Genomic DNA, 60,216 nt, shown 5'->3' with positions numbered 1-60,216 from the left:
GGGGAACCATTTATTGCTTGGAAATCCAATGAGATACAACAGATGATAGAAAAGGAGAAACTACAATATGCAGTAGTTGGTAAGTTTTCATATGACAACATTGATATAAAAGAACTAAGAAAGGTAATTCCAATGCAGTGTGGAATTAAAGGAGTACCAATCATAGGACAGCTTGATGAAAGACACATTCTGATCCGTCTAAATTTTCTGGAAGACTATGTCAAAATGATGTCTACCCCTGTGTACTACATAAAAGTACATGACAGATATTGCCAAATGAGATCCTTCATATGGAATCCATGGTTTAATCCAAAGGAAGAAACTTCAAGGGCTGTAGCATGGATAAGCTTTCCTGAACTGCCTCCAAATTTCTTTGTTAAAGAGGTAGTGTTTTCCATAGCAACTGCAGTCGGAAAACCACTAACGGTAGATCTGACAACAGCAAACAAAACAAGGCCAAGCTGCGCAAAAATCAAAGTCGAAGTTGATTTAGTAGCAACTCTACCAAAAAGGATAAACATTGCTGAAGAAGATGAATCAGGAATAGTAAAATCAAAATGGGTAAGGATAAATTATGATTACTTACCAAAATATTGCAAACACTGCAAACTCCAAGGACATGAGGAAAAGGAATGTAGAATCCTTAATCCTGAATTGGCAAAACAGTCTAGAGAAGCTGCCACAGAAACACAAAACAAAGAAGTCAATCAAGAGAAAAGGGGATGGCAAAATACTGGTAAGCAAGAATGGATGCAAAGGAGGAGCAAATACAAAAAGGATAAATCAGGGATTATAATTGGGGAAGTGAGTCCAGTACAAAAGAGCAAGGAGGTAGCAAATACCAATGCATTTGCAGTACTGGAAGATACTGCAGACAACCATGATAATACAAATAAAGAACAAATGACACAAGAAGAGACTAGAACATGGATAGAAAAGAGCTTCTATACTAATAAAAGCCCAACAAAGGACATAGAAAATAACACAAATGTCACAGAACAACCACAAGAAGACAACAGCAAATCTGGAGAAGAGATCTACAGCAGTCACACAAGAACAAGGATGGAGGATAGCTTACCTGAGGAAATACACAGTCAGTCACCAAACAAGAAAATCCACACAGCATCTACAGCTTCAAAGCTCCAACAACAGGAGGATGAACAAAAGAGTCAAAGCAGAAACCAATATAGTGCAAACAGCAGCAAGACAACAGCCACAAGCAGAGGGGAACAAATAATATCAGATGCACAAGATAACATGGTGAAATTTCAAACTCCAGATTTAAACCAAATAGAGCAAGGAAGGGAACACAATAGCCATAACAAAGAAGTGACTTCACAAGAAAATCACAGCTGGTGGGAAATGGAGAGACATATAGAAGAGCAGCAAGAAGAAAATGATAAAGCAAACAGGGAAAATGAAGAAACAACAACAAAAAAAAGAACAGAACAGGAGAGGGAAAATCAAGAGCTCAGTAAGGGGCAACATGAGCAGGGCATATTAACAATATCAAAAATGATTATGGAAAGAGGTAGCAGAGACCTAGATGAACATACCTTAGAGCACAATTTTGAAGCAGCTGTTAGAGCAGGAGATATCTCACCAAAGTATCTCCAAAAAGGAGGAGGAAAAGAAAAAAGAAAGATACCAAGAGAGACAAGTATCCCACCTGGAGGTGGAGTTCATACTAGAAGGCAGATTAATAAACTTAATAAACCATGATGAATGCTCTTATATGGAATATTAGGTCAGTCAATACCAAGAAAGCTTTTACAAGGTTGATAAAAATGAATCAAAAACATCATTTTGGATTTATTGGTTTAATGGAACCTTTTCAAGAATCAGACAGGATAGAGGAATATAGAAGAAGGCTGGATATGGAGCATGCAGTGGCTAATATATCAGGTAAGATTTGGGCTTTTGTGGATAATATTTTTGACTATCATGTAATGATGGACCATCAGCAACATTTAACCATCAAATTGAGAATTAGAGGAAGTCAAGAGGAGATGCTAATATCACTAGTGTATGCAAAGTGTACTCAAAATGAAAGACTGCAGCTATGGGACTCAATGGAAGATTTATCTTCCTCAGTAAATATTCCATGGATGATTGGGGGTGATTTCAATACAATAACCTCAGAAGATGAGAAACTGGGAGGTCTTCCAGAAACCATCAATGAAATTCTGGATTTCAGAGGGTGCATTCAGAGCTGTGGAATAGCAGACTTGGGGTTTAGTGGCAGCAAATTTACCTGGTGGAATGGTCAAAATGGTGAGGATTGCATCTTCAAGAGATTGGATAGATGCTTGGGTAATCAAATGTTACAAACAAAATATGCTAGTATTGATATCAACCATCTGACCAGGAATGGGTCAGACCATGCTCCTATGTTAATTTCTTATACAGGAGACAATAGAAGAATCAAAAAACCATTTAAGTTTTTGAACTGGTGGGTAAAGCAGGAAGGTTTTATGGAAATAATTAGACAAAACTGGACAGCTGAGTTTATGGCAAACCCTTTCATTCTTTTTCACCATAAATTGAAAAAAGTGAAAGTAGCTCTGACACAATGGAGTAAAACAACTTTCGGGAACATATTTCAGGAAATTGAAACTCTTGAAGAGATTATTAAAGTAAAGGAAAATCAATTTCAAAATTGTCCAACAGCTACTAATAGACAAGAATTGCATAAAGTCCAAGCTGATTTAAACAAATATCTACACTTAGAGGAAGAATTTTGGAAACAAAAAGCTGGAATGCAGTGGTTCCATGATGGGGATAGAAATACAAAATTTTTCCATGCACATGTACAGGGAAGAAGAAAAAAAATGCAAATCAGAAGAATTCAAGGAGAAGATGGGATTTGGATAGAAGAAGAAGGAGGAATAAGTGCTGAAGCCATCAAATACTACACTGCTCAGTTCACAAAAGAAGAAGATCCGAAGGACTATGAAATTCTGAATCACTTACCCAGAATGATCTTTGAGGAGGACAATGTGATGTTTGAAGCAGAGCCAACTGATGAAGAAGTGAAGGCAGTGGTTTTCCAACTAAATAGTGACAGTGCAGGAGGACCAGATGGTTTTACTGGGGTGTTTTATCAAACCTGTTGGGATATCATTAGACAGGATGTCACCAATATGATAAAGGCTTTCTTCAGTGGTGCAGAATTACCCAGGTTTGTCACTCATACTAATTTGGTCTTAATACCAAAGAAAGATATGGTTAATACCTTCTCTGATATGAGACCAATCAGTTTAAGCAATTTTGTGAATAAAATTTTTTCGAGGCTGTTACATGAGAGATTGGCTGCCAAAGTACCTAATATTATATCTCCCAATCAAGCTGGTTTTGTCAAAAATAGAAGTATTGTGGAGAACATACTATTGACTCAAGAAATAGTATCTGATATAAGGCTAAGAACAAAAGAAGCAAATGTTATTATAAAGCTGGATATGGAAAAAGCATATGACAGGGTATCTTGGTTGTTCTTAACTAAGGTACTCAGACACATGGGTTTCTCAGAAAAGAGCATAGACTTGGTCTATAGAATTGTCAGCAATAACTGGTACTCTGTCTTGATTAATGGGCAACAACAAGGATTCTTCCAATCTACTAGAGGAGTAAAGCAAGGGGACCCTCTATCCCCTACTTTATTCATACTAGCAGCAGAGGTCTTAACAAGGAGCTTAAATGCACTTCATCATGATATGCAGGTTAAAGGTTTTGGCATGCCTAAATGGAGTCCAAAAATAAACCATCTTGCATATGCTGATGACATGATCATCTTTACTTCAGCAGATATGGTCTCTTTGCAAAGAATAATGAGGATTTTGAGAAAATATGAGCAGACTTCTGGCCAAAAGATTAATATGAACAAAAGTGCTGTTTATATGCATAATAAAGTGGCAGGAGACATCAGTATAATAGTGGAGATTGTCACTGGCATGAATAGAAAAGAATTTCCTTTTATGTATTTGGGATGCCCTATCTATCATTGTAGGAGAAAGAAGGAATTCTTTAATACTTTGACTCTTAAGATCATGAATAGATTACAAGGATGGAAGGGTAAAATGTTATCTTTTGGAGGAAGGGCAATACTTATTAAGCATGTACTTCAAAGCATGCCAATGCACATGCTATCAGCTGTTAATCCCCCTATTGGAATCATCAGACAAATTCACAAAATGTTTGCTCAGTTCTTCTGGAGCAACACAATTGGGGGCAGAAGTAGAAACTGGGTAGCTTGGAATAAGATGTGTGTTCCTACTACAGAAGGAGGCCTAGGTGTTAGATCATTACATGATGTGGCAGTAGCACTGTTTTGTAAGCTATGGTGGAACTTTAGGACAAAACCTTCCCTGTGGAGAGACTTTATGACCAACAAATATTGTAAGAAAGAGCATGCTATAGTGGTGCAATGGAAACAAGGGTCACAGACTTGGAAAAGAATGCTAGAAGCCAGGGACCTAATAGAACACCAAATCTGGTGGCAAGTGAGGAAAGGAGATTCACTTTTCTGGCTTGACAATTGGACTGGATTGGGAGCTTTATACTATGTAAATCCAGGAAATACTTATGATGCAAGTATTCAAAATGTTAAAGAAATGATAGTGCAGGGGAGGTGGAATAGAGAAAAACTTAGGGAAGTACTTGCTAAAGATATTGTTGATCATATAATAGACAATATAACCATACCCAAGGAAGAAAGAGACTTTGATAGACCATGGTGGATTCTAGACACAAGTGGAGAATTTACAATTAAATCAACTTGGGAGTTTATTAGGCAAAGGGGACCAAAACTGGACATTTACAGGTTCATGTGGATAAAGGGTTTACCTTTTAAAATTTCCTTCTTCATGTGGAGATGCTGGAAATACAAAATTCCTACAGATGATGTTTTAAAGAAGATGAACACTAGTCTGGTTTCAAAGTGTTGGTGTTGTATAAATCCTAGAGAAGAGACTATACATCATATTTTCTTAACTTCTGAGACAGCTAAAAGGACTTGGTCCTTTTTCTGTAAGGCTGCAGGAATAAGGATGGAGGGGGTACAACTGCAACAGCTAATTGTGAAATGGTGGATGGCACCAGTTACTAACAGACTGAAACAGGTTTATGCTGCAGTGCCATCAATTATAATGTGGGAACTTTGGAAGAGAAGGAATGGTATCAAGCATGGACATAGAAAGATTAATAGTTCAGTTATATATCTAGTCACAGTTTCTATCCAAAGACTAGTGCAATATAGAAATCCCTCAATTAGAACTATCCCCCCTGGATGGAAAAATCTGATCCAAATGCTAGAGGGAGGCAAGGCAAGAGTGAAGGTAACAAAAGTTAGATGGAATCTACCTCCACATGGGTGGTATGCTTGCAACACAGATGGTGCATCCAGAGGCAACCCAGGGAGGAGTGCATATGGCTACTGTGTGAGAGATGCAGAAGGGAACTTAATATATGCTAAGAGTGAGGAAATTGGCTATGCCACCAGTATAGAAGCAGAAATTGTGGCTCTTTTGGAAGCATTGAAGTACTGTAAAGAGCAGGGACTAAATAAAATCATTTTCCAGACAGATTCCCAAGCTATTCAAAAAATTTTGAATGGAGAATGGAAACCTCCATGGAATATTGCAGGTTGGGTAGATGAAGTGGAGGAATACAAGAGAAATTTGGATGTCATTTTCAAACATACCCTAAGGGAAGCAAATAAACTGGCAGATGCTTTAGCAAATTATGCCATAGATGAGGGTCCCCTGCGGGCTTATTTGTTTGAGGAGTTGAATGCACAGATGAGAAGAATCCTAAATAGTGACAAGAGTCAAATTCCGTATCTAAGAATTAAGAAATGTTGAAGGAAAGGGAGGAAAAAGGAAATGGGAAAGTGGAGACACAGAAAAGGAGAATGAGTTGATGTCTTTACTAATCGTTTGTTCATTTTGCAGGTCTACAAACTACACGTAGTTGAATCAAAGGCAAAGAAGGCATCTCACAACTTTCAGAAAACACACAAAAGCAACAAGATCAACAGAGGAGTACAATACACACCAAAAACAAACAACAACAAATGAGAATCAGAGAAAACCACACTGAGTTTCTTCATCATCTTCAACAATAAGGGGAGAAGAGCACAAAGACGGAATAAGAAGGAAGACAAGGAAAGGTCCACCTTTAAAATAAAAATCGAGGCAACAAACACACATGCAGAGCAATCGGATGTGAATCAGAAAGAATCCATCAAATCTAATGGTCTCCTCATCATCGTCAACACTAAGAGGAGAAGAGCACAAATTATTCAAGGCAACAAACACACATACAGAGCAAACAAGCGGGTGTGAATCAGAAGGAAACCATCATAGCAAATTTTGGCCTCTTCATCATCTTCACAAGAACAGCAGAAATGGCAAGGAACGTCGAAGAAGAAGACGAAAATGGCCATCTCCTGACTATTCAAGGCAACAAACACACATACAGAGCAAACAAGATGGTGTGAATCAGAAGGAAACCATCATAGCAACATATTTTGGCCTCTTCATCATCTTCACAAGAACAGCAAGAATGGCAAAAAGGAGCGAAGAAGCAGATGAAAATGTTCATCTACTGACTATTCAAGGCAACAAACACACATACAGAGCAAACAAACGGGTGAGAATCAGAAGGAAACCAATTTTGGCCTCTTCATCATCTTCAATGGCAAAGAAGATCGAAGAAGAAGAGTAATTAGGGCTCAAAAGGGAAAGTGTGTGTAGGGTAAATGGTACCCAAAATTATCTTTTACCTCTTTTACAAATGAATAAAAGAAAACAATATTTACCAAAAAAAAAAAAAAATGTGTAGTTTATTTTAAAATCACCGCTAGTTTTTGCAAATAAACAAGAACGATAGAAACCTAAGGCAGTACCATTATTCGTTGCTGATATATTCTTTATTTCAAATTAAAGGTATAAAAGATATTAAATGACTCATCATTCATTGCAAGAAACAAAAATAGTTATCCACTAAAATGATAGCTAGTAGGTTTTTATTTATTTTTGTATATTAAAATATAATATACAAAAAATATACATTTTTGATAAAGAGAAGTATAATTTTTTATTTATGTATTTAACTAGTGATAGAATTATTTTTAACCAATCGACTAAATGTATAACTTACACATGCTCCTCTGAACAAAATATATAAATAAGTAAATACAAACCATTTATATTATCATTAAAATATTATTACTTATTACTTCATATGAGTCTTATAATGTTTTTATTAGTCCATTTTTAAGGGTTCATTAACTTGGTAGGTTTGGGAAACACTTGGTGGAGAGTTTAAAGGGAATTGTAATTGGATATCTGCACTGAGGAGAATTGATTTTGTAGATCATTTATAATTATTTTTTCAAAGCTTTATCATTTTTCATAAGAAATCTTTATTTTTAAATATAAGAATTTTTTATTTTATACAAAGATCTAAAAAGATTATTTTTTATCATTCAATTTATAAGTGATTTAAGAAATCTCATTCTGGGGTGTGTGGGTGTGAACGACATCTTGTATTATTTAATCTTATTTCATACGGTAGAAAACTCTTTCAACTTATATAGCACGTTGTAAAATTTCGTAGCATTTAATGTTCATGTGGAGGTCTAATGAATAATAATTATTTCGATTTGCATACCAATGGCCCCCACAAATTTATATAATACCTCGGAAAAGATCAAGATAATATTTACTATTCTCTCTGTTCTTGTACTTATCATGTTTCGCGAGAGTCAATTTCACCAATCTTTGAAGCTAAATTGGATTAGATTAATTCAATATCGTGTGCTATAATCATAATTTATACGTCATTTCACAACAGTAGTATGGTGTCATATATGACAATATAGTAATGATGCACACACACCAAACTAAACAAAAAGTTTCGTGGTCCAGTATATCTTGGCTCTTTTTTTGGAGATTAAATACAATGTATTGAAATAAATGCTAGTGTAAAAACAGGAAAAAAAGAAAGAAAAGATTTGACATTTGAAAATAACTCACATGATGTCTACGTGTGAGAGAAAACAAACAACTTGCCTAGCAAAAATTGTATGTGAATTGTGATCCACTGTTTTTTCGAACTGTTCAAGTGTATTATTGAGTATACTGACTTCTATAAAATAGCTTGCAAATTATTAAAAAAAAATGTAAATTACATTAATTAAGTTTGATGTAATGAGCTCGAATTTTTTTTAAAAAAACATTGATATAAAAAATATAATCAATTCTTGACCTCCTTTATAAAATATTTGCACCCCAACTCAGCAACTCTTACGGATTATCCTTGATAAATAGTTGATAAGACAATTTTCAAGAAGTTCCATTCAATCTAATGTGCCACATATTTTTCAATGATATTATTCTTTGTGAAAAAAGTAGAATCGAGATATATGTCTATTTCGACAGAATCCTACTTTTAATGATAGTCAACTTACTTTTATTACAAGAATTTTACTTCGTTAAGGAACGAAACTAGCTTTCTGATAAGGATTCAATCGAATTCAGTAACCTTGATTTAAATTTTATATTTATATTTTTAAAGTTTGTTGAATGTTACAAATTATTAATTTATTAGAATTAGATAATTTTAAAAGACTAAGATTCTAAATTCATAAACTTTAAATTTTAATTCCGCCTATAATCAAAGTGTACTTGAGATATGATTCAAATTAAGATCATATATATGACATAACCAAAAAGGGAAAGTTTATTTCCGATTAGACCTAACTCTAATTATGATAGATTCAAAGGAGCTAGAGAATCACGTGTACAAGTAATTTACATTTTATACGTTAGTAAAGTAATATGAAAAACATGTCATCCTCGAATAGACAATCTTTCAAAGGACATTTATCGTATTTCTTTGAGTCACAATTTCGACCGACTTTCTATCGTTTGATTCGAGAACAAGTTATTATATTAATATTATAATATAAAAATTAAAAATTAGGAAATTATATAGTAGATATGCTTTTAATGTAAATGTTTGATTCATTGACTAAAAATAAGACATATACGTTGATGAATTTAAGATTTGAAGTTTATAAACTTTGACAGTGGCAATTATTTTTTTTAATTTTCTTTTATTATATTCTCCCAAGAGACTTGAACCCTTCAAGTGGGTAATAAAGCTTACGCAAGCTTCAATTTTATTGCTAGACTAGTTAAGTTGTTCGTGCTTCGCGTGGTAATTAAGACATTCATGTATTATTAAGCGGTTTAATATTTTTTTTAAAAAATAGATATAAAAGAAATAAAAATAGAAATTTTTACACGAATAGCCAAATAGATTTACTATTTATTTTTTCTAGAGGTTATACATTGGTGATACATGAGCATATACATATTACACATGAATCTACATATATTATACATTTGCCAACTATGTTTAGTTTAACCAATTAGGTAGACAACTATTTAGATTAATTCTCCAAAAATAAATTATTATTAAACACCATAAAAATATAATGTAAAACATAAGAAGCAATAAAATAGTAAAAAAAAATAAAAAAATAAGAATAATTGTTATTCTTGATATTGTTTGTTACTTATTTTATCTCTCTAATTTTCATCATGTAAGGATTTTAATCATCACAATATGTTTGATTTTTCTATAATCCATCTATGTAAAATTATAATTTTCTCCTTAAACCTATAAATAATTTATTTGTATGCATTAACAAAAATAGGAAACAGTTCTGTGTCAAATGTATGAATAAGTTATTGACAAATAAGTTAATTATGATGTAACTGTTATGCAAATAATATAAAAAAATATTTTAAAATACATTGCAATAGAATTTTAAATTCAACACGTATCTTGGGACCTTTTCAATTTTCAGTGGTGAAAGCAAAGCAGAAAGAACGTGAACGGTTGGCTATAAAATATTGATTATACATGTTTATGGATGAAGCAAAATATTGATAAATATTTCTTCCGTAAATATGAAATTGGCTGATAAAATGGCAGTGTTTAAACAAATGTGTATTCATCTGTCACAGTTTGTAAATATAGCCATAGTATGTGGAACTCTTTTTTTCATAACTTACATACAGCAATGTGCAGTCCAACAATTAGAAAATAATATAATTTTTCGTTGAATTCCCGATTGTAAGATGGCTCCGCCCTTTGCTTATGCCTTATGGTCATCTATGACCTAAAAACTCCCAAATCACATGCTAGGATGCGTGTTCTTCATGAATAATTTTCAGAATTGTTGTCCAAACATGTCACTATCATTATTTAATTTACAAAAAGAAAAGTGTCAAATAAATACACTCAAGACAATAAAATATGATGTACAATTTACAAATATATATTCTATTATAATAAATTATTTTGTCACTTTGAGTAGTTAACTAAAAGATTGGTAAAAGTCCAATTAGAAACAGGAAAAATTAGGGAGCAAAATTTTGTCAAGTATGAACACGACATGCCTGTCATACAAGAACACAAAATATTCAACTTTAATATATAATATATTTCTCCACTTTTAATCTAACTTTAACTAATATTCAGTTTCTAAAGTCCCAACACCATATATAATCACTAGTGCTTTATAAATTAATTTTAATCTAACTTTAACTAATACTTCTAATCTCGCGTAAAAATGGATTTTACTTGACTTCTCACGTTTCTCTTATCGAGAGTTAAATTATATATATAGACTATGATTAATATTTTAAGATGTATTTTTCATCATAAAAGGATTGTAATTTATAGTATTTTGTGTTTCGAACATCTCAATTTTAATTTGAAATATTAAATTAATCTAATTATTTTAGCTTAAAAAATTAGTCAAATTGATTCTCCCGTAAAATGAAACGTGACAAGTAAAAATGAACGAATGAAATATATGATAGTAAGTTATTGATCATTTTTATCAGGTTATAATTAGATGCGGATCCATAATTTACATTTAATTGATTTAACTTTTAACTTTTAAAAATATTTTCTTTATTGTACAGATAAATTATTGGTTCAAATATAATTTAATTTCTTAACATTTTAGCAGGTTTTTTACACACATACAAATTATTCATGTTGAAAGTTATGAGTTCAGATAAATCCATAATCGGCTACATCTGCTCCTGATTACAACTAATAATTTACATAAATTTTGTATTTTATAAATAATTAATCTAATTGTGTAAATATTCTTTTAGTGCTTGAATCTTCAACTCCAATAATAATACAATGAACAACAGCACTAATTGTTTATTTAATCAAAAAATCCGAAGCAGTCTTGCACTATACTTGTTGAAAATTTTCAATTATTATTATTATATATGAAGCATTAAGCCTAATCCCACCAAACACAACATTAATTTAATTTCTAAATTTGTCTTTGTTCTTATCCTAGGTTTAAAACTAAATATGATCAAGTCGCCTACATATTTAATAACATTATTGTTGTGTAATTGACTAGAGACGAGTGCATTTACTTGTCAACAAAGGATTATATCATCTCCACTTCATAATAAACTAGTTTTAATCTTTGAGTTGATTTGTTTTAGTTAATTTAAAAAGAGATCAATATCGACTTCTTGATCGATATTAATTAATCAATAACAACAATATATTCTATGTAATTTTATAATTGAAATCTGATAAAAGATACGTATCATTAATGTGTATACAATCTTACTCCTATCTTATAAAGATCGAATGAATATTTTTGATAAATCATCGATTTAAATAAACCAAAATAATTAATCACTATTATCAACTTTAAAAGCCTTCTCAAGGTACGTGAACTTACTTTGTCACCTCTACCTATGCACAGAAGCTAATTACTAGCTCACTATTCAGAAGGCAAAAAGGAAATTAGTAAGAGTTTTCCATTTGGATTCGACACGTACATAAGTAGATTTTTTTATTTGTGTGTGAATGGTGCCAAATTTAGGGGTGTTCACGGATTGGTTTGAGTCAGACAGTCAGTTATTGGTCAAAATTAAAATTAAATTAATTTAATCGATTCTAAAATTATTAAAACCAAATTAAATCAAATAAAGCATACATTTATCGGTTTGGTTGTTATCGGTTTCGGTTTGGTTCGATTTGGTTATTCGGTTATTGACTATACACAAAAATAAAAGAAACGATTCATTCAAAAAAGAAAAAATAAATTGTCCTTGTGTCATTTTGGATCTTATAATTCTTATACCAGAACTTTAATTATGTTTAATTTCATGCTTATATTGTTAGATAATTTAATGTACTAAACAACATAAACTTATTAAATAAGGTATAAGCTAATGATCTGGTTGTATTAATAAAAACGCATTATATCTTATTATTTTTAAATTAGTGTGCTGCGTGTTTTTGCATAAAAAATGTTCATAAAAAACAATATATTATGTATATATAATTATATGAAAAAATATGTATAAAATTTGACAGTTCAGTTCGGTTATTTCTTCGATTTTTTTTTGAATGAAACCAAAATAAAACCAAATATTATCGATTTTTAAAAATGTAAAATCAAATCACACCAAACCAAATTAAAAAATCGGTTTATTTGATCGATTTGATTTGATTTTTCGATTTGGATCGATTTTTATCCAAATCGTGAACACCCATAGACTGTCAATTATATATATTTAAAGAAGTGAATAAATAAATTATATATCATAATAGAATTATGTCGTAAGAAACGCAATTTGATTATATTAATAAATACAAGTACATAGGTACACCTCAAATTGAGTTTATAGTCATAAAAACATATTTTATGTAATTTCACAAGTATGGTGTGGAAAAGATAAAAATAAAATGTACACAAATCGAACTCCTACTTTTATAGAATAGAAATGTTATTTTCGCTAGTCCTTGACTCATAAATACTATGTGATTAGCCGATTACTAAATACTACTACTAGCCCCTTGCCTCTCCCACCTAACCGCGACCACACTAGAGTTTAATTTCTAGAGAAAGACAAGTAATTATACACTCTAATTAATCTGCAAAATATCTAACTCCATGTTAAAGAGTCAAAGGGAAAGAAAAATAAACAAAGTGTTTCAATTGTAAAAAGACCTAATTAACTGCAATATACATATATATAATTATGAAGATTATAAGCAAATAATTAAGGATGGAGTGGACGTATATCTACTTCCATTACAGATGCTTCTAATGTTAGAAGAATATCATTTCAAAGATGGTCAAGTCTGGTTTGAAGCTTTAATTTATTTATTTTTTTGTCAATGAATTATTTTCTTTTCAAGTTTTAAAGGAAACTATTATAAAGTTCTAGTTAATAGTATACAGTCAATATTTCATCGTAACTTTTTACTCGTGCTTTTTTTTATTTTATTTTGCAAAAACATGTTTTGAAAAACGAGTTTTCTTGAGAAGATCAAAGGTCTATTGTAAATAATCTTTCTAGCTTATAAAAATAAAGGTAAAATCTACGTACATCTCATACCTCCTTATAATATATGTTTCTAAAACTCATAGTTCACTCTTATTTTGAATTGATTAATCTTTCCTACAGAAGCAACAAATATACTCTCTTCGTTCATTTTTACTAATCTATTTTGGTTTTTATATGTCCTTTAGAAAACAAAAATTAATTTGAGTATTTTACCGTAATACCTATATTAATTAATGCGTAGTTTTAGATTTTGAAAAATGATTTGGGGTTAAATAATTAATGCTGGGGTTAAAACAAAACAAAATTTGTCTTTTCTTGATATTTTAAAAATAACAAGTAAAAGTGAAAATTGATTTTTAAAATAGTTGACAAGTAAAAGTAAGCACATGAAAGTAATCTAACATGGGTTGTGATAGATAGTTGAGATACCTTAATCATTAACCATATGTTTTAGGTTCTGAAATGGAAAAAACTCATGCCAGAAGCATTGTTCCTAAATATGGATCCAACAATGCACGAATACGAATTTAATCGAACCCTTGCATACCAAGTGCCAAAAATAAGAGCAATGTTGAAATTTCAAGAGAATTCAGAATTGAACTGGGCTGGGACTAGTCAATGTTATACTCCATAGCTATAGTTTGCTTAATACAATTCGTAGCTATAGTTATAGCAGAGTTTGTATAATTCTCTATACAATTCACAGTTTTTGTATAACTTTTGTATATTTCACTATACAATTCATGCACAGCGTTTGTATAATTCGCTATACAATTTGTAGTGTTTGTATATTTCACTATACAATTCGATTCACGTACAACATTTGTATAAATCACACTAATTATACAAAACTTAACTGTATAATCACGCGAATTATACAAAACTCAAACTATAATTACAACTAGATGTTTGCCGCGAGCCATAATTAATTCAAACTATAACTATATTAGCTAATTAACTAGTATATATTTGCTTATCTGCGTAATTTTCCCTTTCTTAAATGTGGGTCGAAATCCATTTTGGGCTTTATGGTAATGTGGGCTTTGTTAGCTAGCTTGGGTTATTTTGGGCCAAGTTCACAAACACCTAATTTGTGAACTACTATTTAAACTGTAGCCAAGGTTTTTATTTTTTAAAAATATAAATTATTCATTTTGAAACAATTCATACGTACTCGATGAATTGTGTCTATTCGAGCAAAGTAAACTTCTTTTAATTTGTGTTAACGTGCATAGTAGATTGTGCATTTGTCGTATAACTCGTCGGTTTTAAGGAATGTCATGCATGAAGCAATCCACTAATAAAAAGCTCCCCTTTATTTTAGAGAAGCATTAAAATGCAACTTTGATAGGATATAGATAGCAAACCCTGCCATTGAAATATCCAGAAGATTCCTAGGACTTGACAAATGGCTAGCCACTTTTTACATTAGAAGAGCAAAAGACTCGGGGCATAGTTATGGAGTTTTGACAATCACAAATTTGAGACCAACACAGGTTGTGGTGTAGTGGTAAAACTACTTCATTTTTAACTAAAGATCTTGGATTTGAGCCTTAGGTATAGAGAAGATCCTATTGGGAGATTGACACACTTTTATTGAATTCTTTGAATTTTTCTTTTTGCTATTTTTAAAGGATCCAACAACATAAAATAGACTTATGAAATTTAGCCAAAAACGAAAACAAATCTTAGTTAGAGATCATATCGTTACAACAAATTTCTCATTTGGATCCTTAATTGACTAGAGTAGGTAAAATCCTTTCACCTTTTAAGCTTTACTTTCTCAATTCACTGCCATCTTACTTAAGAACTTCTTAATATTATCTCAGATTCACAACATCTCATGTATGTCGCTTGAGCAGAGCATCTTTTAGAAACAGTTCCTCTACCTCCACAAGTTAGGGGCATTGATCTATGTACACTCTATTCTTCTCACACCTTATTTGGTGAAATTGTACGAAGTATGTTATTGTTGACATTTATGATCTCTTACAACTTGTTTGGTGATTGTTTACATATCGTTTTATTATGTATCATATCATATTGTATGTTATTGTATAGTATTATTTTAATAAATACGATTTTTGGATAGATTATATGTATTATTTTCAGCCGTTACATAATATTACACATCAACAATGAAGGATAAACCTAAAGAAAAATAGAATACAAGTTAAAATTATATAACAATCAAAATAAACATTCTCCTGTGCCACTCAATAGGTAACAATCATCCAAATAAGTAATTCATGAAGTACTACAATACCTTAATTCATTGCTAAAATGGATTATACACCTATGATTACTATTTATAATTTCTTCAGCATTATGACACTTTACAGTGCCCCAACAAAAGAATCAAAAGATCCCAATAATTAAATGTGAACTCAATTATTATCATATATTAATTTACGATCATCATAAAAATTTATAAATTTTGATTTTGATTACGTTGATGGCACCAATTTGACTAATCACCATTTCACTCCTCCTCCATTATTCATCACAATTTCTAAGAATATGACCAATTTTACCACAATTCCAAACACAACATCTCTTTTTCTGGATCTAGATCTAAACTGTGATGAACTTTCAGTTGAAGAAATCTTCAACAAAGAAGATTTAACTTCATCCAACGAAATAGTATCTTTACCATATACAATTTCATCAACAAAATCTTCATACGAACAAGGTAAAGTACGCAATAACAACAATGCCTTAGTTTCATCATCAAATTTTTCATCCAAATTTTCTAGATCCGTAACGATCGATTCAAAATCATTAATATGAGAAGTAACAGAAGCAACAGTAGCAGTAGTAATACCTTTTCCCATTCGAAGAGAATATAAACATTGCTTTTTAAGTAGTTTGTTTGCTCGAATGTTCTCCAAATGCAGAGCTTCTAATTTATCCCAAACTTCCTTTGCTGTTCTCTCTTCAATAACTTCGCGTAAAATTTCATCTGCTTGGTATGAATGAATTAGATATCGAGCTTGTTCATCGATCTCCTTCCATTGATCGTCTTTCATGTCGATCGGTTTCTATCCGGTTAAAGGTTTATGTAAAGTGTTTTGTACAAGGACGGCGTGCATTTTGATTTTCCATAGAGTAAAGCTTGTTTTCCGATTGAATTTTCCGATGTCGAATAATCTGAATGACATTTTGAAACTTTAATTTACCCAGCAAAATATACAATGAATTGAGAGTTCTTCTCTAAATGGGAAACTCACATATGAATGTAGAAAATTTCTTTGGTATTTTATGGCGGCTTTCGGCGCTGTAATTGAAGGCAGAATGGCGCCTTTTTATTGCCCTAATAAAATGGTTAGTAAGGACCCACGATATTTTTTAATTATTTTTAAAAATAATTATACGTAATTCTTTTTTAAAAGATTTTTTTTTTTGTAAATAATGCTATTAGCATATATGTTTTTGAAAAAGCATAGCGAGATTTTGCTAATTTCAAAACGTAGCTACATTTTAATTTTAAAACATAACCTAACATATGTGTATCTGAGCCTCATTCAGATTGAAAATCGTGTGATTACATTATTAGATTGCAATTGTATGTGTATGTATGTGATTTTAAAACAGAAGTTGAACATATGTGTGTGTATATATAATTGTATAATCTCGTTATGTTATTATATATTTTTTTTCAAAGTATCACTATATAAAGTAAGAAAAAATTATACAAATTGGACCTATTAGGAAAAATATTTACTCAAATTGAATCCAAACTAAACTATTTACTAGTTGGACCCACGGCTCAAATTATTTATTCGCATGCCCCCTTGTCCTATTCACTGAATCACTTTTTTTCGTCTTTAATACCATCAAAGTATATATATATATATATATATATATATACACCTTAATGATATCTAAGAAGTATTTTCTACTTCTCTTTGATACCATCAATATATATATATATATATATATATATTCTGATGGTATCAAGCAACAAACACAAATTAATAGTTAAAAATAAAGAAATATAAAAGTGAAGAAATGAATAATTTCTCCTTCTTTTAAGTAGGAGTGTTCTTTTCCCATACATTACTTTATGGGCTGAGATCACTAGTTCAGATAACTTTTTCCTTTAGAAAAAGCTCACTATGATTCTTAAGAAAAAGGCCCACGATAATTCTTAAGTCCCACAAGAAGAATTACACCTCGTAGTCAATTTTATAGTATGTATCATTTAATTTTAAAAATATTTAATTTATAACCAGCATTAGCAAATTTCATATATTCAATATAAGCCAGGAGTATATAATTCAGATCCAAATACGGACATATATAACGCATGAATATGACCGATCTAAAGTCTCGCGTTAAAGTCCATTTGGAATTAAATTCCTTAGGCTTGATTCAAATGAATGTTAGTTACGTAAGACAATAAAAGCAAAAATTATAATATAAAAATGATCAAATACATAAGCGGACCCTAATAATAATTTATTCATTTTAATGTCTACTTTAGTTATTTTAAATCATGCATGTATATATGTATTATAGAAAAACAAAAAGAAGCCAAAGAACAAAATTTTGATGTGTACTCTTGCTAGTGTTCTGTTTTTTTCCTCTCCTCAGAATGGTTTAATTTCAATTTCAATCAATCATATATCTTGATTTTTTTTAAAAATCAAAAACAATAGAGAGCGCATTTATGCAATTATTGAACTTAAAGAGCAAAAATAGCATAACGGGGTAGGGCTTAGTGGGGTGTGGCAGAGTAGGCAATTTTTTTTTTTTTTTGGATGGATTGTCACTTGTAGGCATACATTAACTAAGACTGATGTGTCTAATTAAAACAAATATTAGTTGAAGTATCACAATAATTGGGGTGAGGCAGAGTAGGACAGTTTTTTCAAAAATGATAAGTCGGGAGGGGGCGGAATGGATTAATAACTTGACATGTCAAGACTTGACTTGTCTTAACCCGTCCTATTTACATTCCTACATATTCTCAGTCTCTATATATATTTTTTTTTTGATGGTTTGTCACTTGTAGGCATATATTAACTAAGATTGATATCTAATTAGAATAAATATTAGTTGAAGTATCAAAATAAAAAATCACGCTGAGTATTTACTAACTATAACAATTATTAGTTGTAAGAGACGTGTTCAATAAATACATCTACTAAAATTGACGTAATTTAATTGGAAAACTCTTAGTTGAAGAATCAAAAATGAAAAACGAAAAACGAAAAACCATGACTAGTATTTACTACTAATTATAGAAATAATTTTTTTTTTGATAAACTAAAAATAAAAGAATTTCTAATTCTACCAGACAAATTCAAATTAGTGGAAATCTTTAAGGTATATATGAATGCAAAGCCCAAAAACAAGAGAGGGAGTTTGGAATAAATTGGGACAAGGGGATTACTAATACAATCAACAAAAGGAGTCTCAGCAGTTATCTCTCTAGACTAGAAAGAGTGGGCAATGGAGGCTGCTAAAGGAGGAGTGGTGAAGCATATTTTGCTAGCAAAGTTCAAAGATGGGATTCCACCTGACCAAATTGATCAACTTATTAAGCAGTATGCTAATCTTGTCAATCTTGTTGAACCCATGAAGGCTTTTCATTGGTACACTCTTTCTTCTCTCCTCCACAAATCTTCAATCTTGCTCTTCTGCTCAACCCCTTTTCCTTTTTTTCTCCTGTTTTTCTCCCTCATCTGTGGTTGATTTGAAGCAACCCCTTTTTATGTGTGTGCCTGATTTTGAGGTTCAGTGTTCACATTCTTGGTTCTTGTGATTGGAAAACATAAAAAGCAAAACTTTAGCATTCTTAATTTAAGATTTTGTGGTTCGATCCCTTTTCCTTTCCCCCCCTATTTTTTCCTTATCTGTGGTTGATTTTTCTTTTTAGTTGATTATTGGAGTAACCCCTTTTTATGTGTGTTCTTGGTTCTTATGATTAGAAACATAAAAATAAAAACTTTAGCATTCTTGATATTCTTAGTGTATTATTTTGGTAAGTTGAGGAGCCGGGGGTTATCGGAAACACCCTCTCTACCTCTGGGTAAGGTCTGCATATACTTACCTCAGATCTCACTTGTTGTTGTGTCATTTGGTAAGTTAAAAGGTCAATGTGATAAAAGAAAAGAATTTTCTAGATCTGTAGAACTTTTTAGCTGATTGGGATCTAGATGAGGAAAAGTACTTAAAATGTATAGATCAGTGTTGATGAGCACATTTGCTGCAAGTCATAACACAATTATTGCCAGTTATTAGGCTATCACTTCTTAGAATGGAGCATTGACCAGAGATGTTAGGCTAGTAAAAGGCTACTTCTAAAACGATTGTTAAGGTTTTGTACCATTCATAGCATATAATTGCTTCATTATGGATTCTAACATTACCCATAACTTCCTTGGGTGTTTCCCGGGAGTGGTTACATCTACTAGAGGTTTCATCACCTGCAACAGACATACTTATACTTAAAGACGACCAAAGGTGATTACTGATTAACAAAGTCCTCACCAATCACACCAATTTATACAATGTGCTGCCCACTTTCTCTCAGACACTAGTGGCTTATGTGGTGGTCAGCGTTACTAGGTGCACCTCCTTGTCCCCCTATAAAATTCTTAGAAATGTGAAAGTTCCGCCCTTAGCTTGTTTCCAGTATATGTCTTTTATGTTTCTTCTTCATTTAGGTCTGTTATACCTCACCGACTTCACATCTGCAAACTAATTCATCATTTCCTCGGCCAGAAACGGGAGGGGGGATAAGCTGTGTTTGATATGGAGGAAAATGTGTCTCATGGAATATGTTTTATTATGGAAGATCATTTCTCTGATCCTTTTAAGGTGTTTGTTAGGTAAATAAGTAGGTGATGTATTGAGATAAGTTCTATAAAAATAGATATTTGAAGCACAAAATGACTCTTTCTTTTGTGCATACCTCTAACATGTTAAGGATTTATTATTTCTTCCAGTTTTTTGAAATTGAAGATGCCATCATCCTCAGGACGAGTTCTACGTTACTAGTCGTGAAATCCTTAAAACATTTCTGACCCCTTCCCCACTCGCCTAAACACCACCTAGGAAAAAGAGAATATCCAGTATTTGGTTTGTTTTTGGCATTGACATCGTCTAAATATTATATCATGCTTTGACTAAGATACTCCAGGAGTAATAACCTCTGAGATCTGAAAGAGCATTCGAGTTTTGAAGTTCCCACTATGTGGCGGAGGGAATAGTTTAAGCTTGACATACCAAGTTCACAAATGATCATTTACTCTTTGTGCAGAATGTTAAATAAACTAAACAAATGCATTCCTGAAATTGGAACTATAAATGTTTTGATTTTGGTAATTCCCTCAATGATTTTAACAAAAACCGTTTTTGTCTTTGAGGTGACTTTGAGAATTTAATTTATATGCTTGCAATCACCCTATAATAGCTAATGCTAAGATTTCCTCAATGTTAATATTTTCCTCCTTTCTTCCCAACGAGCTATAGCTTGATTGGCTCAATTGGGCTAAACCACTCACAATACAATGCATTCAAGTTCAATGAAAATAGACCAAAAATCGTCCTCCCTGTCGACTAGCCCATAATTGGATAAAAGTTTGTATTGTTTTATTCTCTGGCCAAATTGGAAAGAAAAAATGCTGTGAGATGCATCACCATATTTCCAACATTTGTCGAAGATTTTAAGTGTCTTGGGCTATGGTGGGCAGAGTTGGAGTTATTGCAGCTCGCAAGACAAATCAAATCTGCCCCTGACTAGTTATACAGGTTGCTATAGCAAATAAGACCTGCTACTTACTAACTACTTGTTTCACCGAAGAATAGGGATAGCAAGTGCACAGTTAAGGTGGGGCTGTGAAGCCTCCCTCTCCGTAGTATTAACCCTTTCTTTCCTGCTCCATTCAACTATTTCCCCTATTTACAACCAGTGTTACCCTTTCTTGTCGCGCCTCCATAACCTTTTTTCTCTTTTTATCCTTATTTAAAACATATTTGTTAGTTTACTTCATTGAGAAGAAAATATGAGACTTAGGGTGTGGTTAGTACGAAGGAAAATGTTTTCCTAGAAAATAAGTGTCTTCTTACGTATTTTCTCGTGTTCAGTAAGTAAGCAAAAAAATATTATTTCAAAAGCATTTGTATATAATCTAGGCAAATACTTGGGGAATGAGGGTGAGGGTAGGGCTCTTGGGATGGGGGCTATGGAGGTAGGGGGTAGGGGGAGGGAGGGGGTTAGGATAATGTTGGAGCCTGGAGGGTAGGAGGAGACAATCAATGTGGAATGCTACTATAGAACTTGTTTTCCTTGAGAAGAAAAATTTTGACCAACTCCGCCATACCAAACACATCCCTGGTCTTTTCCTGCTTTTGTAGTTTCTAATATTTATTTCCAGCATAATTCTTATTTGGTTAATTGGTTCACAAAATCTTAAGTTTTCACCGATCCATCAGATTCCTTTAGAAGTATAGAAGTAGCAATGGAAACAGCAAGAATTTAAGTGAATATGTTTGTGATGATGGCCATTCTACTATTTATGGAAATCAGAAGAGCTTCCTGATATAATTAGCTTGACTATAATCAAATATTTTGTACTAGGGGTCGACGAGTAAACATATCGGTTTTACTGGTATAATTTGGGATGATAGTTTAATATAGGGATAGCCGTGAATAGCCACATAGCATCACATTTCCATTCTCATTTCAAGAAGTAAGAATAGTTATAAGGGTACGCAAGCCTACTTGCTGCATTTGAATAAAGAGCAATTTGGCCCTCTCTGTTTCTCCATTATTTTCACACCCAGATATCAAAATATTTACTTTGTGACTTTGTGCTGAGATCAAAACTGAACTTCAGAATATGTAACCCACCCACCCCTGTACAATCCGTCCCTTCATCTCAAGTCTATGAATATTGCGGTCTTTCCCCCTTTGTCCAGCCCTGCCCCGCTCACAGGCTTCCCTGCCTGTCCCCGCCTGCCCAATTTCCATTCCTAGCAAAGAATGTTCAGCTTCTACTTATCTCGAGGAGCTTATGGTCACTTTCCATGGGAATTATGCCACTAAAATTCCACTTATGAACTCACCCCCAGAGTTTTAATCTAGCTGTAAGAGCACAGCTCGTGCTATGTCGGTTAGGTGAAGGGTTTAAATCCTACGCAGTAGAAAGCCAAGCATTTAAGTAGAAGAAGGGTAGAGGAGCGGGTCTATTATCTATCGAGTTCCAAACTTTACACCATTGTACCTCGGGGATTTATCTGTTATCTAAAAAGAATTGCACTTATAAACTCTTTAACTTGAAGAGATTATCATGTTGAATTAAACTCAATTTTGAATTATTATATGCTTGATGGAAAGGAATGCAGAAGTAATATTTTGTGTTGCTTCTGGTGGCAATGCCTTGAGGCTTTATATCTAGGGAACTTGGGGCAAAAAGGACATTGTGAGGAATAGTGTTGTCAAAAGCAAAAAGCACAAAAAAGCTGGGGCTTTAAGAGCGAAGCGCAAATAAGGCGCAAAAGGAAAAAAATTTACAAAGATATATGTTTAGTCCAGACAAGGTGCAAAGGGAGAAAAAAATGCAAATATACGTGTTTACTTCAAGACTAATAATTATAAGCATGATTGACAAATACATGAACAAAGAAATTAAGAAAAATTTACTATAAATATCAATTGTTTAGTATCGCCTCTTGAGAAGAGGCTTATTGGTAAGGAAAAGTACATCGTAGAACCTTGATGAAATCATTGAAACACACATTAAGCGAGTCGAAGCACTCAACACATTTTGAGCCTCTTTTTAAGGCTGAGTGCCCAATTGACAACACTGGTGAGGCATCAGAATGCTAGCCTTGAGACACTTTAATAATGACTCCTGCCAGTTCTCATGATCTAAACTGAGTAGTTTTTTTTTTTCCTTGTAAGTTCATACAAGTATTGAATAATTTATATGTCATTATTGCAGGGGTGAGAATGTGAGCATAGAGAACTTCCACCAAGGTTTCACTCACGTTTTTGAGTCAACGTTCGACAGTTTAGAAGGCGTTGCAGAGTATGTGGATCATCCTGCTCATGTTGAATATGCAAATATATTGCTTCCGCTGCTGGAGAAAGTCCTTGTCATCGACTACAAACCAGAGAAACTCAGTCCCTAAATTGGGTTCACAAATGGTATATTACTGTACTGAAATCCAATAAGAATGACAAACTTTTCTAAAGGGTGTGTGTCTTGTTTGTTTGAAACTATTGTATTCACTCGATAAGTGCTAATGCGAGTCACTTATGGTCAGCTCGGGCTGTTTAAACTCGAGGGAGAACGTTCTTCCTTCTTCTAAATTCATCGTTCATTTTTCAGTCATTTATTTAGTGACGACCTTCACTATTTATTTGTTAACTGAAATACTTGAGGTGTATAATTATTCACTCTGTGCAGTCATCTGTTGAAAGAATATCTACACACACACTTTGTTTGGATGGTTGTCCATCATTACATAATGTCACATACCCATAATTTGAATGATAAACCTATAAGAAATTGTAGGGTACGGGATAGAGCTACTATAAAAAGGTAGGGTAAATGATTAAATAGAATTATTAAATAATAAGTAAAGACAAAATGAGAAGAAAATATTAAGGTAATGAAGCGATCATACCAAATCGGTCGTTACACAAAATGAGTTTTTTCGTAGTTACCTAACAATGGATTTAAATGATACAATATGATATAATGTAAGTAACAATCAATAAATATTGTATTTAGACTAACAATACAATTGTCACAATCCAAAGTCACAAGTCGTGATAAAACTATGTCCCCAACCGATAGGTAAGCTAACCCAAACATTCTTATCAATTCAATAAAATAAATAAAGTAAGGAAACAAGCGACAAGTGGAAGATCCAACACACTAAGTCTGTCATAAGTATGAAATGCGGAAAGCTAAAAGACCACCCAAGATTTGGTGTCATAAGTACAAGAGCTTTTAAAATAAGATTCAAATAGGAAATTAAAATGACTAGTTTAGACGTAATAAATATCCTGTGGGTATACTAAAATAACAGAATAAATGAAAGATAGAGGGAGGTGTGGGCCGCGGAACAGTCAAGCTGCTCACCACAACTCCAAGATAACCCAAGCTCGGACTCAAAAAGCTCCACAAGATAGGCTTGTATTCGGAATCGAATCTACACCACAAAAGAGTGCAACAAGTGTAGTATGAGTACGAAACCACGTGTACCCAGTATGTCTCATTGACCGACAATGAAGAAGTAGTGATAGGAGTATATATGAAAATTCATTATCAAATTTTATAATTCTATATTATACTTATCAATCAAGTCTCGCCAAAATAAGGGTAATCAAACGTCACAAAATAATTAACACGTAATCAAGTAAAAATGAAGAAGATAATAAGATGCAATGCAACACCATGAGATGATATGCCTCAAATACCAAGTAACCTCACAACCGTATACATAATACTTCTCGGAATACACTTCGAGAGTTTGTGACCCATGGGGGACTCGCGAGGTCCATATACCGACACAGACGATCTCCACGTGTCTATGCGGACGATCTCAACGCACTATCATAAAATCCACCATCCCCAGCACGGATGATCTCCACGTGCCCAACTTATAAAAACAATTTCAACACGGATGATCTCCACGTGTTAGACCTTTATTCATACTCAATCTTATGTCAATGCATGCACATTATATAATATCAACAACATAGGGGATGATGATGCATCTAAATGAGTCAAATATCAGTATGACATATAATTACTCCAACTATCACAATTATACGGGTTCAAATAAGAAGCACAATCACACAAAAGAAATCAATCAATAATGCATTAGCTAATGCCCATATGCTTTGGCATTCTCAAATTACAATCCTTCATTCTATGGTAATAAACTTTTCCTTTATAACACCAGTACTCGTGTCAATACCCGTCACACCATTGATACGAGACCCTATCTTTCGCTCTTGCCCGTTATCTATTTCAATTTTTAATCCTTAATTAGAAAAACATCCTTCAACGAAGTCTAAAAGTCTTAACATACCTCGAATGCCGAACACGTGTCCCAAATCCTCACGATTTTGCCTTTCCCTTTCGTAAAGCTTCAGAACGTTCCCAAGATTTGGTGTCATAAGTACAAGAGCTTTTAAAATAAGATTCAAATAGGAAACTAAAATGACTAGTTTAGACGTAATAAATATCCTGTGGGTATACTAAAATAACAGAATAAATGAAAGATAGAGGGAGGTGTGGGCCGCGGGACAGTCAAGCTGCTCACCACAACTCCAAGATAACCCAAGCTCGGACTCAAAAAGCTCCACAAGATAGGCTTGTATTCGGAATCGAATCTACACCACAAAAGAGTGCAACAAGTGTATTATGAGTACGAAACCACGTGTACCCAGTATGTCTCATTGACCGACAATGAAGAAGTAGTGATAGGAGTATATATGAAAATTCATTATCAAATTTTATAATTCTATATTATACTTATCAATCAAGTCTCGCCAAAATAAGGGTAATCAAACGTCACAAAATAATTAACACGTAATTGTTACATTCCGTATTTTTGGATTTTGGATTATTCGTAAGCTAACGATTATAAATTCAAGGACTTTTAATTTTGAATTTTAAAAGGACATGATTTGTTGTAGATGCCAAGTTATATGAATAATTTATGTGTAGTAAAATACATCTCAAGAAGGACCCTTAAGCCAAATCAAAATAGAAGCCATCAAATATGTTTTTCTTAAAGTTACGTTTCGGGAAAGCTGACTTCGGGAGGCCATAACCTCTTTATAATTTGAGAATTTGGGAAAACTCTCAACATGAAAGTTGTAGATAATTGAAATATCTTTCCAACCATAGGTCGTGGGACGAAATGTGATATCGGAGTAATAAGATATAGACGTTTTAAGTCTGACAGGCCAAACTAAATAGTGAATTCGGCCCAACCCAATTCTAATTCGGGTCAGGCCCAATACCCACGAAATTAATCTAAATTCTATGTCTTCCTTCATAGTTTAGACTAAGAAAATATCCAGAAAAATTTCTAGAGAGAGAGAGAGGGGAAGTTCTTGAGAGAAAACCAAATCCGACCAAAATTCGAGTCCCAAAATCCGAAGCTCATGAAGAGAAAATTGTTGTACGTCGCGTTGGCTTCAATTTGAGCTAGAAATCAGCCAATAAGGAGAAGATTTTATGTGGTGCTGCAAATTTAAGGTAATATTAAAGTCTCCTTTTCATTGTTAACAAGTTTAGTTAGGGTTTTAACGGATTAGAACGGAGAAAATAGTATTATAAACTAGTTTGGTGATTTGTTGAGAGTTATGGGTTAAGGGGTTGTTTTAGGTAGATTAAATAGATGGAATTATCTTAGTGATGATGTATAATAATGGTTGATATTGTTTTGATGTTGTTGATGAGTTGTTGTTCTTGAATTTGGAGGAAAAAGGTGTATGAAGATTGTGAATGTTCAAACCCATTTTTGGAATTGAGTAGCTGGTAGTAATTCTGGAATATCTCATTGTGTAGACCTTCGATTTTAGATATTAAATATGTTTTGGAAAGCTAATACACATACCTACAACTCGTATGTTTATGTCTTAGTCTATATCTTCTGTTATTAGATCGAAAACTGAGCATGAATCATAAGACAAATTCTATCCAGATTCTGGATTGAAAAATCCTTCATGTATAACTGTTCGTATTTTGATGATATCTCTTTGTAGAAAATGATTTTTGAGTTGATTTCTTTTGCATTGGAAACTTAAGACAGATATCTAAATGTTTCATGAAGGTCATAAAGTCCAGTTTTGCCGTTTTCATTTTCAAAATTTAGATACAACGTGAGGTACTTGACTTTCCGAATTTACTGCTTTGGTAACATGAGTCGGGTGGAAATATTCTAGGCTTATTGTCAATAATAAATCTTATTTTGTGTCAATATTTTGGATTGTTGATGTTGATTGATGATTATATGGCTGGCTTGAAAGTGGGAAAAGTGAGCGGTATAGGGGAGGTGCTGTCCAATTTTTTTTAGAAATAACCTACTAACGATAGACTACGTTTTATTCTTGTCCATAGCTTAACCATAGTGCTTAACGTTTTAATATAGGTTGAGACAATATTGGACAACATATACGTATAAACGCTAAAGGTATGTAAAGTTAACATTTTCTTCTTTTGGCATGATCCATATGAAACGAACAAATGACGTATGCTTAAATTCCAAAGAAACTCTTATTCGTAGATTTACTCGGATGGCTACCGTTCTTGATTTTCAAAATTTATATTGTTATGTCTTGACTCATGTGTATGATTCCAGCCATCCTAGTTGGTATAACTCATGTTGTGGTATAATTCATATTTTAGTATAATCCATAATTGGTGTAATTCATAATGACTATTGTCTTGGTTTTCAAATGATGGACTGTTTTGCTTATTCTATTAAGTCTCCGATAATGATCAAATTTCACAAGGTTGCTAATGATACCTTATTCGTGCATATTGTTATGGTATTATTCACCGAGTCCTACGATAGGCCGGGTATGTTATCATGTATGGATTCCACTACATTATTCACCGAGTCCCTTACTAGAGGGCCGGGTACGTGATATGATAATATGATATTATGATGATATGACGATATGATTATGGCACCGAGTCCCATAATGGGCCGGGTACGGTATCAGTGTACACTACTCTATTCACCGAGTCCCTTGCTAGAGGGCCGGGTATGGTATATATATACATATAACGATATATTGATATAATTGTGACACCGAGTTCCCTAACGGGCCGGGTATGATATATGATGATGATATGCATGTATTCATTTCATAAGACACAGGTACAGTGATTAGCTCCTGAATCTTTATTGCAGATGTGATCTCCTTTACGGTATTTTATGCTTTACATACTCGGTACATAGTTCGTACTGACCCCCTTTCTTCGGGGGGCTGCATTTCATGCCCGCAGGTACAGATACTCATTTTGGAGAGCCGTCAGCTTAGGATTCTACTCAACGAGTTTGAAGTGCTCCATTGTCTCGGAGCCCAAACTTTGGGTACTAATCCTTATAATGTATATATTTGTGTATTTAGGGGTACGACGGGGCCCTGTCCCGTCATATGCTATTGTTAATCCTCTTAGAGGTCTGTAGACATATGAGTGGGTTGTATATAGATGTTGTCCGGTGTACTAGTATGACTTATGTTTTTGGACGTTTACATTCAGAATGGAAGCCTTGTCGGCTTACATATTATGTTATCTTATTTTTGACAATTAAGACTCCCCAAGAAATAGGTGATTTTGGTATATGTATAAGTAACAGTTTGAGACGACGTGCTACCCATATAAATCTTATATCATGTTTAATTGCCGATTGACTATAGATAATAGGTGTGTATATGAGGGTCTAATTCGGACACTAGTCACGGCCTACGGGGCTAGGTCGTGACAGTAATCAAGTAAAAATGAAGAAGATAATAAGATGCAATGCAACACCATGAGATGATATGCCTCAAATACCAAGTAACCTCACAACCGTATACATAATACTTCTCGGAATACACTTCGAGAGTTTGTGACCCATGTGGAACTCGCGAGGTCCATATACCGACACAGACGATCTCCACGTGTCTATGCGGACGATCTCAACGCACTATCATAAAATCCACCATCCCCAGCACGGATGATCTCCACGTGCCCAACTTATAATCATAAACAATTTCAACACGGATGATCTCCACGTGTTAGACCTTTATTCATACTCAATCTTATGTCAATGCATGCACATTATATAATATCAACAACATAGGGGATGATGATGCATCTAAATGAGTCAAATATCAGTATGACATATAATTACTCCAACTATCACAATTATACGGGTTCAAATAAGAAGCACAATCACACAAAAGAAATCAATCAATAATGCATCAGCTAATGCCCATATGCTTTGGCATTCTCAAATTACAATCCTTCATTCTATGGTAATAAACTTTTCCTTTATAACACCAGTACTCGTGTCAATACCCGTCACACCATTGATACGAGACCCTATCTTTCGCTCTTGCCCGTTATCTATTTCAATTTTTAATCCTTAATTAGAAAAACATCCTTCAACGAAGTCTAAAAGTCTTAACATACCTCGAATGCCGAACACGTGTCCCAAATCCTCACGATTTTGCCTTTCCCTTTTGTAAAGCTTCAGAACAATCCAAATCTATCAAAAATACATTATTTATAAGTATGAATCGATAGACACCCATATTATTATATGTCTAGCGTAGACCCAAGAACTCATCCCAAATCTATAATTACTAAGTTTCAAACCTAGGGTTAAGTCTAAATCCCTCAAATACGATAAATATGATGATATTCATATAATAAAGTTCACCTAACATTTAATTTCCTATATTAATATATCAAACTTAAATCATAATGTCATAATAATAATAATATAAATATGCCAAATTATGAACTCTTCACATAAAACCACAATCTAATAACCTCACATTCGTCGGCCGTATATCCCTGTATCAATCCTACATCCTAATCATTACCTCCTCATATTGCACCACCTATTAAATTGTCCATTGTTTACCAAATTGGAGCACCCACGTGACAACAACTTTTTTCAATTCAAATTTCTCTTTTTGCTTCTTCTGTTCAACACCCAATATGATAATATATTATTATTAATGGCCCAATCTTCTCACCGCACATACTACCATTAAGACACCTTGCTATTACAAAAAAAAATATACACCGATCTTATCTAAAGCACACCAAGAGAATTTTCTAGTCCACGTTGCAGCAAGCTGTAGTTTTCGTCTCCTCTATTTTTTTTAATTCAAGTACAGATTATAAATAATTATTTCTATTTTATCTAACCTAAATATATGGACTTAAGGAGTAGTGGGTATGACCCACTTTTAATTTTTTTTTTCTCTTAAAAAACTTATTGTCTTCCATTAATAATTTTTTTTTTTAAAATAAAATCATCACATAAATTATTTATATAAAAGGACACCCTTCAACTTAATAACCATAGCTAAATGGATAGCTCAATTTTTTTATTTAAAATTTTACGGGAAGAGCCAAAATAGTTTTAGTGCTCAAAACGACCTAACTGGTCGTTACAACAATATAATACAATACGACGAGTAACAACCATCCAAACAAGGAACTGACTTCTCCCTACTCCAAACTGCAACAATTCCCGCTTTATTGGTAACTCTCATACTCTTTGATGACTCTACCCAATCCTGGCTAGGCACTTGGATTTACGCCAGATAGGCCAACTAAAAGAGATAAATAGCTACGTTACACAATAAATACCATGTTTGATGTCAATGAGATTGCCTCATGCAGAGTCGAAAACAAAGAGGTTCAATCAAGCAAAGTCATTAATGATGATCATAGATGGGGTGGGGCTAAAAAAAACTCAATGAAACTCATCTTTAATGGCACATGCAGCTTGTATCTTTATTACAGAAATGAATATGCAGAAGAGAGAACAATAACTTTGAGGTAGTTTGAGTACCAAATTAAGAGAGGAGAGGGGGGAGGAAACTTCTGTTCCAGATATACTTGAGGGATAATGTGGCAATTAGAAAATCTGCCCCAAGTATTTGAGATACTCGAAGGAAAAACGAAAACAATGATATGATACTATATCTACATGTGAATGGGCTTGTCAAAAGTGGCCATGGCTGCTTCTTTCAGAGCCTCGCTCATTGTTGGATGTGCATGGCATGTACGAGCAATGTCCTCACTTGATGCTCCATAATTCAAAGCCAGGACTGCTTCGTGAATAAGCTCCCCTGCGTTTGATGACATAATATGGACGCCCAAGATTTTGTCGGTCTCCTTCTCAGCAATTACCTTTACAATTCCTTCAGCATCGTCAATTGCCTTGGCCCTACTGTTAGCAAGGAAAGGAAATTTGCCTACGCGATAATCAACTCCAAGTGCCTTAACCTGTTCTTCAGTTTTCCCAACAGAAGCCACCTCTGGGTGAGTGTAACAAACACCAGGAACCAAATCGTAGTCCACATGACCCTCCTTGCCTGCAATGAATTCCACACAAGCAACACCATCCTCCTCTGCCTTGTGAGCAAGCATTGGCCCAGGAATGACATCACCAATTGCATATACCCCTGGGACATTACTGGCAAAACGTTCATTGACCAAGATTCTACCAGCCTTGTCAGTTTCAACACCTATTTTGTCCAATCCAAGCCCTGAAGTGAATGGAACCCTACCAGCAGAAACAAGAACAACATCAGCCTCAAGAGTAGTTTGCTCACCACCAGCTGCAGGTTCAAGGGTCAACTTCACGCTATCGCCAACAGTGTCAACTGACACCACCTTAGTTTTTAGCATGAACTTCATCTTTTGCTTCTCAAGAGAACGTTGGAATTGCTTGCGAACTTCACCATCCATGGTTGGAACAATATCAGACGCAAATTCAACAACAGTCACCTCTGAGCCAAGACGGCCCCAGACAGATCCCATTTCGAGGCCTATGTAGCCAGCACCAATAACAACCAGTTTTTTTGGAACTTCAGTCAAAGCTAAAGCTCCAGTAGATGATACAATTCTCTTCTCATCAATGGTTAACCCAGGTAGACTTTTGACATCAGAACCAGTAGCAATTATAATATTCTTCCCCTTAACAACAGCATTACCACCATCCACAGTGTCAACAGAAACTTCAGAAGGAGAAAGGAATTTACCATAGCCCTTAACATAGTTCACTTTGTTCTTCTTAAATAGACCCTCAATACCACGTGTTAGGCCAGCCACAGCCTTATCTTTTTGGGCCATCATGGCAGGAAGATCTACCTCAACAGAAGAGAACTTCACACCATGACTAGCAAAAGAATGTTGAGCTTCATGGTACATGTGGGAGGAATGAAGAAGTGCCTACACATGAAAAGCAAAAACAGTAAACATGAAGAATTAGACATCAAAAGCTGACTACAGAGCTCCAAGCACAATCACCGACAAGAAAGACGGGCATAAACCTGTGCACTACTCTGCCAAGTATATTTTAAGAGTACCATTGTTAATTTTACTATGCCGAAGAATGAAGTTAAGTGCATGATGTCACATAAACAGAATGTCAATTAGCAAATTACTAGAGCAGAACTCTATAGTTGAGGGTTATTACAAGATAAGTGGAGTTCATAAGAAAATATGCACCCTATGGACAGCACTAAGTAAGCTAGGCACTAGGTTAGATACCAATCAAAATGACCTCTCAGCGAAGTTACGTCTTTATTCACAACAAGAGAACCCTCAGGCATGTCACGTTTTAAAGGCATCAAAGAAACTGAGTAAGCCATATACATTCAGCCTATCTTCTCTTCTTCGTTCATATTTCAAAAAGATATCGAAACTAAGGTAAGACCAAAATATCGGAGGACTCTTCCGAAAAAAGAAAAAACATGTAATTGTCAGTAAAGTTGTTTTTTTTTTTCAAATCCAAAAAGCTCTTCTTACTTAGAATAGGTCGCCGATTCAGCATTAGATAAAGGGGGTAAAATCCCCGTTTTTACAATTTACAATAAGCGGTCAAAATCATTTTATCAATATGAGTATCCTATATCAATAAAATAGTTATTTCGAAACCACCTCTATTTTAACATAGAATGGGGAAAGTTGGGAATATATACTTCAATGCAAAATATCATGTGAGAATAAATATATACCTTGCTAAGCAGCCAAACCAAGGAAAGAATGCACAACCACAAGAAAAGTATTTAACCTTCAAAACTTTTGACGCAAAAATAGAAGAAAGGAAAGCCCACTAAATATTCGCGAGAAAACTTTCACAATGATTAAAATCTATATCAAGATAGTATGCCTCATTTATGGGTGGCAGATTGGGCCATCCAGAACTTTTGGTCTTTAACTAACTTCGGTAAAACTATTGAAAGGAGAACCGATACATTTTGAAGTTCAAATTCAGAAAAAAGGAAGAAGTTGAAGCACAAAAACAAAAGAAACAGGTTCCTATATTTGTATATGAAAGCTACAAGGCAAATCGTCAATTGGAAATCAGATTTTCCAGTCCCCTTCCAGTAATTTCCCATAACTGACCACATCACTCATCAACTAAAATAATGTGATTGTTGATTATGCCAGATATCTTTACTTATATAGGTAAGTCACAGATTAACTCATAAATTGGAAATTAGAATGTCTAAAATCCCCTTCCAGTAGTTTCATATAACTCAAAAATTAGCTCTATATTTTATTTTACTTCTTAGAGAAAGCACCTTCTATTTTATGTTATGTACTTCCGATAATTCTAAAACTAATCCTATAAAAAAGTTTAGAAGCAAATGAGTAATAATAAGAGATGAATAACGAAAAAAGAATTTAGCATGCAATCTGGTTTTAAAAATAAGATGTTGATGACATATAACTTCTCTTAGTGCAAAAGTTTTCATTACATTGATTAAACATAACAACCAAAGACTTTAGTACAAATGCAAAATTAACACACATTATTCCTTTAAATAATACAGGTCGCAAACCACTACTACATATTTAAGAATTGCCTAAAAGTGCATTCTTATGTTAACTACATCCCTCTCCGGAATTTCAAAGCAACTTCAGAATCTTTTAGAGAAGTGAACTCCTGAATCATTAGAGTGTGTGTGGTATGACGAAGGTCACTTTTCAAGAATTCTATCTCCTGGTGTTTGATCACCAGAAAATAAAGGAATACATTTCCATCAAAAGGTGGAAAATGAACCTCATTTATCGGTGGAAGTCATTTTCCTTGTCACTATCTTAATTTTTAACTTCATACTACTTGCTCCAAGCCTCCAACTAATACTTAGACATTACTATTACTCTTCAATACTAAAAAAAATCCATCATAACACTCTCCAATTTGCCAACATTATGGAGTACTAATCTTTAGTATCCATTTTTTTTCAGAAAATATTTTCACTCACTAACTGAATGCTGGAAAAATCATTTTCTAAGGAAACATTTCCCATGGAAGATGATTTCCATCACACCAAACACAAAATTTCACATTATAGGAACATCTGCTATCAATTTATTGAATCCCTAAAACATCAAACTGATATCTGACAAAAGTCTCAAATCAAAATCATCACAAGTTAACAAAATGAATGAACCGTGGATAACGCAATTTTTTAACTCAATACTCAATAACAGAATACTCTTAATCGACATCATCTTCGCTAACTATCGCAAAATAAACAGAATTCCAATAGCAAAAATCAATAGATCTAATACGATTTGAAACTTTGTGAAATCAAAAAAAAAAAAATTACCTTAGAAGGAATACAGCCAACATTGAGACAGGTACCACCAAGAGTACCACGTTTCTCGATACAGGTAGTTTTGAGACCTAGCTGCGCCGCTTTGATAGCCGCCACATAGCCTCCGGGTCCACCACCAATCACGACGACGTCGTTATAATCGGATCCCGAAGCATAACCTCTGCTAAGGGAAAATGAATACTTGGAGAGATATCTGGAAGATAAAATTGTCGAAGCCTTTCGTCTAGCTAAGCTCCCAAGCGCCATTTTTTCCGGCTTGAATTTTCTGGTTTGAAAAATGAACAATTTCTCGCTGAGTTCTCTTTTTTATTTGTACAATATAAATATTTATATGCACAGTGGAGGAGGTGTGCGCTCATTTATTATTCATTTATTTTATTACAACAACATACCAATATAATGGATCGCTACGATGGAGTTTATGCAATCTTATTTTTAAAATATGGGTTTGATAAATTCTCAATTTAACTTATGTATATTGAAATTAAGAGCGAAAAACAATATAATAAAAGACAGTAATGCTCAACATAATGAAGAAAATAGTAACCAGAGTAAAATAATTAATCGATAATAATATATTAATATGAAAGTAATAATAATAATAATATTGAAAAGAAACTTACTAATATTATAGCCTAATTCTCAACCTTTATACGCTTTTATAATATCCAATTCTAAAAAGAATGTCAATAATTTAATATTAAATTTGTAATTATCTTTAATAAGGTATGTCAATAATTTAATATTAAATTTGTAATTATCTTTAATAAGGTAATTAATAGTCACAAATAACTATAGTTTCTTGCCGTAAATTTTAAAAGTTGTTCATTTTATGCCCAGTCAAAGAAGGAAACATGTAATAATATTTTTTGAATAATTTTTTTGTCACCAAACCCTTATTAGTTTACTTTACTAATATAATGGGTCAAGAAATGTAAGGGAGAAATATAGCAAGAGTTTTTTTGGGGTTGTTGACAAAGGAAATCACAATACTTTGTATAATAGCCTGTAAAATTCTATAGAAAAAGTAAAATGCATTTAAGAAGTGTGACAAGTTCAATCGAAAAAATATGAAGGTTATTTCAAATTTGAAATTTTATTTTAGGAAATCATTTGTTCAACCAACTCGACTATCCTTGTGAGTTGCGAGGTAAGATAACAAGAATTGTTTCTTGAAAACACTTGATTTGGAACACAAAAAAAAAAGAGAAAGAAGAGGAGAAATCCCTAAAACTTTCACGACTATAAAATCATAATTGAAATAACTTATTTTATCTTATAAATTGGTATTGAGTCAACTTTCACATAACTCAACTATTTCATTAAATATATGCGACCTCTCAACAATACAAGTATTACTTCCGCTAATCAAAATTTAGACATAAAACAAAAAATTACCTAATTTTTTTTTGTCTCGGTCCAAATTTTGAACAATGATCTATAAGAGTTATATCCATTTCATTTAGTACTAAGCTAATTTACAAAATAAAAAAAGAAGTAATGAAATTATTTTTGAAGGAAAACAGCAAAAGATAAAACGGATAAGAAAAGATTTGAGATATTTAGCTTCAGTTGGGGAATATTTTCCGTCATATAGTACTAATAAAAATATATATCCTTTGCCACAGGAAAAATAATGTCCTCACAAACCCTACCTGCTATTTAACCTTCATTCTTGGCCCAAAATAGATTAGGAACTTCCCCAATCTAGATGAGGTAGCCCACTCTTCTTCACAATTGAAAGCCACTCATCAAGTGGTGTTTTAAAAAAAAAAAAGCTAAACATTAAGCCACTTAAATTTGACAAATAAGTCAATAGTTTAAACCATGTCGTTCGAACTCTTTAGAACTATTGTCATGTACATGTTAAATCCTTCAAAAATAGGACATTTTTGAATAATTCAGTTGATTTAGTGGGTTTATTGACTCCTGCGCTGATAAGGTAGGGACCTTTGGCCAATAAGATCTTTGAAATTGATCAACATTTTTGCTTAGAATTATAGATCGATCGTACTTGTGATGGTTTCCAAGAATCCAATATGATCACTTAGATCTATGTTGCCACAATATTGTTCTATGAAAGGAGGTGGGGTGGTAGTGCATTTTTAAAGAAGTACAACTACTCTCCAAAAATGTCCTACCAACATATTTAATAACTATAAAGTTATATAGCTGTAATGGTAAAATGCATCATGAGTTAATGACAAACAAGATGAAATTCAGAAATAACTCAAAATATCACACCACAAGTTTTATCCTTCCATTAAAAAGAATTGACAGCACATATACTACAATGCAATAGCCTTGCAAAACTGCTGGCTGCTTTTTCTCACTTCCCTGAAGCAGCCTCAAACAGACATGAAACCAGAAATGAAACAATTCATTTATACACATTGTAGGAAGAATATATTAATATGGTCATCAAACAATGCTAGTTTACACTCAATTGCTTCCTAACAAACTTTGCAGCTTCTTCCTCGCGTCCTCGGACAAACTGCAACACCTGAATCTTGGCCTCTGGGATGGAACTGAAGTTCGGTGATCAGGAGAAGTAAAGCATACAACGATTGCAGTGAGATTGTCATCTGTGTCTTTACATAAAGCTTGATTCACAAGTTCTCTGGCAGACTGCTGCGGGTCATTGTGCAGCTTAAGCTCACAGCGAACGACATTCACTGCTTCTTGGTTAGACATCACATCCCAGATGCCATCGCAACCAAGTATCATGAACTCATCATCCTCAGTCAACAACATTTGCTTAACTTCTGGTTCTGCAGTAAGAGGAGATGCAGACCCAAATGGAAGCTTCATATACCAATCTCCAAGGGCTCGAGTAATTGCAAGATCACCATTTAAGCAACCGTATTCAATAATACCACCTAGTTTCTCAACTCTTTGTCGTTCTGCCAGACAAGTTGGTCTGTGATCTTGAGACAACTGGACTGCAACACCTTTCCTACAAAGAACAGCACGACAGTCACCAGCATTAGCAACAACCAGATGTCTTCCTAAAACCAGGGCAGTTATTGCTGTTGTCCCACAATAGGCATCAACACTACATTCATCAGCTAAGGCCTGGTCAGCAATTAAAAATGCTCTCAAATGAGAACTCTCCAATTCTCCCAAGAATGCTTGATCAACAACAGATGTTTGTGGCAAATTAGCATCTTCAAAGAAAAATCTCATTGCATTCGTCCTGACATAAGCAGCTGCATCAGAACCTCCATGACCATCAAACACAGCATAGAAGGCACCCGGAAGAGGCCAATTGTATAGAGAACCCAACTGAGCTGAAAGATCATCAACACGAATATGCTCATCTTCATTGGATCTACGAGGTCCAATATCAGTATAGCTACCCGAACGAATAGCTGGGATAACATTACTGCTTCTAGCTGAATCGATTATAGTCGTCTGAGTATTAGTTGAGCATCTCACACCCTGATAATTGCAAAATATATAAGGTCAAACCACGGGTATATTGCATTTCAATCACACAATCATATAACCAGTATCAACAAGCATAGAAAAAAACAAAACTTATTCAATCATAGCCACAGCCCACATAAGAAATGAGATAATATAGTCAAATAACTCAATAAATCAACAAGTAGCAACAAAAACCACCAGTTCATCACATGGAAAGACCCAATAAGAGTTTGAAAGTTAAATCCATTTCTTTAGCAAATAGAAGAATCATTCATCTACAACTCAACCCCGACTTAGTTCAGGTCAGATATATGATTCCACTCAAAGAATTCATCATAGTTAAACAATTTTGACACAGACTCTAAACTTAGCAGAACCCTCTTTCTTTCAACTTGGACCTGTTATACTTTGCGAAGTTTACATACTACAATCCCAGAATCGAACAACAACAACATACCCAATGTAATCACACAAGTGAAGTCAGAGGAAGGAGGATATAGTGTATGCAGACCTTACCAGTTAGAGGTAGACTGTTTTCGAAAGCCCCTCACTCAATTCCAGAATTGAAAACAACTCAAAATAGCAGAATTGAATTTTTTTTAAACCCTTTTTCGTAGTAATAATATCTATCAGATGAATTTTTTAACTCTAAACCCTAAATCATACTTCATCAGAACCGCTACGCAGATCCAATTCTTCACAACAAACAAATACACAAAGAAAAACAAGGTGCTACAGAAAATATATCCCCTTTCAGGGAATGACCTAGGGTCAGCTGGTATTACAACTTTGAGATCCCCGATTCGAATCACAACAACGCAAAATTAGGTAAATTCTTCAAAATACCAAAATTGCTCACAAACTTACTCAAACAGTTACCAAAAAAAGAAAATACAAAACAGGAAATCAAATCTGAAACTTTACCGAGTCAGAACAAGAAATATCAACAGAAACCAAATCAGCAGAGCGAAATTCACGAGATTTTGGAAGAGAAGAAGACGTAGCAGTAGCAGAAACATCAAAGAAGTCCAAATCCTCATCGACGACTACCGGCGCCGCCGTTGAAACGCCGATGTACTCAACGGAAACATTCGTCTGACACAAAATCTCGGCATCTACTACCACCATCTTCGCCGTCGTCGTTGAATTCTTCACAATCATCAAAAAAAACTTGATCCAAAATTCAACAATAATTTGAAGCTTTTGTTTGGATTATGAGAGATTTTGTGGATTATTTGTTTGTTAAAAATAGATTAAGGGTTTAATTAGTCGTTGAAATTGAAGGATAGAAAGTTAGGTTCTTGAAGGAATTTATAGATTAAGCGGCGGCTTAGTATTTACTCGTATTAAATAGGACGTGTGGTAGGAACGCCGTGACGCAAAAAAAGCAAAGTCGATTCTTACTCGGATTACATGATCTTTTATTTATAGTCCCGTACTCGCTTCGTATCGTATAAAATTGATTAAAAAAACAATAAATTATTAAGTATATGAATTTTTTAATTAAATATTAGTTATTCACTTTTATTATATATATTGATTACGAATTAAAAAAATTGTATTTGTATTCCGTTCCATCTTTGGTGGTCGAATTATATGATTGCATGTAATTAGTTCATTCGTTTGAAAATACTTGTTATATTTTTCATTTATAGACTTCTTAAAAAAAAAATATTACTAATTAAAATGAATATTTGATTATTTTACTCTTATTTAAGTCTATAAATATGAAATTTAATTTTTTTCATTGAACATTTACTCAATATGTTGGTACTATAATCGATGAAGAGATTATAGTATTCAAAAATAATTATTATTTAAAATAAAATAAAAATAATAATAATGAATTTTGTTATTATAATTATGATGAGTGTCAAGTGGGACTATGGAAGTGCAGTAATGATATCCTAATATACCAATAGACTTGAATTAAAATTCTAAAATAACAAATATTTTTAATAAGAATTTTGATACGGCAGTAATAGAGAAACCTTAATTGACTTTTTAGGAGGAAAAATTTGAAAATGAAGATTAAATTAAATGCTATTACGAGAGACCTTATGGAAAACTCCAATTAAGAGGCATAAAGGAAGGAAAAATCTTAATTAAGAGAATGGGTTAATCCTGCTAATTAATATGTTCATACTCAAGCACCTAAAAGGCTTTAATTTAATCTTTAATTAAATACCTAATTCACTAGGAGAGAATGATTTCAATTTTTAAGTTATGGTAATGTTTATAAAACTTTACTCTATTTGCTAGTAGAATTTTATTACTTAATTATGATTAGTCAATATAAATTTATTATCATTCCATTAACAATAATTACTTGATTTGATATATTAAATATAAGGTGTGAATAAAATTTTACAATGATGGTAGTGTCTCCTGTTAAACAAAAGAATTTGTATCAATATATGCAACACTCGTAACTTCAATGATCTAACTTATTCTGAAATTTCTACAATTGACGTATTTTCTATTTATATTCTTCCCCGGGCTGGTCTTGATGGAATTCTAAAAGTTGGCTTTTTCAGGGCCGCTCTACCACTGAGCTACTGAGGAACAACAGGAGCCCGATAGTATTTTTTAGAAAATTATTGAGACCCAAGTTCAAGCAGAACTTCATATAGAAAGAGCACTTCGTTTTGACTTGGTGTCCGACGGATAAAACCATATTATTACATGTTAAAATTACACCAACACTATCAATTTCCAAATTAATAATCACTCACGCAAACAGACGAATCCAGTCAGATATAGACATTTACAACAACAACAATCCAGTGAAATTCCACACGTGGAATCTGGTAATGCAGCATGCTATCCTTTTTCTACTTCATGCGATGACCTAAATTAAGTAACGAGGTAGGTTGGATCAAAATTATGTCTATCCAGATAGCTCGATATACTAAGATTTCGTTATGCATGTAGTTTAAAACAGGATCGAATAATTAAAAGGGTTTATTTTACAGTCTTAATCTATATTTTTGTAAAAGACTATTTTAATAATTCAAATCCATGACCTTGTGATCATACGACGACAACTTTATCAGGTACAATCAAAACTTTTTTTTACATGTTTATCCAATAATACAAACAAACAAGTGACTTTCTTTAGTTGAAACAATGAATAGGGCTAAGAAGTATCCTTTTCTTTCTAGATAGTTCTACAAATATGTCAACCTTCATTCTTCCAAATGAACATCATTAGTCACGTTAAAAATACATTTATTCGTTAGTATAACAAATGGAGAAATATTTATTAATTCCAAGTTTAGTCTACGCCGACTTTAATACATAATAATACTCTGTATTTTCCATTTTAAAAAAAGATATAATACATTAATTTTACATTAAATTAAAATTGTACAAAGACAGAGAAATAGGTTAAAGAAATCTAGAAGCAACTAGCAAGGTCCAACCACTTGTACATCACTTTTATCGAAAATTATATTGTGCAAATAGGATTACAATAACTCTTTTTGTATATATTGATTTGAGTGACTTGTACGATATTATTACAATTTTTTTTTTTTAAATCCACTTGATTATAGTGGACATAAATCTTGTGGTTATCAATAAACCTTCGGCTCAACAAAAATATTCCTCGTTCTGGAATATCAAAACTCAATAAACATTGTTTTCAATGAGTAAAAGGAAAAAAATTGAATTTAATTAATTAATTACATGAAAAGAACGATTATAATGAATATTTTGACCAATCCAAACAATATCCTAGAGTTTCACTTGATGAAATAAAAAACACTCTTACTATGATTATTTTTCAAAGATAGTTGAAAAGTGATAAATAAACGCTATTTCGGGCACTTGGCAATTTCTTTGGCCCAACACATAGTGGAACATTTGCAATGCTTGAGTGTCAACCATCCCGTGATCAGTCAAAACACTACCTCTAGAAGGACCAAGCACTCAAAAAAGATGCCAACAGGTAATGGGATATTAGTATAGAATTTGACTTCAACTTTTCTACACTAATATTGCATAGTAAATTTTGAAGAGGGTAGACCAAGGAAGAATTGTGATACATTTTCAGCTGACCTAATACATAATCCTAAATATGGGAGAATATGGAGGTCGAGAAATAGATTAGTAGGTTAGCAGTTTGTCAAATAATGTATCTCTTTTTTGTGGTAGATGATGGTGCTAGTTTAGAGCACCTCTTATTTGCTTCCTCTTTTCGGTATCAATATTATTATTATTATTATTTTATTCTTCAATTTTATTAATATTGTTATTTCATTTATTTTAATTATCTTTACTATTTTTGTTGTCAATAGTCAATACTTTCCTCCCTTTTTTTCTCGATATTTTCATTTTAACTTCCTTTTTACTCTTGCATTTTTTAAACCTATATATTATGAAAAACGCTTTTTTATCTCCACAAGACAATGATAATGTTTGCGTACATTGTATCCTCCCAAATCTCACTTTTTCACTAGATATTTTATTGCTTTTCTTGAGCCTAGTGTCTATAGGAAACAACCTCTCTCTTCCCACAAAGGTAGGGGGGTTAGGTCTCGTATACCTCTCTCCCCAAATCTCATTATGTGGAATCACACAGGGTATGTTGTAATTATATATAAATATATATATAAATATCTTTTACACTGTACATAGAACTTAAACTCTTTAGTATTTATTACTCCTTTTCAACATTCAACATCAGCTTACCAAGACAACATAACATGGCACATAGATTACATGAATAACAACAATATAGTGCCAATGAAATAATATATAATTGCAGTTTGATGAACTCTGTCAAAGAATAAACAGACTCATATTTGAAACCGTTATATCTGCAAAAAAAAATTGTACTCACTAGTCAATTTGAAACGTTCAGGATTGCGGCACGATTACTCGCAGCAGTTTGGTTCGTGCTCTTTCTGCAGTTTCTCCCACAGACATAGTACCATCCTCGGATTCTGATAATGTGCAAGAATATAGCCTGATTCACAACCAGCATTGTAAAATCTTTCATCATTTACATACTGTACTTTGTGACCCTTCCTCCTGAATTCCTCAACCCAAATGCCCACAGCAACATCCTCAAGTTTAAAAAGCTGGCAAAAGATACACAAACAAAACCAATTTAGCATTTTGAGTAGGGAAATTCATCTCACGTGTTTCTTCTCATCTCTTTTCTTCTTTTTTTTTTGGTTCAAACGATAAGACTATTATATATAACAGAGAATAATGTTAAGTTGTTAACATCCGTAGTTTTTCTATACTAGGTAGTTCCTAGTCGTTCTGCTTCCGGAACATCTAAAACAAACGGAGGAACTCCAAAAAGCAAAATGCTGCTATTTTTATGCAGTATTTTGCTTCTTTGTATTTAGTCTAATGATGATAAGGAATGTGCTTAAATGAAGAAGTGGAGATTCATATAGCAGACTCCAACTTGTTTGAGACTCAAGTGTACTTCTTGTATTTTGTTTCTTTCTATTGATGATACAGATAAGATTCTTTCAGTAAGTTGATTATTGGTTTGGTACCATTTTCTTTCAAGTCATATAAAATCAAAATAAATAGTTCAATTATTCATCTTTCTCCTTGGAACTATCTTTTAGTAGTAATTCATGGTTGATAAGAAGGCAGAAAGATCAGGTCAAAAGGAAAAATGAACTTGTTTTGGGGACAATAAGACTGAGTATTACCATCAGTTCCCTTTCTTGATGGCCCTGAACAATGAACTTAGCTATATCTCGAGAAATAATATAACCTGGTCCATGTGCCCATGGGGGATAGGAGGAAGGAGGATATTCCTGCAGAAGGAAATCGTGATTAAGGAGATAGTAAAATTGCTATATGAAGACACAAGTTTAGAAAATAGATACCTCGGGACTGATATACCACTTGTTTTCTTTATCCCTGTGGGGTGCAGACTCAAAAGATATTCCACCATACAATAGACCATTAGGATCCTTTCCCTTGAGGCTAGATAGAACTTCATCAATCCTTACAAAAGCATCATCATCAGTCTTCATAACATATTTGGCAGGTAGGATTTTAACCTGCGATTTAAGCACACCAACGCTTTAGCCAATTAGTCTATCAATCTTTCCAATGAGTATGTTAGTCCCACAAGTGGGGTTTGGAAATGGTAGAGTGTATCCAGACCTTACCCTTACCTTGTTGAGGTAGAGCGGTTGTTTCAGAAAGACCCTCAACTCAAGTGCATCAAATCAAAATAGTCATGAACGAGGAAATATTGCCATGAAGAGAATATGACAACTAATACGGAAAGCAATAAAAAATACACATCATATGATAACAGATATCAAAGAAAACAAGAAACTACATGAATAAGGCTAATACTACTACATACACAGTGCTCTACACTACCACCAAGCCTAATTTAACCGAAAAGCGAGACAACGCTCAATTACCTATTTAAGAATAAATAGGGATTTGTTTCTTCTCGTCAGATGAGAGATTTAATACATCTAGAGTGTCCATAGCACAGGGATTGAGCAAATAATCCAGAAACATTTTCAGTTTAATGAGTTGTAATAATCCTTAAATCGCATTTTATTTTAAAGATATATCAAAGGATATTTTATATACACACCAGAAACCTTTGCTGCAATCAAAAGGCCTTATACACTAGTGTTCACTCCACCCCATTAGGAGGATCAATAGTGTTCCCATTTATCCTCCGGCGTGACTCGAACCTTCAACCTACCAGTATGTTAGATATGCTCAACCACACGGGCTAGCCTCACTTGTCAATTGTGTAGTAAGACTTTATAAAGCTTTTTTTGGAGTGTATGTAATACTATCCTTTTAGCAATTACAAATAAAAGAAGACTCAAATTTGTAACTGATAATTAAATTCAATTTTTACTCATAAAACTTGAAAGTCTTACACCCATAATGCAAATTGCTATGGTCTTCAAAGTGAGCAGGCTGTAGTAATCAACAAAAGGCAATAATTGAATATCTCCATAGGCTTGTGCTTCCTTCCATAGCTCAAAATTGACCTGCCTATTTTTGTCCTGCATTTGCTTTCAAAAGGACATATAAGTAATGAACAATTCCTTAGAGAGCAACGGAATTTTTTTTAGGCAAAGTAATTGAGCAACAAAGGCTAAACAACAATATCTTAAGAGGTAACTCACAGCCGAGCAATTACAAATAGAAGTGCAACATGAAAAAGAGACAGAAAAGTCTCAATTGCAAAGGCCAAAATAGAAGAAACAAAGCACAATCACATATGACAAACTTCAGACAACTTGAAGCTGTCCTTCAAATCATGAAACCAGTTACAAGTTGAAAAATAGAAGGCGTGATTTAGACTCTCAGGGGGTGTTTGGCCATGAAATTTTTTACTTTTTCCTGGAGTTGAACTCTGGGGAAACGCATTTGGCCACAAAATTCCGGAATTTTCATGAATTTGAAAAACACCAAAAAACTGTTTTCACTTTTTTCACTCCAATTTACACAAATAAATTCAAAAACAACTCCAAATGGCCAAACACAAATCCAATTTTTAAATATCATTTTTCACATTGAAAACAAAAACTATTTTTTTCAAAGTACTCACAATTATCATGGCCAAAACCTTAATATTGTCCTCTAATCAGACATTATCAGGAACAACACACATAATTTTATAACTACAGCAACAGATGCAGTGAGTTGATTCAGATTATTTTTTTTCAAATAATCACAATTTGCATGGCCAAGCCACAAAAAAATGATCAAAGGAGGACTGTAGGAACTTTACTATATTTAGTACTTGAAATAGATGGTAGAATATGAAAATTAGTGATATAATAACTACTTCCAGTTGAATGACTCACTTACAAGACCAATAAAAAATCGGACAGCTACTTCTCCTGTCTGCACAGCTTCATATTGCATCCATGATTTCCTTAGTGCCATACGCCTCTCAAAATTGTTTCCAGTAGAGAAAACCCCAATTAACATCACAAGTCTCTTTTTAGGAGTTAATGGAGCTTTAAGGTGCTCAACATCATAACCCAAGTTCAAATCATTGGAAACAGGTAATCCTTTTGCTAAGATCGATATGGTGTCCACACCGCCTATCACATTGACTCCACTAACCAACCAAGGTTCGAGTTTCTGCATTTATAGAAACACAGCGCTATAGAAGGAGTTATCCGTAAAATTCATGTAACAGTTCCAAAAGACAATAAAGCTCAGTGATCTGGCTGAAACCACCAACACTAACCTCTCTATATGCAAAAGACGTCTCGTGTCTTCCGTTGACTGTCATATGGAACCCCTCTATACCAGCCCATAGTGTTGCAGTAAATGGATTACCTTCAAGAAAAGGGTAATTGGCAGTACCGTAGGCACTAGAATTTGATACATCTGAAGACTTTGTATTGCTGGGATTGGTCATATTTGCAGTTTCTTCTATATTATTTCGGAAAATTTTGGCATTGCATTTGACTAGTCCATCAACTGATATATGTAGGAAGAATATGTTAGATTACACGGTTATAAGGAGCAATGGAAACAATAACGTGCTAACTACTCCTGGATGTTTATTTGAAATATTGGTCACTCAAGAGGGATCACCACTTCACTACAGCCTGCAATTGAAATACTCGTCTATAAGGCTACCGTCCTATTTGCATCTGGTAAGAACACAGAACTAAGAGTTTTGACAGGATACAGCGCCATACATCATGATAATCTTGGCCAAAGTACATTCTATCTAATAGGCATGGTATCATCAAATAAAAATAAATAAAAATTGGCAATTCATTTACTGAAAAATTGAACTACAACTCCATACAACTTTCTTCAATATGCAAATGGTGTTATGGCTTATCAAAGAGCATGATAGGAACAATTCCTTTTCATTCATTCAATGGTTGAGTTCATAATAACAAGCTTATCAAAGACTTGAAATTTGTAACTTAATTCACTAAATGACAACCACCTTCATCGTGTCACGCGGTCAAACCCACTTGTGTGATGATATAAGAGCAACACATCTACACCTCTTTTGCTTTGACTGGACGCTGGTCACAAATCATTACGTAAAGTTCTAATACTATCTGTTTGAAGTGCTTGCAACATCAGATAATTTCACTTTTCGGAAAAGGGTTGAGAAATTAAAAGGGTTTGCAAAATCCAATCAATGCAGCTTATAAAGACCCACCAAAATAGAACAAATCCTTCTCTAAAAGCACCCTTGTAGCAACTAGCAAGTAATATGACATTTAAGGTAGAAAACCATCTCTAACAAAGATATACAAGATTACATATAACCTTTCTTCCCTCAATGAACACAAATTAGAAGATGAAAATATGCTAATTAAATTTTTTGTATGATTTACCTTTTAACACGTCGGTAGAGCCATGATCAGGACATTTTTCCACCTTACCCCAACTGGATTCATTAGTCCATGTATTTTGAGTGATAAGGGGATCCTTTGTCAAGTTCTCCCCGGGCAAAATCACATTATAATTCAAAACTATTGGAGGCTTTGTTTCCTCTGGAAGTTTCGAACCCACAAGCTTGATTTGAAAACTTTCTTGTTTTGCATCAGGTATGCCTATAACAGTAATAGATGAATCTTCAACTAAGCCACAAGGGATCCTAAGATTGCTCCCATTCTTCAACGTCGCGCTATTGAATGCAGTCACAGAATAAGGACAATCCTCATTTTCCTGCTCATCTTGAGCCTTGCTTTTCTCAATAAACGACACCAAATCTTTCCATGATATAGCAGCCTCCTTAACTCCTTGAGCAGTTCCATTCAAACCATCTGATCTAGACAACAACAATCTCATCTTGCCCCATGCTAGCAATGCGTTAGACTCTTCCCTCGAAAAATTATTCAGACTGTATAGATCATTGAGCCCTTCGACATCAATAAGATGTGGTTTTTCCTTAAAAGTTACTAGCTCTACTGGTTTTAAATCAGACAACTTAGCGTTTTCATCTTTTGATCCTTCATTAATGTACGGATGGTCATTGAAAAACCCATAAACTGATTGCTTTTTCGGAGATTCTCCCACACTGCTGTCTGATTTTTCTACAATGCTGTATGATTTTTCTACACTGCTGTATCGAATCAACAAGACCATTGCAAGACCAATAATAAGGAGGAATCCAGCCCATCTCTTCCTTCCCACTTTTCTTGTTAATACATACTTCTTCATTCCCAGTTTACTTCAGTTTGTTCTTAACTAGTGCTCCACTGAGGTCTAGCTTTCAAGCCCAAGGTATGGAGTCACTTAACACTTCAACATGTGAATCCGGATTTAATCGGGACCCACTGAAGGTATCGGACAACGGGTAGAAATCCAACAAGCAAAAACTAGTGTTCCACCACAGTGAATCAAATCCTTAGTTTTTGACACCCAAGAACTGAAAAATTTGAATTTTCACTAAAACCTATCAATAAAATCTTCACATACCACAGCTAATATATGCAGAATCTAACATTCTTGAAAATTAAAAAAATCAACTTTCTGCCACTCTTTGTTCTGTACTTCTCTCTTTTACAGTAAAATGAACTTCAGAAAGTAAAAAAGTAGTTTTTTTCCAAGAAAAAATGCGGAAAAACAAAAGCTAGTACAGATCAAGAAGCAAAACAATAAGCACGAACACCCAATATTAAAATCTTCACACACCCCAGAAGAAATATGCAGATTCTAACATTCTTGAAAATTTTAAAAATCAACTTTCTGCCTCTCTTTCTTCTGTACTTCTTTCTTTTACAGTGAAATGAACTTCAGAAAGTAAGAAAGTTCATTTTTTTTTCAAGAAAAATGGGGAAAAACAAAAGCGAGTAAAGATCAAGAAACAAAACAATAAGCACTAAAATTAACCAAACCTCTGGCTCTGCACAGAAAAAAAACAAGAATTTCTTGATTTTCACTGCATAATGAGCTGAATTTAAATTTGGGAAGTTGGTATTTGAGGGTTTACTTGTCTACAACTTTACTTCTTCCTCTCCTTCATTCAGCTTTAGCTCCAAGCTATGAAGAATTCAGTAGAAAGCCTTCTGTTGAAACAAAACGACGCCGTATATTTCAGTTTTCCTTCTTTTTTTTTTAAAAAAAAAGAAAATTAATTCCAATATAATTAAGTTAATTACGTAAAATATGTCATTCTTTAATTATATACATCAGTCTCAAGTAAAAAAAATAAAATTGGGGTTTTATTACTTTTTATGGGAGATAGAATTAAAAGGGATGTTTGAGTTATGTATTTGAAGATTTAGGACACAAGTTATAAGAATTGGGTAAAAGGGATTTTAGTATAATTAGAGATTAATGGTTTATGCTAATTTAAAAAAAAAATATTTTTATACACCCCAAAGTTTTGCTAATTACAAACAGACCCAAGATATAAGAGTTTAGCCAAAAAGATCAGCAACCAATTTCCAGCAAAGCTCGTTTCCAGCAAAGCTCCTTTTTTTTTAGCGGGAGCAGCAGCAGCCACATTATCTTCCTCTTCTTCCATATCTTCTTCTTCTTTTCTTTTTTTTCAATCTCAACACATTTCATCCTTCCAAACTCCTTGCTCTCTTCAAACTAGGGTTAGATTTTTCTTCATTGAACAAAAATGAAATCTGCATTTGCCTTCTTCTTCATCACTAAACCAAAGATTTTTTAATTTGTGTTACTTCTGTGTTCTTGATAGTAATTTGTTAATACATAGTTTGGGAATTTGCTTCAAAAGGGATAAACATTTCATCTCAGTGATTTAAGGTAATAATTTAACTTCTTGATTGTTTCCTAAATTAAACATTCTGTTCTTCTATATAGTTAATAAACAACTACGCATTGTTTATAAACAACTAAACAACTGCATGTTGTTTAAATAACTGCATGTTGTTTATACAAATGACCTGCATTGCACAACATGGTACTTATGCTAAGAGTTTGCACTGCACATACATGCTTCATGTAAACAATCAAATTTTATTTAAACAACCAAAAGTTATTTGCACTGGGAACCTGCAAATAAATTATCTATGTTTAAATACTGTACTGACTATAATACTATCACAAATTATAATATGTATCTATGTAATATCCACAGGTGTTGTGACAATTAATGGGGGACACAATACTATTAGCAGTTGATCTACATGGTGAATGGATAGAGACCGATGAGCGTTATAGTTGGAAGTCGAAGGGTGGTCTTACAGTACCGATACTAGTGAGGAGGGATGTTGCGTATGATGAGTTTGTTGATATCATCATTACTAGGTGTAAGTTATGTTGTGCGCCAAAGAATCTCTCAATCACTTACATGCTCAGCATTGTTGCAACGGAAAAAGCACATTTTTCTGAAATAAAGGATGATAATGATTTGCTCACTTATTTAGCTGATGTTGACAAAGATGATCGTCGTTGGCCCATTCTAAGGGTAAATGTGGTTGAAATTGGGCCGACAGAAGTTCCACAATCTGGAGAAGCAATTGGAGTGTTCCCTGGACTTGCTGGTAATACAGGGCAAGAAGAAGCTGGAAATTTTTCTAGATTTGATTACAATATAGCGAGAATTGAAGCTACTTCAGAATTTCCAGATTTTGATTACAATACTGAAGGGGCAGAAAGGGCAGAAGAAGATACATATACTTCTATTAATCTGTCCAGTACACAGGTGGTTGAGGTCTCAACACAATGTAGCCACAGTCGTGAAGACAACACAGGATTTTTCTCGGGCCTAACTTTCAAGAAGAAACAAGAATTGAAAATCTTATTGAACCTTGCTGCTGTGAAGAATAATTTTAGTTTTGAGCAGGTAAAGAACACAAAAAAAATCTACAATGTCAAATGTGTAGATAAGAATTGCAAGTGGCGACTGCGAGCTATGAAGTTTAAGGGTACCGATAGATTTCGTATTACCACATACCATAATATGCACACATGTGGAGTACAACATCTTACAAGCCATCATCGACACGCAACAGCTGAAGTCGTTGCTAAACACATTGAAAATAAATTTATCGAAGGGAACAGTCTATCTACAAGAGAAATTAAGGAAACAATTCGTGTAGAATTGGGATGCAAGATTAGTTATTGGAAATGTTTGGCGGGTAGTTATATTGCAAAATCTTTGACAAGAGGAACACCAGAATACGGATATGAAGTTATAGATAAGTACCGTCATATGATTCATGTTACAAATGAAGGAAGTAAGACAGATTTGAAGGTTGATTCTTGTGGCAGGTTCTTGTATTTTTTTGTATCCTATGGAGCTTGGATAAATGGATTTGCTTATACAAGAAAAGTCCTAGCTGTTGATGGAACACATTTGTTTGGAAAGTATGGCGGAGTGTTGTTGTCTGCTGTGGCGTTGGATACCGAAAATCACATATTTCCCTTGGCATTTTGTATTGTAAATTCGGAGGGTGATGCCTCGTATGAGTACTTTTTTGAACAATTGCTCGAGATCGTCCCCAACACTAATGAGTTGTGCATAATTTCTGATAGACATCCATCTATAAAGAAAATTGTTTCAAAGATTTATACTGAAGCTCATTATGGAGTTTGTGTGAGGCATCTGGGTGAAAGCATCCGCAAAAACTTTCACTGTGGAGATTGGATGCACCATTTTTATGATGCAGCGAAAGCATATCAGAGGAACGAGTTTAATGATCATTTTCAACAAATTAAAGATTTGGATATGAGTGTCGCCAACTATCTTGAGGATGTTGGTTTCCACAGATGGAGTAGAGCACACTTCCCTGGCAACAGGTACGTTATAAACAACCATTGGTTGCTTAAACAAATTATATTTGCTTACACTAAATAATATTGTAGATTCTTAGTTAATATGTATGTATTTATTGATGTTTTAGGTATGATGTAATGACCACCAACATTGCTGAGTCAATTAATTCGATGTTCTTGGCGGAAAGAGAATTCCCAATCACTGCTCTATTCAATTCTATAAATAGGAGGTTTGCTCAAAAATTTCATGAGAGGCGTATGATGTTGGCCAACACATCAACCATATGTGTCCCTTCTGTTGAAAGAAAAATAAGAGAAAATGTAACTATAGGCAATACACTATTGGCCCATCAAATAAGCTTCCACACTTTTAGCATCATTGGTCATGGTTCAGTGGCTATGGTTGATCTAAACAATAGAACATGTTCTTGTAGAGAGTTTGATTTGAACAAAATACCTTGTCCACATGCTATTGCTGCGATAAGAATCCAGTTCGGGGATGATTATGGATTAAGAGTTTATGATTTTGTTTCTCCATATTATTCAGTATGGTCATACAAACATGCATATGAAAAATTAATTCATCCAGTGTTATCTGAAGAATTTTGGGAGCTTCCTCCAGAGCTTTTGGAGAGTAAAATACCTGTTACATTTCGTATTTTTGCATTTTGGATTATTCGTAAGCTAACGATTATAAATTCAAGGACTTTTAATTTTGAATTTTAAAAAGACATGATTTGTTTTAGATGCCAAGTTATATAAATAATTTATGTGTAGTAAAATACATCTCAAGAAGGACCCTTAAGCCAAATCAAAATAGAAGCCATCAAATATGTTTTTCTTAAAGTCACGTTTTGGGTAAGCTGACTTCGGGAGGCCATAACCTCTTTAGAATTTGGGAATTTGGGAAAACTCTCAAAATGAAAGTTGTAGATAATGAAAATATCTTTCCAACCATAGGTCGTGGGATGAAATACGATATCGGAGTAATAAGATATAGACATTTTAAGTATGACAGGCCAAACTAATTAGTGAATTCGGCCCAACCCAATTCTAATTCGGGTCAGGCCCAATGCCCACGAAATTAAATCTGATTTTTTGTAACTATTCCTTCATACTTTAGACCAACATAATTCTGGAAATTTCCAGAGAGAGAGAGAAAGGGAATTCTTGAGAGAAATACCAAATCCGACCAAAATCCAAGTCCCGAAATCCGAAGCTCATGAAGAGAAAATTGTTGTACGTTGCGTTGGCTTCAATTTGAGCTAGAAATCAGCCAATAAGGAGAAGATTTTATGTGGTGCTGCAAATTTAAGGTAATATTAAAGTCTCATTTTCATTGTTAACAAGTTTAGTTAGAGTTTTAACGGATTAGAACGGAGAAAATAGTGTTATAAACTAGTTTGGTGATTTATTGAGATTTATGGGTTAAAGGGTTGTTTTAGGTAGCTTAAATGGATGGAATTAGCTTAGTGATGATGTATAATAATGGTTGAATTTGTTTTGATGTTGTTGATGAATTGTTGTTCTTGAATTTGGAGGAAAAATGTGTATGAAGATTGTGAATGTTCAAATCCGTTTTTGGAATTGAGTAGCTGGTAGTAATTCTGGAATATCTCATTGTGTAGACCTTAGATTTTAGATATTAAACATGTTTTGGAAAGCTAATACACGTACCTACAACTCTTATGTTTATGTCTTAGTCTATATCTGCTGTTATTATGTCAAAAACTGAGGATGAATCATAAGACAAATTATGTCCAGATTCTGGAATGAAAAATCCTTCATATATAGCTGTTCGTATTTTGATGATATCTCTTTGTAGAAAATGATTTTTGAGTTGATTTCTTTTGAATTGGAAACTTAAGACAGAGATCTAAATGTTTTATGAAGGTAATAAAGTCCAGTTTTGCCGTTTTCATTTTCAAAATTTAGATACAACGTGAGGTACCTGACTTTCTGAATTTACTGCTTTGGTAACATGAGTCGGGTGGAAATATTCTAGGCTTATTGTCAATAATAAATCTTATTTTGTGTCAATATTTTGGATTGTTGATGTTGATTGATGATTATATGGCTGGTTTGAAAGTGGGAAAAGTGAGCGGTGTAGGGGAGGTGCTGTCCAATTTTTTTTAGAAATAACCTACTAACGATAGACTATGTTTTATTCTTGTCCATAGCTTAACCATAGTGCTTAACATTTTAATATAGGTTGATACAATATTGGACAACATATATGTATAAACGCTAAAGGTATGTAAAGTTAACATTTTCTTCTTTTGGCATGATCCATATGAAACGAACGAATGACGTATGCTTAAATTCCAAAGAAACTCTTATTCGTAGATATACTCGGATGGCTACCGTTCTTGATTTTCAAAATTTATATTGTTATGTCTTGACTCATGTGTATGATTCCAGCCATCCTAGTTGGTATAACTCATGTTGTGGTATAATTCATATTTTAGTATAATCCATAATTGGTGTGATTCATAATGACTATTGTCTTGGTTTTCAAATGATGGACTGTTTTGCTTATTCTATTAAGTTTCCGATAATGATCAAATTTCACAAGGTTGCTAATGATACCTTATTCGTGCATATTGTTATGGTATTATTCACCGAGTCCTACGATAGGCCGGGTATGTTATCATGTATGGATTCCACTACATTATTCACCGAGTCCCTTACTAGAGGGCCGGGTACGTGATATGATAATATGATATTATGATGATATGATTATGGCACCAAGTCCCATAATGGGCCGGGTACGGTATCAATGTACACTACTCTATTCACCGAGTCCCTTGCTAGAGGGCCGGGTATGGTATATATATACATATGACGATATATTGATATAATTGTGACACCGAGTCCCATAACGGGCCAGGTACGATATATGATGATGATATGCATGTCTTCATTTTATAAGACACGGGTACAGTGATTTATTGATTATGATACTTGACTCCTGAATTTTTATTTCAGATGTGATCTCCTTTACGGTATTTTATGCTTTATATACTCAGTACATAGTTCGTACTGACCCCCTTTTGTTCGGGGGGCTGCATTTCATGCCTGCAGGTACAAATACTCATTTTGGAGAGCCGCCAACTTAGAATTCTACTCAATGGGTTTGAAGTGCTCCATTGTCTCGGAGCCCGAACTTTGGGTACTAATCCTTATAATGTATATATTTGTGTATTTAGGGGTACGACGGGGCCCTGTCCCGTCATATGCTATTGATAATCCTCTTAGAGGTCTGTAGACACATGAGTGGGTTGTATATAGATGTTGTCCGGTGTACTAGTATGACTTATGTTTTTGGACGTTTACATTCAGAATGGAAGCCTTATCGGCTTATATATTATGTAATCTTATTTTTGACAATTAAGACTCCTCAAGAAATAAGTGATTTTGGTATATATATATAAGTAACAGTTTGAGACGATGTGCTACCCATATAAATCTTATATCATGTTTAATTGCCGATTGACTATAGATAATAGGTGTGTATATGAGGGTCCAATTCGGACACTAGTCATGGGGTTAGGTCGTGACAATACCTTGTCCATATGTGGTGCGCAAACCGGGCCAAAAGAAGAGAAAGCGTGCACCTTCAGTCTTGGAGCGGGGTTCAAAGAAGAAGAAAAATAAATGCTCCATATGCAAAAGAGTTGATCACAAAAGATCTACGTGTAGTCTCAGAGCGAGACAAAATGAAGGAACAAGCAGTGGTGTAGCTTCTTAAATTCGTACTTGTAACCGAATCAATCTATTTTGTGCTTGAAACTGAATCAATGTACTAAGTTGGCTGTTTTTTCTATTGGACTTTACAAGTGGATATTGTTTGTTAACAGTTTAAACTTTTTCCCTTAAAAAGTAGGTAAACAACTAGTGGTTGCTTAAACAGACACTAGTTATTTCAGAAAATATATAATTATTTATACTGAAAAATTATTGTTCATAAAAATATTGTTAAACAAGTAGTGATTGCTTAAACAAATAATTGTTGCTTAGAATAAATAACAAGAAGTTGTTCAAACAACTCGTGATTACTTATACAATAACTTTATATCTCGTAAAAATTAGGTAAACAACTATGGATTGTTTACAATAAACAACTAGTGGCTGCTTAAACAAATATTGATTGCTTACAATAAATAACAAGAAGTTGTTTAAGCAGCTCCTGATTGCTTATACAATAACTTTATATCTCGTAAAAAGTAGATAAACAACTAGGGGTTGCTTAAACAACTATGAATTGTTTACAATAAACAACTGGTGGCTGCTTAAACAAATATTGATTGCTTACAATAAACAACAAGAAGTTGTTCAAACAACTTCTTATTACTTATACAAGAACTTCAATTGGACATTTATATGAATATTTGAACATCAACTTATTGACTTGACAATAATTCAACATCAAATGAGTCGTTCAATTAGTAATTAAATCCAACTTGATAATTTGATCATCAACTCATTGACCCTACTAATAGTATAATTATAACTTATTGATCAAGTGATATGTTGTTTGATTATATGAATATTTGAACATCAACTTATTGACTTGACAATAATTCAACATCAAACAAATCGTTCAATTAGTAATTAAACCCAACTTGATAATTTGATCATCAACTGATTGACCCTACTAATAGTATAACTATAACTTATTGATCAAGTGATATGTTGTTTGATTATATGAATATTTGAACATCAACTTATTGACTTGACAATAATTCAACATCAAACGAGTCATTTGATGGATTTTAAAGTAAACAATCCATACTTGTTTAAGCAGCCACTAGTTGTTTATTGTAAACAATCCATAGTTGTTTAAGCAGCCACTAGTTGTTTATTGTAAACAATCCATAGTTGTTTAAGCAATCCCTAGTTGTTTACCTACTTTTTACGAGATATGAAGTTATTGTATAAGCAATCAGGAGTTGTTTGAACAACTTCTTGTTATTTATTGTAAGTAATCAATATTTGTTAAAGCAGCCACTAGTTGTTTATTGTAAACAATTCATAGTTGTTTAAGCAGCCATTAGTTGTTTACCACTTTTTACGAGATATAAAGTTATTGTATAAGCAATGAAGAGTTGTTTGAACAACTTCTTGTTGTTTATTCTAAGCAACAATTATTTGTTTAAGCAATCACTACTTGTTTGACAATATTTTTATGAACAATAATTTTCCAGTATAAATAATTATATATTTTCTGAAACAACTAGTGTCTGTTTAAGTAATCACTAGTTGTTTACCTACTTTTTAAGGGAAAAAGTTTAAACTGTTAACAAGCCTACTTTTTATGAATAGCATAAACAACTACTATTAATGTTTAAGCAACCACTGAAGCTGTTAAACAACATCATATTGTTTTAGTAAACAACCATCTATAAACATCTAATGTGAATGTTTAAGCAACCATATATCAACATCACAAAAAGACTCATAGCATCTTCTACAAATTATCCATAAATAGTTTATTATATTTCCACATCAACAAATAGTCTAACAAAAAGATCCACCACAAATTTATCAACAAAAATTATCTAACAAACACATTTCTAGTTTATGGTTCCATTCTTTTCTTGCTCTTATCAATGTCAAGAGTCTTGTAAATATCAGGTAGTAGATTTATCACACTTATCCTCTTCTTCGTTTTACGTGCACCAGCTATAAATGGAGTTCTTATGTATTTGGAATTCCTTAACATCCTCCTAGGGTCGAGCTTTTTATTCAAAGTGGATAATTCTTTTACAAGTTGTTTGACAGACTTCCCCATTTCTTTGAACTCCTCCTCCATTTTAGAAATTTCCAGTTTCAATTGTCTTTGTTTCTCTGCACAAGTGAGACATTCACAGGAGCACTTAGCATTTGAAGGACAAACACCAAAAGATCCTGCACCAACTCCTACTTCACTATACTGACCACCAAAATCAAAGTTGACTGGACTACCAACAAATTTGTCACCAGAATTCACTAAAGGACTCTGCGGGCTCCTTTCTCTGCCCCACTCCGTACTGGGATCTTGTACTCACCACCAACTTTCCTAGCTCCTACTTCACCCGTTGTGATTGTTGTCACCCCAATCAATTCTGCTTTTAACATATCAATTTTTTCATCAGCTTCCTCACTGAAAAATGGCTCAAGGTCCTTCATGTATTTTTCTTTTTTCCCCTACATTTGTAGGAAACAAGAAAGGATGCACTACCTGCATAGAAAGAACAAAAAATTCAATGTTATGATCTTCCTTTATAAACAACATCATGTATATTAAACAACTGAAAATTGTTTAGTTCAAACAACCTCAGGTTGTTTAATCAAGTCTTAGGTTGTTTAACAGGTTTAGAGACTTACGTTTTCTTTAGTGGTATCGAATGGATCTATATATTTTTTAGGCCTCCATACGACATCCACCTTAGCATACGTGGCAATGTCCTCTTAGGGAAAACATTCTTAGCATTTCGTTGAAGTTTCGGAATAGCTTCAAAAGCCCAAGCCTAAATTACGTAACAATAAATTACAATCAATATAAATATTAAAAGAAAATAATATTAAAAAAATATTTACTTATCAGGAATGCCCACGGAAAGCCGTAGAGATTGTATTCAGATTTTATTGGTTTTGCAAGATACTCAACAGTCAAAAGATAGCTTTTGAGACCCCATGGATATTCGTTGAAGACCGAGGGCTTGCAAGCTAGCTTGGTCATGTCGGAATCAACACTTAATGATATATCTCTTGCACATAAGATGCAGTGATAGAACCAAACCAAGGCAATTGAAAACTTATAATATTTTGGTGTTTCAGGTGATTTGATCTTTTCAAGGAGGAGGTTAGCAGTAACAGTTTTTTTTTCTTGGAAACAAATTCCTATAATGGTTCACCCTTCTTTACCCGACTAGCCAATGCCTTTTCAGAAGGAAAAGGGTAACACCGTAGTCCTGTCATCAAGGCAAATTTCCTTAATCTAAAACACACAGGCATATTTTCATATTCAAACCATAGCTCTAACTTTTTCTGACAAATGATGCGTCGGAGTAGAAGACCATGAACTATCATCGACCCAAAATTTATCCGCTGCATCGGAATATCTATAAAATGCCCAAAACAACTATTTTTGAACACCTCTAAAATATCTTGTTCTACCAGAAGTCCTCTAAATTCAAGAAATGTTTTTCCTCCTAGAGGTGACTTTACAAAAATCTTTCCCAGAATATCACCGTGCGTGGAATAATGTGTCTTGAAGCTATATTTTGTAAGATCAATGGACTTGATGCATTCAGGAATCTCAGTATCAGAGTCATTAGCAAAATGTACATGATTATAAAATTGATTAATTAAAAAAAAGTATAAAAAATCCACAAAACATATATTGTTTGAACTGGTGATAGTTTAAACAACTAGTTGATGCTTAAATAACAATTGTTTTTTTGAAACATGATCAATTGAAACATGTAGTGTATTGAATGTTGTTTATTGAATGTTGTTTAATTTGATAATGACATTTTCACTACAAAAAACTGTGATTATCCTATTCTCATGTAGTGTATAATTGTATAAATCTTGTTTTGAACAGATTAAGAAGGAATTATTGTGCGGATTTCACTGAAAACTGAATGTGCTGATTGAATTTTCAGTTGTTCATTGTTACAGAAGATCTAGTTATCTAATGCTGATTTTTTTACACTCCATTTTGTCCTAAAGAATAATGGCTTTTTAACTACAAAAAACTGTGGTTATCCTGCTTTCAAGTAGTGTACAAATGTATAAATTTTATTTCAAACAGATTAAGAGTCCAGTATGCAGATTCACGCTGAAAATTAATGTGCTGATTGAATTTTCCATTCTTTTCGCGTAACATTTTACTGCTACCATTGATGGATGGACATGGTTATAACTCTAGTAAGTTCAACCTCAAAAAATTGGTGAAAAGAATGTAAATTGCATTTGGATTAGGGGTGGGGTCTCAGTACCATGCTAAAATACCTACTCTTTGTTTTCACTAATAACAATTTAAAAGAACACTCACATTTGATTTTGAAGGGGTAGCATTCTCAAGGATTTTGACCCCAATGATTGGTAATGATGAATCATTGTTAGTGATGGATGTCCGCGCCTTGGGTATGCTTTCAAAAGGGTTATTTTCATGCGTGCTGGTGTTCGTCGTCTGTTGGTTTTTTTGTTCTCGTGGGGGAAGGCTGGATTGGCACCATTTGTCTTGGCTTCCAACTCATAAGGGAGTTGTGTTCTGAGGGACTCAAAATATCATCATGTAATACTTTTTTTCTTTGTTCGAAAAGT

General features: G+C 33.5%; 4 protein-coding genes and 1 long non-coding RNA gene across 6 annotated transcripts; 2 read left to right on the top strand and 3 right to left on the bottom strand.

Annotated features, from left to right (window-relative positions):
* Positions 1-18,752: 18,752 nt before the first annotated feature.
* On the top strand, positions 18,753-23,764 carry LOC129880936 (stress-response A/B barrel domain-containing protein HS1). Its single transcript, XM_055955208.1, has 2 exons — positions 18,753-19,015; positions 23,372-23,764. Exons 1-2 carry the CDS (start codon positions 18,873-18,875, stop codon positions 23,559-23,561), a joined length of 333 nt encoding a protein of 110 aa, XP_055811183.1. The 5' UTR covers positions 18,753-18,872; the 3' UTR covers positions 23,562-23,764.
* Positions 23,765-26,336: 2,572 nt separating this feature from the next.
* Positions 26,337-28,742, top strand: LOC129880935 (uncharacterized). Its single transcript, XR_008765508.1, has 3 exons — positions 26,337-26,653; positions 27,549-27,590; positions 28,412-28,742. It is a non-coding gene; the product is annotated as an uncharacterized LOC129880935 (long non-coding RNA).
* Positions 28,743-30,874: 2,132 nt separating this feature from the next.
* On the bottom strand, positions 30,875-35,092 carry LOC129880934 (dihydrolipoyl dehydrogenase 1, mitochondrial). Its single transcript, XM_055955206.1, has 2 exons — positions 34,762-35,092; positions 30,875-32,368 (listed from the first exon to the last, which is right to left on the bottom strand). Exons 1-2 carry the CDS (start codon positions 35,014-35,016, stop codon positions 31,118-31,120), a joined length of 1,506 nt encoding a protein of 501 aa, XP_055811181.1. The 5' UTR covers positions 35,017-35,092; the 3' UTR covers positions 30,875-31,117.
* A 1,916-nt stretch (positions 35,093-37,008) lies between these two features.
* Positions 37,009-39,577, bottom strand: LOC129880933 (probable protein phosphatase 2C 49). Its single transcript, XM_055955205.1, has 2 exons — positions 39,124-39,577; positions 37,009-38,211 (listed from the first exon to the last, which is right to left on the bottom strand). Exons 1-2 carry the CDS (start codon positions 39,358-39,360, stop codon positions 37,213-37,215), a joined length of 1,236 nt encoding a protein of 411 aa, XP_055811180.1. The 5' UTR covers positions 39,361-39,577; the 3' UTR covers positions 37,009-37,212.
* A 3,260-nt stretch (positions 39,578-42,837) lies between these two features.
* LOC129880931 (hydroxyproline O-galactosyltransferase GALT3) lies at positions 42,838-49,227 on the bottom strand. Of its 2 annotated transcripts, none has more exons than XM_055955204.1 (8): positions 49,142-49,227; positions 47,541-48,577; positions 46,421-46,656; positions 46,033-46,311; positions 45,093-45,221; positions 44,061-44,237; positions 43,881-43,988; positions 42,838-43,286 (listed from the first exon to the last, which is right to left on the bottom strand). In XM_055955204.1, the coding sequence occupies exons 2-8, from the start codon at positions 48,367-48,369 to the stop codon at positions 43,080-43,082; spliced, it is 1,965 nt and encodes a 654-aa protein (XP_055811179.1). In that variant the 5' UTR covers positions 48,370-48,577; positions 49,142-49,227; the 3' UTR covers positions 42,838-43,079. The 2 variants fall into 2 exon arrangements, with proteins under 2 accessions (XP_055811179.1, XP_055811178.1); XM_055955203.1 differs by having other exon boundaries at positions 49,047-49,197.
* Positions 49,228-60,216: the final 10,989 nt, after the last annotated feature.

The sequence above is a fragment of the Solanum dulcamara genome, chromosome 2 (assembly GCF_947179165.1).
Source record: "Solanum dulcamara chromosome 2, daSolDulc1.2, whole genome shotgun sequence".
NCBI lineage: Eukaryota > Viridiplantae > Streptophyta > Magnoliopsida > Solanales > Solanaceae > Solanum > Solanum dulcamara.
This window is presented reverse-complemented; position numbering and strand designations above follow the sequence as displayed.

What these genes read in the sequence shown, in the direction of transcription:
- LOC129880933 (XM_055955205.1), bottom strand. Translation starts at nt 39,360, where the DNA reads ATGATTGTGAAGAATTCAACGACGACGGCGAAGATGGTGGTAGTAGAT. An exon ending in ATATTTCTTGTTCTGACTCG is followed by an intron (nt 38,212 to 39,123) that starts GTAAAGTTTCAG and finishes TGCAATTATCAG; the next exon opens with GGTGTGAGATGCTCAACTAA.
- LOC129880931 (XM_055955204.1), bottom strand. Translation starts at nt 48,369, where the DNA reads ATGAAGAAGTATGTATTAACAAGAAAAGTGGGAAGGAAGAGATGGGCT. An exon ending in TCCGATTTTTTATTGGTCTT is followed by an intron (nt 45,222 to 46,032) that starts GTAAGTGAGTCA and finishes AAGCAAATGCAG; the next exon opens with GACAAAAATAGGCAGGTCAA. An exon ending in ATCAAGAAAGGGAACTGATG is followed by an intron (nt 43,287 to 43,880) that starts GTAATACTCAGT and finishes ATCTTTTGCCAG; the next exon opens with CTTTTTAAACTTGAGGATGT.
- LOC129880936 (XM_055955208.1), top strand. Translation starts at nt 18,873, where the DNA reads ATGGAGGCTGCTAAAGGAGGAGTGGTGAAGCATATTTTGCTAGCAAAG. An exon ending in CCCATGAAGGCTTTTCATTG is followed by an intron (nt 19,016 to 23,371) that starts GTACACTCTTTC and finishes TCATTATTGCAG; the next exon opens with GGGTGAGAATGTGAGCATAG.
- LOC129880934 (XM_055955206.1), bottom strand. Translation starts at nt 35,016, where the DNA reads ATGGCGCTTGGGAGCTTAGCTAGACGAAAGGCTTCGACAATTTTATCT. An exon ending in TTGGCTGTATTCCTTCTAAG is followed by an intron (nt 32,369 to 34,761) that starts GTAATTTTTTTT and finishes TTTCATGTGTAG; the next exon opens with GCACTTCTTCATTCCTCCCA.